General features: G+C 39.2%; 1 protein-coding gene across 2 annotated transcripts; it reads right to left on the bottom strand.

Annotated features, from left to right (window-relative positions):
• Positions 1 to 38,538: 38,538 nt before the first annotated feature.
• Positions 38,539 to 68,679, bottom strand: LOC121239199 (DNA ligase 1). Of its 2 annotated transcripts, XM_041136359.1 has the most exons (17): positions 67,762 to 68,679; positions 60,526 to 60,642; positions 59,151 to 59,252; positions 58,954 to 59,070; positions 46,595 to 46,825; positions 46,412 to 46,506; positions 45,464 to 45,551; positions 42,234 to 42,365; positions 41,425 to 41,537; positions 41,043 to 41,144; positions 40,873 to 40,934; positions 40,600 to 40,671; positions 40,433 to 40,506; positions 40,265 to 40,321; positions 39,220 to 39,297; positions 39,057 to 39,134; positions 38,539 to 38,899 (listed from the first exon to the last, which is right to left on the bottom strand). In XM_041136359.1, the coding sequence occupies exons 1-17, from the start codon at positions 68,596 to 68,598 to the stop codon at positions 38,831 to 38,833; spliced, it is 2,424 nt and encodes an 807-aa protein (XP_040992293.1). In that variant the 5' UTR covers positions 68,599 to 68,679; the 3' UTR covers positions 38,539 to 38,830. The 2 variants fall into 2 exon arrangements, with proteins under 2 accessions (XP_040992293.1, XP_040992294.1); XM_041136360.1 differs by lacking the exons at positions 38,539 to 38,899; positions 39,057 to 39,134; positions 39,220 to 39,297 and adding an exon at positions 39,335 to 39,626.
• Positions 68,680 to 72,089: the final 3,410 nt, after the last annotated feature.

Below are 72,089 nucleotides of genomic sequence, written 5' to 3'. Positions count from 1 at the left end.
CACTCCCTCACGTCCCACTAAGCCAAGTGTTCCTCGTAAGGAGAAGAGGGGTTCCCAGCAAGTTGCCCCAGAGGGCAGTTCTCACTGAGCCACTCCTGAGAGCGGTTCTCACCGAACTACTCCTAATCGTAGTTCTGACCGAACTGCTCCTGATCGCAACTCCCACTGAGTTGTTCCGGAAAACAACCCTCCTAGAGGTAATTTTTTTCAGATTTCCAAAAGATAATAGTGTTTTGCCTTCTTCTCCAAGTCCCACTAGGGGAGATGATACAGATGTTGCCGTTGCTTTTCTTTTTTGCTTCAGCTTTTGACCACCAGGTGCCTCAGGGTCTTAGTCCGGCAATGGGAGCTTTTCCCTCTTTTAAGGATGCTCTTAGTCAAGAAGAGGTTCCTTTGTGTGAGTTACCAACTCCTTTCAAGGAAAGGCCCGAGGTTGAGGCATCTTTCGGGAGTGTTTAACTAACTCCCCCATTTCGCCCTCGGAGCTCCTAAGTTTGGCTTCACTCGGCGGCCCTTCGATTCCCATTCCAACAGTCTCTGCCTCCCCTCTTGTTCTACCCTTGGACACGGAGATTACTCCTCTCGGAGATGAGGGACTGACTCCTCCCGAGACCTTGGAGTCGTGCTTCGCGGAGGCTACTTATCTGCGTCAGGAATTCATCATTCCTTAAGCGAAGTCTCATTCTCTGTTATAAGAAGACGTTGTCGTAGTGGAGGACAGTTCTTCATCCGCAAGCGGTTCTCCCCGTTTGGGGGCTGCTCAGGGTGAGAGTTCAGCCCAGGCTGAGGAACAACCAAACCCTCAGTTCGCCCTCCTTCAAGCTCCTCAAGTCGAAGTTCCTTGTCAATGAGAAGAGGAACCTGGTCTGCCTTCCATACATGCCGAGGCCATTCTGCCTTTGGTGTGCATCGAACCTTTCTCTCTTCTGGGCAAGGAAATTCGCAGGAGCTTGGGCCAGGTTATAAGAAGGCCCGGGCTGAATTTTTTGAAGCACAGGCCCGAAAGTTCAGACCCCTTTTTGCTAGTGTGAGTATTTCTCTTCCATTAATAGGTTCCCATCTTTCGTATTTGGCTGATAAATTTCATATCTTGTTGGTCTTTTAGGCTGCCGATCAACTAGTCGAGATGGTTTCTCGAGAGCAGGAGGCTCTCAAAGAAGATTTTAGAGCTTTGAGTGCATTAAACAAGATGATGAACCTACGAGGAGAGAAACTGATGGGTGACCTCCGTACTCTAGAGGTGGAGAATGAATCCCTAAGAGGGGACAATGTGCTCTGTCGTCAGAAGATCCATGCTCAAAGGAGGGAGGCTGAGAAGATGGAGCGTGCGATGAAGGTAATGGCTATGGAGCTCGAGCTTAAAGACAAGGAGATTCAGTTGAAAGACATGGAGATCGATATAATCCGTACGGAGATGTCGATAAAGGTTGAAAAGTTAGAATCTGTAAAGAAAGATAATGAGGATCTTCGAGTCCAGTTCAATCTCCTTTTACTGAAAGGGGAGATGTCCAAGTTGAGGTCTAGATGCTGAAGTGCGAGCTGGAGTCCGCCCAAGAAGAGCTGAGGCAAAGCGAAGAAACCGTCGAAACATTGGCGAAAGACAAAAAATCTGCCATCGAGGTTCGATGCCACATGTTCCACAAATACTTGGGGATCGCCAAACAAGGAGATAAGACAAGGGCTTCTTCCCTGGCTGCAGTTGCTCGTATGGAGTCTTCTGTAGAGGCAGCTCGGCTTTGCGCAAACCTTATTGAATCTCAACTCAGAAAGGCTCCTGTCCTACGTAACAAAGCCTGGATTAATGGGTATAAGGAAGGTCTTGAGCGTCTTCAGGAGGTGCTTCTTGAAAATCCCAAGACTGATTTTCGTACTTTAAATCTTTGAGAGCTCCCACCAAATACGTTTGCTTACGAGGAAATGTTGACGTTGGGTGTAGAGAACATGCTTTTAGCCTTCCACGATGTTCCTTCTTAGTTTTCAGCTCCCATTATGTCGTTCATGCTACTAGACCCGCGCAAGTTTTCAATGTAACTTTGCTAATACAAATGACTGTACCTTTGGTTCTGTACATATCTTCATTTTTATCTTTTTTTATTGCCTGCTGTTTTTGCTGGTTCTCCTTCATTGAACTGTACATCCTAATCCATTGTTGATAGAAATTGAACATATTATCCTTCGATTGATGAAGGTTGAGTTGTTTCCTTTTCGTTTGAGTGAGGCCAAGGTCAGGTTCCTTTGCTTGATGTTTACCAAGCGACATCTTTTCGTTAGGGTCATTGCATCGTGGCGTGTGAGATCCTTCCGCATATATGAGTATCGAGGTACTCTTGTATAGGTGATTGCCGAGCAGCAACTCTTCCTATCGACCAGGACTTCTCTTAAGTATTCATATTTGTTTGGACGTATGCTAATCACTTGTGTACTCCCTTCTTTTTTGTTTCTAGACCTGCATTTGGTCTTTGATGTAATTTTCATAATCTGTACAAAATAATGTCTCTGGTTTGTTTGAGTTTGGCTGATTCGAAGCTTTTAATTTTTCTCCTTTTTCTGCCTGTTGCATTTTGTAGTTCTCCATTGTTGAGCCCATGTTCAAGTGTTTACTGCGCAGCAAGCTTTTTGTTGAACGCATAAAGTTTTTACCCCGCGGCATCACTTTGTTGAGTGTTCACCGCGCGACACCACTTTGCTAAGTGTTTCCCCCACGGCACCACTTTTACACATGTGGGCGTCTTGACCTACTGTTGATTCCACGTTGATCCTAAAACTACTTTTATTAACGTCTTTTCATTCCGTGTTTGCTTTGAATGCTGTTTAGTCTCGTCGGTATAGTTTTGCTAGCTGTTAATTTTGTCATTAACTTTTTCACGAACTTCGTGTAGCACGTCAGTTGAGGTTTCTGCATTTAACTCTATTATTAACTCTTCCATGAACTTTGTTTAGCACGTCGGTTGAGGTTTCTACATTTAACCTTGTCATTAACTTCTCCATGAACTCTATGTAATACATCGATTGAGGTTTCCTTCTTTTTTGAATCTCAAATGATAGACATGTGGACAATCTGGGAGGTCTTGGAGACACGTGGTTGCCCAGGGTAGTCTCAGGAGTTTTGGTGCCCTGGGATGCTAAACGTCGCTCTCGTTTATAAAATGGGCTTTTCTCTTTTTCTGGAGAATTCATCCCATTCCATTTTTCATCCATTCTCTCTAAGCTTCGGTGACTTCCAAATTCTCATGTCTTTCCCATTTCATACTTTTCACCACAGGGGCGACTCCTTCTTCTATGGTGTCCAGACTGTCACTGGTTATGGCGGTTTGAGTATCAAAGAAGAAACAAACTACCCATACCTCTTGTCCTTGTCCTTTTGCTTATGGTGCCTTGTTTGTTCTTGCCCTCTTGCTTACGGGGGCCAACTCCCATAAGTGTTGTACAAGAACTCACTGACTACGAGTCTTGTATGGAGCACGAACAGGACAGTGGCACGACAGTGGTGGCCGACGAGGACAGGAACAGATGGTTCAAGGTGGCAATGAAATCTCTGGAATTGATTCCTCTTGTCTCTCTACTGTCTGTCTATTTTCCAGGACGTCCACCCCGCTCAACCCTAAACATAGTTCGCTCTCCTGGATTCTGGGTGGGGTGCCATTGGACTCCCCTCTTCCTAAGATACATTGGTGCTGATCATCCTATTCATCATTGGGTGGGGATGGTATTGCAATGCTGAGCATCCTAGTTCTGCTCAAACGAACCTGGATCTACTGTGCGTCCATCTTTTCTAAGGGAGAAATCACTTTGCCGATCCCCCTGTTCTGTCTGGCCAAAACGGAATTCCACTGGACGCCTTCCTCCCTGATGGAGATATTACACTGCTAATCATTTTGCTTTTATCTGGACGAGACTTTTCTTTCTGTTTTTGTAGCTCTTGACGATGTAATATTCTTTTTGTAACCCTGTTTGTAACCTTGTTTGCATGATTCCTTACTTTTATTCCACTTTTGTATGTTAGGCTTTTTAATCCGAGCTATGAAAAGTCCACTAATGTGGAGTTTTACCGTGCTGCCATTTTCCTTCAACTTTTGTTTCATTCAATCAAGTGACTAGGCTTGTATGCTGCGAAGGCTAGATTGTATAATTAATAAAATAATTTTGTGTACCTGGCTGTTTGGTTTCCTCTTTTGCTATCTTTCTCTTTTGCTCCCTTCGTGGTCAGTTTAGAAACTGGGCTTGCATCGTTTTCATTATCCTTGCACGAAACTCGACAAGTCATTTAGACTGCATTGAGAATTGTTGTTAGCAGGTCAAAGCTCATGACTCGGATCCTATGCTTTATACTTCATGGATTGGCACTTATAGGTTGGCAGAGCTCGAGGGCCCTGCTTCCTCACCAACGCATCGTTTCACATCCTTGCACGAAGCTCAACAAGTCATTTAGACTGCATTGAGAATAGTTGTTAGTAGGTCAGATCTTATGGCTCGGTTCTTGTACTTTATACTTCGTGGATTGTCACTTATAGGTTGGTAGAGCCTGAGGGCCTTGCTCCCTTACCAACACATCATTTCGCATTCTTGCAAAAAGCTCGGCAAGTTATTTAGACTACATTGAGAATAATTGTTACTAGGTCAAAGCTCATGGCTCAGTTCCTGTGCTTTATACTTCGTGGCCGATCTAGAGTCCGAGTTTGTTTGATTTAAGATGTTTCTAAGAGACACAATAATGCAACATTCGAAATTAGTCCATGAAATTTAGTAGATCACAAGCTTACATTATTCGTGCCTGGGTTGGACCTTTTATACAAAATATTTTCTTAGATGCTTGGCGTTTCATGGGTGCGGCAATTCGTGTCCTTTGTGGTTCTTTAGTCGATATGAACCAGGTCTCCCGATTACTATTACCACATATGGCCCTTCCCATTTGGGGCCTAGTTTGCCTTCATCCTGAGTAGTAAATCCTGTTTGTTTTAAAATCATATCCCCTATTTTAAAGTTGCGAGGCTGAACTCATTTGTTAAAATACTATTCAACTCTTCGTTTGTTGGTTGCCGTTCAGCTTACTGCTTCCACTCGCCTTTCTTCTAAGAAGTCCAAGTTTTCTCTCAGCCTCTCGTCGTTACAATCTAGATCGAAGTGTTGTACACGATACGTGGGTACCGCCACTTCTGCTGGTATGATGGCCTCGGTTCCATAGACAAGGGCGAAATGAGTTTCCCCTATAGGGGTCCTTACTGACGTTCGGTATGCCCATGTGCTGGGAAGTTCTCCAGCCCATTCTCTCTTCTGGCTTCCCAGCTTTTTCTCCAAGATGTTGAGTAGCATTTTGTTGGTTGCTTCTACTTGCCCTTTGGCTTGTGGATGTCCTGGAGAAGAGTACTTAGTCTTGATTCTGAGCTCTGAGCACCATTCTCGATAATGGGAGCAATCGAATTGTCTTCCATTGTCTGATACAAAACTTTGGGGGATTCTGAAGAGGCAAATTATAGATTTACAGAGGAAATTTGTAACTGCCCGAGTCATAATTGTTGCTAGACCTTCCGCTTCCACCCATTTTGTGAAATAGTCGATTGCTACCATGACAAACTTTACTCCTCCTTTGCTCGTAGGGAGGGGGCTAATGAGGTCCAATCCCCATTGTGCGAAAGGCCGGGGAGGTGACAAAAGTGAGTTTTTCAGGGGGCAATGAGGAATAAGGGCGTATTCCTAGCACTTGAGACACTTTCTAGCAAACTCGTCGGCATCTCTGTGAGAGTTAGGCCAATAATAACCTGCCCGAGTAGTTCACGCCGCTAGTGCTCTTCCACTAGCATGATTCCCACAAACTCTTTTGTGTATCTCTACTAGCAGGTACTAAGCTTGTTCGGAAGAGATACATCCTAATAGAGGTTTGGTGTAGCCTCTCTTGTATAGGACTCCTTCTACCAAAGTGAACCAATTTTTCAGGCCTCCTCCCTGTCATTTGGAAGGACTCCCTCTTGAAGAAATTTTAGAATGTCAGTGGCCCATTCTGGGGTTGTATGACCTCTATAGTAGACATTCAAATACCTACTGATGCTACGTCAATAGCCTGAATTACAACGTGATTCGGGAGTGGTACTTCTTCTTGACTTGAGGTAGCTTTAGCTAGTCGATCCTCTTCCAGGTTTTCTCCTCTCGGGATTTGATGGATGGTAGAGTATTGGAAGAGATCACGCTCTTCTCCTACTCGTTGGAGATGCCTTTCCAAATTTTCTCCTTTCGTAAGGAATTGTCCAGTCACTTGCCCCACTAATAGCTGGGAATCAGCCTTTACTTCAAGTTCGATAGCCCCCAATGATTTGGCAATTGTTAGACCTGACAAAAGTGCTTCATACTTAGCTTCATTGTTGGTGACCTTGAATCCGAGCTTGAGTACGTAGTCAAGCTTCTCTCCTGAGTTTGTTATTATATGCACTCTCACTCCTCCCCTAGTCCAGCAGGAAGAGCCATCGACGTAGACATGCCAAGGCTTGCCCTAGGGCATAATGACTATTTTCTCTGAAAAGTCCAAGAATTTAGCTACAAAATCTGGCAATACCTGTCCCTTAACAGCGGTGCATGGAAGATACTCAATTTCGAATTCGCTTAACTTGATTGCGCAGTTAGTCATCCGGCCAAATGTGTCAGGTTTTTGTAATATCTTTCTCAAAGGGACATCAATTTGCACTTTTATTGGATGAGCTTGAAAATAAGGCCTCAACCGCCTGACAGTGATTACTAATGCGAATGCTAGCATTTCCGTTTGGAGGTATCTAGCCTTTGTATCCAGAAAAGCTTTGCTTATATAATAAACGGACCTTTGGATTCTTTTTTCTACCCGAGTCGATACAATGGACACTGTATTGGGTGATACTGCTAAGTAGGCAGACAAATCTTCTCTTAGTGTGGTTTGACTGAGCAAAGGTAGATAGGTCAAGTATTCCTTTAACTTGCTGAAGGCCCTTCTGCACTCTTCATCCCATTCTTGTTCTTTTAGCAGAACTTTGAAGAAAGGGTGGCACTAGTTGGTTGATTTTGTGATAAAGTGACTTAGGGCAGCTATCCTCCCTGCGAGTCTCTGAACTTCGTTGATTGTTCGAGGTGGAGGCATATTCATAATTGATTTAACTTTTTTGAGATTAGCCTCAATTCCGTGCTCAGAGACTATGAATCCCAAGAACTTCCCTGATTCAACTCCAAAAACACACTTCTGCGGGTTGAACTTCATTTTATATTTTTTATGCACCACAAAAGCTTCGCGTAGATCGTCAAGGTGTTGTTCTGACTTCTTGCTTTTAACCAAAAGGTCATCCACATAGACTTCCATATTTCTTCCAATCTGATTTTTAAACATTCGGTTGACCAACTGTTGATACGTTGCTCCCGCATTCTTGAGACCAAAGGGCATTGCTTTGCAGCAATAACGGCCTCGATCTGTGATAAACACAATCTTTTCCTCATCATCAGGGCTCATCCTGATCTGATTGTAGCCAGAGCACGCATCCATGAAGCTAAGCAGGGTGTGCCCGACCATTGAGTCTACTATCAAGTCTATCCTTGGGAGGGGAAAACTATCCTTAGGATAGACTTTGTTTAGGTCGGTGAAGTCTACACACATTCTCCACTTCCCACTTGCCTTCCCACTTGCCTTTTTGACCAACATAATGTTGGAAATCCATTCGGGATAATGAACTTCCTGAATAAATCCTACTGCCAAAAGTTGATCTACTTCCTCAGCGATGGTCGCGTATTTCTCTGCACTGAACCTACGGTGCTTTTGTTTGACTCTCTTTGCCTCAAGATTCACGTCGAGGTGGTGTTCTGCTACCGTCGTGTTGATGTCGGGCATCTCTTCATGACTCCAGGGGAACAAATCTTGATGCTCGACGAGTAGTTGTTTCATGGATTGGCTCAATTCGATAGGCATCTTAAACCCCATCCGTACAATTCGTTCTAGTTTTTTGGGATCCATTGGTATCGAAACTAATGGTTCGTTAGGTTCGGCCTGCCTCAGTGCATCTTCGTCCCTTACTTCCCTATTTAGTTCTATCAGGGTTGGAGGTGGAGGCGTGGTTGTTTCCCTGTGGTCTTCCTCGAGGGCTTGTATAGCTATCGCCTTATACTTCATTTCTTGAGTATAGCAGTCTCTTGTAGTCTGTTGTTCGCCATGCCTTTCCCCTACTCTCGAGGGAGTTGGAAACTTTACTTTTAGATGATATGTGGAGGTTACTGCCTTCATCTGATTCAAGGACGGAAGTCCTAGAATCGCATTGTACGAGGACGAGGCTTTTACTACCAGGAAATCTATCATAAGGGACGTTGTTTTAGGGGCGGTTCCAGCCAATACGAACAGAGTGATTGCTCCGATTGGTTGGATTATTTCCCCTGTGAAGCCTTTGAGAGAGGTTGGTGTAGGTCGCAACTGATCGGGAGTGATCCCCATCTTAGTGAATGTTTCCCAGAAGAGGACGTCGGCGGAGCTGCCGTTGTCAATCAAAACTCTTCTGCTCCAATAGTTAGCGATTTGTGTTGTTACCACCAGAGTATCATCATGTGGGCATGACAGACCTTCTCCATCTTGTTCACTAAAAGTTATAAGATATCCACGGCTCGATCCTTGTTGTGGAGGGATGGTTTGTAGGTTGAGAATACTTCTTCATACCTGGCCTTCCTTTCATGGGCCTTCCATGCCGAGGAGGTCGTTCCCCCGATATATCCTCCCACTATGGTGCTAATTTTGCCTATAGGGGTTATTCTTTGCCCAAGCTTCTTTGATGCAGAATCTCTCCGCGTGGGTTCACGGTTCTTCTTCTATCAAGGCTCCCGTCACTCCTCCAAGTAGAGTTTTGATCCCTGTGAGTCAGGCTATGACTTTTGCGAACCGGACCCTAATTTCTACGAAAAGGGCTTCTGTTCTGATTTCTCTGAGAATAGGGATGGTAGTCTCGTTGTGACCCATCCCTCCCATCTTCATATTGGTCGGCCCGAATCCTTGTGTCTTCAAACTTTTTCTTCCCCGTATAGCAATCTTGAGTATTGTGCCCACTACTTCTATGAAAGGAACAATATTTGGGACGCAATGAATCTTGTCTCCACTCTTCTCGTAAATTCAGGTCCTCCTCAGTTTCCATCATTAGGTTAGAATGTATATGAGGACCGAGTCTTCCTTGTTGGGCCTGTTCTCCTTTGCCCTTAGTTTCGTAAGCCTTTTTTTTGTAGTCCCTTTGGCTCGATCTTTTATGCCGGTCTGTTGTCTTTTTATCTGCTCTCTAAAAGTCATTCTTTCTGGGGGCAGTTAATGCTCGAAGCGTATCTTTCCCGTTTATGTAACTGTCAACGCAGTCCATAAACTCCCTTAGAGTGGTGGGGGTCTTTTGGGCGACTTCCGTCATAAAGGGGTTATGAGACCAGATTCCACCTAACAGGGCGGCCAAGGTAATCTTTCCGTGTTGGTCATCCGTCATCATTCTTTCCTTGTTAAAGCGGGAGAGATATGACTTGAGGCTCTCGTCCTCCCTTTGTTTAACAATCAAAAGGTAAGCCGCTGGTCTCCTTCTTGTTCGACTAGCCATGAACTATGTTAGGAAAAGACGTGCCAGCTCGTTGAAGCTACCACGGTTCCAGGCCATAGGGACCCAAACCACTCTCATGCTGCTCCCTTCAGAGTGAGGGAAAAAGCTCTGCACGCTACCTCACTAAAGAAGTCGTGGAGAGTAATGTTGGCCTTGAAGGTCTCCAGGTGTTCCAACTGGTCCTTTGATCCGTCATATGCTTCCATCTGAGAGACTTTAAATTTTGGAGGTATAAGTGATGCCAGAATCTCAGTATTATATGGTCGTTCAACATTGGTGAGGAGCTGATCTACTGTGGAGGGCTAGCCTATTTGCCTAGCCACTTCTATCTGGATGCACATGTTGACTCTGCGTCGCGCTTCGTCTGTGACGGTTGCGTGGGGATGAGGATGGACCTCAGAATGATGACTCTGTCGGTGTACCTTAGGTTCTTCATTATACCTCCGTAAGGTAGCATTTTCTTGTCGGAGGGTCATCATGTCTGTCATGAGTTTCTGCATTGCTTCTGCTTGTTCACAGGTCCATTGATTCTCCAATACTTAAGTCAGTGATGATGAAGGAGATGATAAATAGTAGTCAAGAGGAGAGTGTATGGTGATAGTGATTGAATACCTTGTTTGCTGTTGGTAGTGTCTTATTTATGGTAACCGACCTGGTCTCCACGATAGTGGGGTGTTACATAGTAGGAGATAATATACTTGCAGTGTTGATTCGCCGAGCTATGAATTGCTTAGGGTTGCTGTGCATGGCTCGAGCCTTGGGCCGCATTGAATGCAACACGCCTTCTACTCTGGGCCGCATTGCATGCAGCATGCCTTCTGCTCTGGGCAGCATTGAATGCGGAATGTCTTCAGCTCTGAGCCGCATTGAATGTGACATGCCTTCTCATTAATGCTGGGTGTAAACAACCGCAAGTATTTTCATCTGGTATAGAGTGCGAAGTTCCTTCCCTCTCAAGCCTAGCCTGTATTTCCTATCTTGCTTCCCGTTGTGAACAGGATTTGACCCGGGCATCATACCCGAGTGTTGACCTAAGTGTTACTATATGACCTAGCCCATATTGTGCACCTGAGCCCTAATCCGGCCCATATCTCCGGCCCGGTTCAACCCCAGGCCTCATATCTAGGTTGTAACCTAGGTCCTCCTCTTGGCCCAATGTAAGGGATTTTCCCCCTTGACAGTGGGGTTCCCCTCGGATCTGGCCCTTCACCCTGGAGGGCAGATTTGGACACCTAGTCCGTCTGCCTTCCGTTTGGGACCAATGGGCCCAAGGCAAACTGGGCCCAAAAATGGCCCATAACTTTTTTCTGAGCCATTTTGGGTCCATATTTAAAAAAGAATAATTTTAGATACAATCATGAATTGTGCAAACATTGTGCACTCATTTAAAAAAAAAAAAGTAGAATCTACTATTAAAAAATTATTTTTTTCATGTGACTCTCATATTTACTCTTTTTTTTTTTAAAAAGAGTTAGCAATGCTTGCACAACCCAAGACTGCAAATATCATATTTCTATCTGGAAAAAAAAATTATATTTTACAATTTACATACAACATAAAATTAAAAAAAAATTGTTTAAAGCATAAAACATAAAAATATAAATATTATAAACTATTAAAATAATAAAATAATAAAAATTAATAAAAAAAATTACAAATTAATTTAAAAAATTATAAATTTTCAAATAATTGAAATCAATAATATTACAATATTATAAATTGTATTTGACAATTTGACTATCAAAATGACTTGGAGTCCTAAGATTGGAATTTGAGAGTGGTGGGGCAATTAAGACTCTGTGATTATAAAACTTGAAATATAATAGGAAACAAAATTATAATTATAAAATACAAACAATGTAAGGATATATATATATATATATATATATATGTAAAAAAGTTAAAAACATAAAAGTACAAGTACAAACCAAGTGAGACTATCAAGGATTGCAAATTAAATCAATAGAAATTTAGGATTAGGATTGGAACTTGGGCAAGTGAGGGTGTGAGACAATAAAACATGAAAAGCAAAATAAGATATGTCACAAAGTTACAAAATTAAAATTACAAACCAAGATGAGATTGAGAATGAAGATTAGATCATTGGTATTGAACATGTGACAATGAGACTACAAAAGCTGGAAACAAATATAAGAAAGCCAATTAGAATTACAAAAACTACACATTATATACATGCTACGAATAGATAAGAGAATTATTATACAAACCAATGGTAATGGTGGATCAAATAGAGAAGTCATATTGCGGCCGATGGAGACATAGTGACATTTGTCGAACTTGTCCCTACAACAATTAAATTTGAATATAAGTAATAACACCATATATTATAAGCAAAAGCAATATAAAAGGCAAGAGTGATTATCGAATGCAGGTTGTGAAGCACCTGTCTCTTCCACTGTCTCCACAAAGTCTATAACATTTAAAATATTAATTGGCTCCCCTTTGATCTAATTTTGAGTACAAATCAATTGTTCTATAATGGTTGGAGACAGTGAATTTCGGAATGGATCCAATATGCACCATCCGTTGCTAAAGGCTGACTCTGAGGCTAGTGTGGTAATATGATGGCCAAAATACTGCAGGCTATGTTTACAAGGATGAGATACTTGACAACATTGACTTTCTATAAGGAAAATATATCAAACCCCTGCGTGAATAGGTGCATCTCTGCTGCCAAGTACCTATCCAACTCTGTCTGTGTGTTTGAAGGTTGACAAAACTCTACAACCTGCCACAACCTCTCGCCCCACCCTAACCTATGTTTTTTCCACATCCCGACTTCGAGAGGAGGCAATGTGGTAGGTGTAGGTGCCAGGATATTACTACCCCTGAGCATGGCAAACTTATCAAACAATATTTTAAGGGTTTCCCTAACCTTTACCGCAATATGATCCCTACACATGCCTTCCCATTCACCAATGCCAACCATATAACATGCTATCAATTTTGTACTGAGGGTTGAGAACAATAGCCACATATAGGAAAATATTTAACCTATTCAAATCCCTCCAATACTTATTATACTTAGCCCGCATGCTCATTGCCATTTTCCACAGTCGAGTTTGGTCACTCCTGCACATTCAACTAATTTTTCTTTTACCTGACATACTTGCTGACAAAACTCATTGGACATAAGGTACAAAGAGCCGGAAATTGAGGTTGTGACCTCACAGAAAAGTCACAAACATTCTAACAAAATTCCAACAACCACCCAATCATCATCATTAGGCTTGTCTAATCTCTTATCATCACTAAAATGGTTGACATATTGTATGACCTACTCACCCAATCAAAGGTCTTTTCAAACTCCTGGGCTATCTCCAACATGAAGAAGGTTGAGTTCCACCTTGTAGGAACATCAATATATAATCCCTTCTAGCATTCAATACTTGTAGCCCTTGCAGTAACCTTGAATTTATCAAGCCATACTGGTGAGGATCTCACATACCTCACCACAATTCTAACCCTTGCAACTGAATCATACACATCTTTCAAGTGCAGCACATTTCACATGTAAACAATCACCACCCATTGTCTTATTGTCCTCTCTAAGTTTATGCTTAAAATACCCCAAAACGGTATCATTAGAAGAAGAACTATCAACCGTTACTGTCACAACCCTATCTAACCCTGACTCATCTATCGCAGCCTCCAAAGGCCTTCCCAATAGTCTCACCCTTGATATTGGCAATTTGACAAACTTAGAGAATTTTTTTGTCTAATTGCCAATCAGAATCTACAAAATATACCGTCAAATACATAATTAAAATTTTGGACCGATGTTTATGCATCAGTTGTGAGTCAAACTCTTTGACCCCTCAATTGTTCTCTATGTACACCGTTTTCATAATATCCTTCGCCACTGTGGCGAGAAGGAATGTTAAACCTAGATTCCAAGTACTTAGAGTATTCTTGGAATCTTTTACCCTCCACAAATTGAAATGGTAGCTCGTCTACTACTACCGTACGAGCTAGGTATCTTCTACACTCCTCAGGATCATACTTAGTCTACCCCTTCAACATTACCCCCCACTACTCTCATCTGCCATTTTAAGTCCAATCTAAAGCCCAGATTGACTATTTTCTTGTAAATAACATCTAATTAGACTCTTTTTGCATTATTCTTCTAAGTGAACCTTCAATTGGGATGTATCATGTTTCCTATAGTGACATCTATACACTTTATCACATTGATTACATTTAGCTTGTGGGTCATTGGGGTCATCACCTCGTACTTTGGCAAAGTGAGACAATACAATGAGAACTAGTTTCTTACTTTGTGGGCATATGGGTGTAGGGTTAAGGACAGAGGGTCAATGGTAGGATTAGTGGTAACGGGTCGGTAGTGTCAGGAGAGCTAGTACTAAGGCTAGTAGTTGGATTTGGCTCACTATTCATTCTCGTTGACTGACAAAAACTTGACATTCATTACACAATTTCATAAAATCATACATAAAGTCATGAACATTGAACATCAACTAGTTTCAATATTGAATAATTAAAACCCTGAATCTGTTTAAACCCCTAAATTAAATTTGGGGTTTTCAATATTGAAATCCCAAAAAAAATTGTTAAACTAAATTAAGGGTTTCAAAATTGAAACCTCAAACTGTTAGGGGTTTCAAGACCCTAATTTAATTAGGGTTTCGAATTGAAACTCTAGATTTACAATAAAAAATCACAAATTCACACAAATATCTCCACTTCACACAAATCATAGCCCCATCCTCCAAACCCATTCATAAATCCCATCATCCATAGTTCCAATCCGAAAAATAAAAATTAATTTTGGGTCCTCAAGATACTTACAAGATGAAGATGTAGGAGAGACACACACGGACTCGGGGACAGCTATGAGAGAGAGAGAGAGAGAGAGAGAGAGAGAGAGAGAGAGAGAGAGAGAGAGAGAGAGAGAGAGAGAGAGAGAGAGAGAGAGAGAGAGAGAGAGAGAGAGAGCTGAGGGAGTTTGAGAGAGGGGAGTCGAGAAGGGGGGGAGAACTCATGTATTAAACAAAACGATGCCGTTTTGGGGATGCCTAGAGGCCGAGATTGTCCGAGCTTCCACCATGATGTCTTCAATTCGCCAATGGGCTTCATTTATGTTTATGTACTTGTAGTTCCTAGCTACTGCTTTTTCTACTTCCTTTGAATATTCCTTTTTACTCTTTTCTAATTATTTTTCTTTTTCTTATTTGACTATTTACTCTAACAGTTATATTTACATATTCTTTTAAAGGTCATATTATTCGAATAGTTATGTTTTTTCAATGCTCATATAATTATAACTTGTATATTTTTCAACAATCATATTCTTTTATCAGTTATATTCTTCCGACGAGCTTCTCTCCTCCTCTTCTTCTTCTTCTTCTTTTTCACTAGCCATATTTTTTTAATATAAAACTACGATAATTTCCTCTCTAATTTTCATTCAGCTCAATACAAGGTTTTTATTTTTTTAATCAATTTTACTTCTCTTAATGAATTTCTCTCTTTTCTCAGAAAAATACTTCTTATCAATTCAAAGCAAATTAAATATATATAAATAAATTAAACATAAAGTAAGTTATATTTATATCATTATATTTACATGTATATAGATTAAATTATGTAATTATTTATTTAATTATCTACAATAAAAAAAATCCTTTTAATTTTTATATTATTTTTTCCTTTTGACCAGAGTTTAGTAATTTCTTGTACTCCTATGTATATTGTGAAGAAGACTAGAAGACTTTAATTAAACTTTTGTTCATCTTTTATTCAAATCGAGATCAATTAGACTGGTATGAGCATGTGATTATTGTCGTATTGAAATGTCACATAATGTGTTAATAGTTTTGTATTTGAATAGGATCTTTTTGGACTAGATACTCAACATAAGATAACTAAGTAGAGAATATAAAGAAATGAATGGAACAATGGATTCTAGAAGGGTATACGTCTTCCTAGTCTTCAACACAATAATACGAAAAGGAATTTTCCATAATCCTCTTTTTAATCAAAAACTTTGGGGAGGAGTTGGAAATAGCAACAGGGCCGGCTCAATAGATTCCAGGGTCTAAGGCTAAAATTCTGAGTGAGGTCTTTTTTTTTTTAAGTAAAATTAAATAAATTTATTTTTATTTTTATATTATATTTTTATTTAAAAATAATTGCTATCATTTTATAAAGTAAAATTAATGATTAACATTTTACACCATATTTTCAATTAATAACTGACTTTAATCTTTATTAGGAAATTTTTGATTTAGAGAGAATTTTATCCAATCTAGTTTTACAATAACTTTAGACTCTTAGACACAATTATAATCATTATTGTCAATAAAATTCTATAAGCAACTTACATATTTGAAAAAAAATGGGGCATTACCTCTTCAAAAGATTATACAAAACCCTTTTATGAACACGGAAAATTAAATTTTGTTATTTATAATTTTTACTTTAATTATATATTAAACTAATTATAACAAAAGAGAAGTGTATTCTTAGAAGGAGAATAGGTAAAATAATTATTATATGTGATACCTTTAAAAAATAATAATGATATAATATCGATTTGATCTTATTTATATTGTCATTCTCATTGAGTTAATTAAAGTTTTTTATTGGGTATATATTTTTTTAAAAAAAATTCTACATTATATATATATATATATATATATATTGGGACCTTCTTCCATTAGGGGCCTTAGACAATTGCCTAACTTGCCTAATGGAAGAGCCGGCCCTGGATAGCAAGGAAACTTACCATGTAAGAAGGAGGGTCAGCATTACATTAATCCTAAGGTGCGGTTTGGATAGTGAAATGAGATGATACGGTTTTAGATAAAAGTCAAAAGTTGAATAAAAATTGTTAGAATATTATTTTTTAATATTATTATTGTTTTGAAATTTGAAAATTTTGAATTGTTTATTATATTTTGTATGAAAATTTAGAAAAATTGCAATGATAAGATGATATGTGATGAGATGAACCACTTTCACTATCCAAACAAGGCATAAATAATCATACATGTTAATCAAGTGTGATTGATTGCATACTTGCCAAAATCTTTACTGTGACTATTTTGTTGGAGCACAAATATATCTTCATAAATATTTTGAAGGAGATTTCGAATGGATCATTTTTTTTTCTCTTCGCGTCCAACTCGTGAAGGAGATTCATGAACTTTATTTTGTTTAACCAACATGGTTTCATAAGGCTTGGTTTTCTTCCATTAAGAAGACTAGCACTGCTAGTAGGTGTTGGAATATAATGTTACAACATTTTTTATGGATGAATATTTGAAAATTGTAGAAGCCTACATATTGAAGAGTCTAAAGTCTTTTCTTGAATATTGGTTTAAGTCATTCCTTAAAGAGTACTGAAGGAAATAGAAAAATATGGTATCATTAGATAGCTTGGGGTCGGTGAAAATCATGAATTTCGAGGTATGTTGGGGAGTATTGATTGCATGGATTAGAAATTGAAGACTTGTTGGGCTTCTTGGCATGATATATATTATGGTCATCCGCCAATCAATAATCATTTTAGAAGCATTGGTTTCATGCACTCTATAGATGTGACATGCTTTCTTTGAGTTACTTGGGTCTCATAATTAAATGGGATAAGGCAAAAACTTGGTGAATAGGGCGAAAACTTGAATTATGCACATACATATTTTTTTAAAAAAGGTAAAGTCAACAGGTGCTATTGTGGCTACCAATGTTTTGAATACCGTACCGGACGTTGTACCGGTGAAGGCATTGGAACAAAATATTTCGGTACCGGTACCGTTTCGGGATAGCGTTTTGGGATAACGTTTCGGGATAGTCGATATATGAATAAATTATATATATAAATATATATAAAAATTATATTCTAAAATAATAGTCTATATATAAATAAATTATATATAAATATATATAAATTATAAATAGTCTAGTCTGAATTGGGGGTTAAAAAATAAGCTTGTAGTTTGAAAAAATGAAAAAAAAAAAAACACAAGCTGAAATATCGGCCGGTACCGGCCGAAATATAGGTCGGTACAGGCCGAAATTCAGGCCGGTACGACCGGCCGGTATTTTGGCCGGTACAGAACAGGTATAGTACCTGTACCGGCCGGACGGCCGAAACGAAAAATTTCGGCCGTACCGGCCGGTACGGTACAAAATTTAAAACACTGCACTGGCTACACCTCCCGATTTGTCAGCCATACTATGAAGAATGGCATGGATTGGTAGGAAATACCATTCTAGCACAATATAAGGCGGGGTGGAGATCGAATTAGTAGGTATATAATTGTCGAGATGCCCCAAAACATTAGGAGCATAAAAAAGATGCCCTAAAACATTAGGAGCATAAAAAATTTACCTTACCACATTCCAAGAGTTAGCGAGGATGTGGAATGAACTTTGGCAATGTGCAATAGTTCATGGACCTAAATTATTTTCCCACCTTGAAATTCTTAAAGACATTTTGATGACATGTATAAGTTTACATAATATGATTATTAGAGATGAGACAAAGAAGCAAAAAACTTCAAATATGACCAACTCAAATGAAATGAAAGCTGACATGAACGCCATAACTGTATTAGAGGTAGGAAAACCCATTTTCTACTCCTATTAGACCTTGGCTACCACTTATGGCATATACATATGAGACATAGGATTTTCTCATGGAGGAATGTAATCATCATTGCCTTTTTAGTTTTATGTTATTTTATTTTGTAATTCCATTTCATTACGTTTGTTTTGTTTTCGAAAAGTGTTACCATTTCTCCTCTAAGATAGAATTGAAGGGAATGAAATCAATATATAACATGTCCAAATAAAGACTAAAGAAGCTTATAATCAATAGTACTCAAACTAACAACAAACGTTAAAAACATGTTGAGATGAAGTCAAAGATAATTCATCCTAAATACACTAGTTTCTCTTATTTTAACCATAGAAGATTTCCATTTTGAGTTGACACTAATATTCTTGTAGCATGGCAGACATGCCACTTGTATCCGTCATGACCATAATCGTTTCTTCTCTTGAACGCTCATTTTCTCCCACTGGACATGCACTTGGAGAGTTCATGAATCCATTCCTATTGGATTTAGAAAACTTGTTCTATATATTAACAATCAATTGATGCCAAGAAATGAATACAATAACTAGAAAAGTTTTAGAAATGAACTTATATATCAAATCTACTAGCTTAGAACAAAAACTTAGAGCAAAGAGAAATGAGCCTCGGATGTTGCCAAAGACGTTGCAGTTATCGAATGGTTCGAACATGTGGAAGGTTGCAATAAACAAGTAAAGTTAATAGCACTTGACCCTTTTGATTCAAAATTGGAACTGCTTTTCATTGTTTAAGAGACATGGAGACATCTATCCTTGTGGTGGATTTGAAGACTCAAAACATTTATGACTTAAAACCCAAATGTTCATACTTGATAGTAGGGCTGTACAAGAAACCGTTAAATTGGCCGAGATTGACTCAAACCAGCAGCCGGAGCATGAAACCGGTCGAAACCGACAGAAAACCGATCTGCCGGTTGCAGGAATTAAGCAAAACCAACGTCGGTCGGTTCGGTTCCGGTTCGACCCAGGGTAAAACCGTTGAACCGGCCGAAGTCAGTTATCTTTTTTTTTTTCTCTTTTTTTTTTCAAATATACATATAAGAAACTACTTTGTTTCACTCAAATAAGTGAAACAACGTCATTTTGGGGACGCAGGTTATAAAAAAAAAATAAAAATGCAATGGCATTGTTTGGCTTAAGCCAAACGCCGCCTTTTTGAATTAAGGTAAAAGACCCCTATGAGCCCTTCTTCCTCATTCTTCATTTCCTCTCTGATGCGGTGATGCCATCTCCATCTCCATCTCCCTCTCATCTCCCTCTCGGGCTCTCAGAGCCTCCTCTGTCTCAGCCTCTCTAGTCTTCATCTCTCATCTCCCTTTCGTCTCTCTCTCTCGCTCTCTCTCTCTCTCTCATGGGATAGTTGATGAAATCAACTTGATGCTTATTGTTTGGATCTGTATAGTTGATGTCTATTGTTGAATCTGTATTGTTGAGTGTTGAGAAATTTGTTGAGTGTTGGAACCGATATTCACGTCGATGAACCGATGGCAACTGGCCGAAACTACGTGGCAGGTTTTACCACTCTCCATCGACCGGTTACCGTCGGTTGCTCCATCCCTTTTTCACACATCGGTTGGCGTCGGTTTTGCCCAAAAAGGGCGCTGAATGGGACGGTTTTCACCCCTACTTAATAGGTCTCACTCCTCTCAAAAGAAAAAGAAACCTTGAATACTATTGGCCCTCGGCCCTCGGTAGTCTCCTGGCAAGAAACCGTGGTGTCCAGGATGCTAACCAGTCGGCTAGATCCTCTATTTTCCAGAACAAGGTATGCGCTCAAGGGCTACACTCATGCGAGTCAAAGTGGTTTGCAACACAATTGTTAAAGGGGGATTAGTCGGAAATTAATCTAAACAGTACTAGAGATGTACTAAATAAATATTCAATAATAATAATAGCCATAAGTCATAGTCACTTAGTCCCAATTATAGTTACAGGCCATCATAAGTTCCTCACTAACATCAACATGTACTGGACCGTAGAGGGTTCGTGTCCTAATTATAACAAACAACTTAAATACAAGATAAACACTAACGGAGACAAGCCTCTGTGGTTACTCTTCCGGCTGGACTGGTCCTTCTTCCTCGGGATAATTCTCGTGGACATATCTATATCAAGGTCTATGGCTCTGAACCTATGACAATACTAATAATGAGAGATAATGACAATGACTATGCATATACCAGTTCATGTAAATAAATCTAAGGATACATATTTTGTATACGGCTAGGAATCACCCTCCAAACAAAACACATGTATTTTTAGGCATGGTGAGGAATCACCATCTGAGCAAATCACTCGTATACATAAGCATGATGATGAATCACCCTTTTAAGAAAATCACATAGATCAACGAGGAATCACTCCACCAATTCAGCACGGGAAATCTCTCAACTCGGCCAATATGTGAACTCATCCACCAAAACCCGACGAGAAATCACTCCACACATCCGACACGAGGAATCACTTTACCTGGTCAACACATGAAACACCTCCACCCAAACATGACAAAGGGCACCATGCATGATCAACATTGTGACTCTCTCTACTCATGATATCAAGTGATGCCAATACAAAAATGTATCATTCCAATAATGAAGAAAAGATGCACTTTCATGTAAGAATAGGGATGAGATACAGAGAATATGCAAATCCTGAAACATAGCCCCAAACATTTACCCCACATTCTCAGTACAATCGTAGGAGCGAACCTACCTGAAAAGTATTTCTATACTAAAGTTGCATTGATGCTGATCCTTCCATCGTGGAGTTCTTGAGTTCCTTTCCTTATTGAAGACTTCGAAGAGAAACACTTTAAGATCTCAAAAGTGAGATGTTGACTCTTGTCTAATACCTTTTATATGACGGGATTGCTAGTTACAGTCTTGACATTCTTCAGACCTCTATCTTGCTTGAATGAGAGACCTTTGATATCGGCCATCCATTTTCCCTCTGGACTTAAAAGAATTTTAGAGGTCAAGTGACTGATGGGGCATGGCGTGCACGTCCCTGCAACATTGCCTTCAGTCCAATTCCACAGTCTTTACGCTAGTGTGGGTCTCCTATGTGACGTTGTGCCATACTTCTGAGGTTAGACGATATGGCCTAGAATGTCCGTACTCTAACTTTCCCAACATACTCTAGATATGTCGTTTCTAATGGAGCATGGGCCTTGGATATGACATATGCTACTCTCTAAGCACCTCCATGTTATTTTGAAGAGCACCCATCTCTGCATCAAGCTTGTCCTCGCCCGTTGCTTGCCTGTGTCGAGCAAGCTTTCCTCCGTCCCCCTGTGCTACCTCGCATCTGCCAGGCTCTTTGCAATGTATTGCTCACCTTACTCCTTGACCAGCTGCACATTGCCAGCTCGGTTGTCTCCTTGTCGCCAATATTTTACCCACAAGAGGGGATCTTTTCTCTCAATTCGGTGCAATCCTTGCAAGTTCTCCAACAACTATTGGGGAAATATCTACCATTGCTACTGTAGAAGATGGTATATCATCTTTGCAGGCCCTTTTTTTTTTCTAAGCTTTGCAGGCCCATTTAAGTGCAAGCATGGAATACTCTTATTGAATTGGACCAATGGATAAATCTCAAGAAACCTTTAATATAATTTGAAGAACAAAAAGATGACAATTGTGAAAATGCTGCTTTGTGGTGAGATGTCATAAGATAGTGGAAGCCAAAGGCTTAAGAATAATTATAGGTCATTGGAACCGGGATTTTAAGTGTCAACTTGACCGCAATATATTGTATTACACTATAAAAAAAAAAAAAAAAAAAAAAAAAAAAAAAAAAAAAAAAAGAATAGTTGGTTGAGTTTGTTTAACTGTTGACACATGAGCTTTGTTGTAAAATCTAAATAATATGTTTTTAACACACGTTATTGATAGTAAATGGAAATTACAAAAATGAATTTTTGAATTTTTTTCTAACTCCAAATCACAAAGGAGATACTATTCGGAAACATGTGAAGTTATGTCTTCATGATTGGGGTATTGGTGGGATCTTTATTATCATAATTGATAATGCTTCTTTAAACCCCATCTCTTTAAGCAAAAACGTGAGTTGAAACAAAATGGAAAAAAAAAAATCTGAAATTCTAACGAAAGAGCAAGGAAGGTTCTAAAATTGGTACATGAAATGTAAAGGGAAAAAAAGTCCCCTTTTATCAAATAAAATGATTTAAAAAGATGAAAAAAATTAATTGAGTACAAGAAAAACCAATTGGATTTCTAACAAAATGGATCACGATCAGCAAAATCAACTGGGGTTCTAATCGGGGGCCCATACATTTATCCATTTCCAAAGCCCAATTTCTCATGTTTCATTATAAAATCCCCTATTGGTGGCTTATGCCAATATAATTATGGTATAGGGCCATAGACAAGAAAAATGGTCGGGCTACAGTTTGGCCCAAATTGAAAACATCATGGCAAGAAAAATATCGAAACAGCCTCTAGACATCTCAAACCACACTAAAACATACCCATTGATAGTTAATCGCCTTCAACGTACGTCAATTGATTATCATCACTCAACCTTACTAAAAACATATAAGATATTGTCATACCCGGAAGCTGAATAGGTTTCCATATTGTCTAGTGCGTTATAAATCAAGACAATTTACAGGTAGCTATTTCATTTTCTCAAATATTAAGGTGGGAGTATCAAACAACGATTTGACAACCAAAATTTCGCCGAAGCCGATTAAGAGCCCACAAGCGTAGGTGTCGTTTGAATTTAAAAATAAGTTGAGATGAATTGTAAATAGTAGTGAGATTTGTGAGTTAAAATTGATGAATAATAATGAATAATAGTGAGATGAGTTGAGATGAATTAAGATGAGTTGAGATTGGTTGCGAATACAAACTAGGCTAAGTCTTCTAGGTTGGGATAACTCTTAATTCATTACAACTTTTAATTCAAACACAACTCCTAGTTTAATTACAACTTCTAATTTAACCAAAACTCCTAAGGCTACCACACATCTTAGGCTAGCTGAAAACGTACAAACCCAAAAAATAAAAATAAAAACAAATGCCAAGATGGCCTAGCACTAGCCGAAAACCCTAGTCCTAGCACTAGCTGAAGCCCTAGGATGACTAAGACCCCTAGCCAATTTCAGATTCCTTACTAGGGCATAACACTAGAAGTCTCATCCTACTTGGACTTGCACCCCACAAGCTCTATTTATAAAACCCTAGATCTCAGTGCGTGCACACACACACACTCACACTTTGCTCTCAAGATTTGCGTTGCACCTACACACTTCACAAGCCACACATTTGGCCACCACCACCTAGCCTCCCCACCTCGTGCACCATCCCACTCCATTAGTAAGTTTTCTTGTTTTGCCCTCTCACACACACACACGGATTAACCACTCCCTACCCAAGCACTCACACACACATGTCACGGATTAACCACCCCATCCTCGAGCACTCTCACACAACACACATGTCACAGGTTAAACCACCACATACCCAAGCGCACCGCCACCCACAACCAACACCACCATCACGGCGCCATGTGGAATTAGGGTTACAAACTCTAACCCTCTCGGCCACCCTTCCTTTTTATGTCTCGATTTGCCCTAGGTGAACACTCTCTCAATTAGATGCATTAAAACCTTAAGTATTTCATGATATATTAATGTAAATAGGGGAGGGAAAGAGAGAGAGAGAGAGAGATCCATGTATGAAACATAGCATGCATAATGATTAAGGATTTAGAAAGTTTGCACGGTTATGTAAACTATTATAAGTTCAGTTGAAAGGTTTGGAAAAGCGCATGATTAGCTTAAATTTGCAAGGACCAAGATAAGTGACTATGTTCATATTCTTATACACATTGCTTTATGTATGTATGAGCTCTTCATTGATAGCCCTTTTTATGAATCCAATGCATGATGCTTTATGATGTCATAATTGCATGACTAGTTGTTTTAAACAATGAAAGGTAAGGCAAGGTTAATGTAAGAAAAGAATATAAAATGAATGACTGCATGTTTGATGAGGTTAATGAATAGGCCATATGAGGATGAGGACAATACCATGAGGTTGGGATGGATAGCAATGTTGGAATGCATTACTGGTGGTGCACCTAGTGATGACGCATTCCGGAGGTCCAGTTCTATTTTGCAAGCAGTAGTTAGAACCATGATCACAAAGGTCGCCAACCCTAACACATGGGTGTTAACAATGTGTAAATGACTATTAAGGAGGATGTTAAGGTAACGAATGATTAATGGATAAAGTTGAGGAAATAACTGATTTATGCTCTAAGATAAATGTTCTATGCTTGAAGGTAAATTTTTCTTAAAAAATGTTGATGTTAAATGAAAACCTTATGTTTATATTATGTTTACGGAGCAAGGATGTTGTCTAAGAGGGTGACATTGACAAAGAGACTTCAGGCTTAGAGAAAGAACTTAGATTTTATCTTTACTATTAAATGATTTACGTTTTCACAATGCATAGTACAAGTTAGACTATTATATTTTAAATAAGTTCTATTGAACAAGATGCTTAATTTTTAGAGATTTCTTTATTAAAGTATTTAGTGAGACTTTATCTGTGGAATCTTTTATGCCTGATGCAAATAATCTTTTATTAAAGTATGTTTTAAGGTTAGTAGCATCCAATTCCTCTAGCTTTACAAGCCTTAGAAGGACAATGTGTTACAGGTAGTGTCTCAAAATTTGTAGGTCAAACACCAACGCTGCTAGCTCAAGATCATGTGTGAGGTAACTTAGTTCATAGTATTTTAGTTGTCTTAAGGTGTAGGTGATCACCTTTCCATGTTACATTACTACGCATCCTAGTCCACTCATTGAAGCGTAACCATAAACTCTTGGAAACTCTCTTCACATGCATTGGTCCTTATAAACATTGTATTTTTCTTTATCAATTGTCTTCTACAGGGTTGTGATCACTGATAATACTTCAACGAACATTTGATAATTTTTGCAAGTCTGAGAAAGCTTCAAATTTCACAAATGTTGGTAGGTCTAGCCCAATTAACTATTGGTTTTATTTTGCTTGGGTCCACCAAGATTCCTTCTCTACTAATATTGTGCCCAAGAAAAGCCTCTTTCTTTAGCCAAAATTCACATTTTTTGAAATTTGCGTAAAGTTTTTTTCACGTAAAACTTGTAGCACTGCTCGATGATGACCTTCATGCTTATCTGAATCTTATTATTAAAGAAGAAAGTCGTCTATAAATACCACCATGAATTTTTTCAAAAATTTTTGTAGAGTCTAATTCATCTTGTCCATAAAGGTAGCTAGCACATTTGTCAGTCTAAAAGGCACTACATGGAATTCGTAGTGTTCGTATCGAGTTTTGCACGCCGACCATGTCATATTCCCCTATTTTGAGCTTATTGCATCTTGGTCTTACGTCTATTTTTTTATATATATAATTGCACTTTGAAGTTGATCAAAATAAATCCTCAATTCAGGGTAGTAGGAATTGATTTTTAATTGTCAATTTATTTTGCTCCCGGTAGTCAATGCATATCCTTATGGTTTCTTCCTTCTTCTAGATGAAAAGTATTGGTGCTCCCTAAGGTGATACACTTGGTTGGATAAGTCTTTTACTTAGGAGCTCTTCAAGTTGCTATTTTAAATCTTGTAGTTCAACTGGTGCTATTTTTGTAGGGAGCTTTTGAGATAGAAGTTGTTCCTAGTGAGAATTCAATGAAGAATTCCAGTTCTCTATCTAGAGGTAATCCTGGTAATTCCTCTAGAAATACATCCAAGAATTCTCATGTGATGGACACATCTCTTGGTTCAATCTTCTCTTTGAGTGGCTCTATGATGCTTGCCAAGTAGCCAGAATAGCCATCCTTTAGCATTTTTATTGTTTGGATAGTTGATACTTTTGTAAAGGAGATTGGAGTTTACTTGATAGTAAAGCTGAATTCAGGTTCATTAGGATAGTTGATGCTACCTTCTTATTGTGGTAGTCTATCCTTGCATGGTTGGTGGATAACCAATCCATCCTAAGAATGATATCAAATCCATTCATGTTGTAGATCTCTAGATTTGCTCTTAAGGTTTTACTTGTGATCCCAATAGAAAAAATTTCAACATATTTACAAAGAGTTGAGCCTTTAGTAGGAGTGGAAACATTAAGTTCTTGTTCCAACGATTTAGTTTCAACGCCATAAAAGTTTTCATATGCTTGAGATATGAAAGAATGTGTAGCCTAAGAATCAAATAACACTACAACATGTCTAGAAAATAATTGTAAGTTACTTGAGACCACATCTGCATTTCCCTCTATTTCGCCCAATGTGAGGGCAAATAGTCATGCTGGTGCTGTATTTCCTTAACTAATCCCACATATAAGTGGTGGCAGAGCCGGAAGTCTTCAATCCTAAGTAGTTCCTTCAATTAGGTTCTATGTCACATTTTTTTCGGCATTATTTGGAATAATATCTTAACTTGTGACACCTATAGAAAACAGGTCCATCGTTCCGAGAATCACCATTGTGGACGTTATTGCATTTTAGGTAATATGACCTTCTAGTTTCAAAGTTTGGGGTGAAGGAATTCCCTCATTTCTATGGGCTTCTACGTTTGATGGATACTTTTCCTTGATTGAATATTGGCCCCTTATTATTTTGAGCAAAGAAAATTAAATTCCTTGTCATGCTTTTTCCACGATTGTACACCGTTCTACCAGTTCTATGTAGTCTCGCAATCATAAGCTACATGCACAATCATGAATTCAAGGGTTCAATTCTCCTTCAAGTCTCATAGCCTTTCGTTCCTCATTTGGAATTAGGTAGGGTGCAAATCTAAATAATTTTGAACAATTGGGTGTATATTCTTCTACTGTCATAGATCCTTGTTTTAGGTTGGCGAATCCTCTTGCCTGATTTTCCTTGAAAATCCATGGGTACCTATTAAGAAATTATTGTTTGAAATGTGCCCATGAAATGTATCATTCTACCATGGTACATTCTAATTGTTCTCTTCTTGAGTTCTATGAGTTTCTGTCTGAACATTAGGAGGAAACCATTTACACAATAGTAACATAACCGCATTGACTATTGCAGGCTCAGACGTAAGGAAAAATCTTAATGTGCAAAGCCCTCAATGAGAAAAGAGCTTAGGAAAACTAGAATAAAGTGAACACACCATTCAAGTGAGTGGCGACTTAGGCGAGAAAAGACAAACAAGCAATGTTTGGGTAATTAATGTAAATAATACAATGTTCTTGGCGAGTAATATCTCGAGCGAGAGAAGAAAAGACGTGCAAAGTTCAACATGGGCAAAGAATTTGCAACACACAAGCAATGTATAGTACAAATGCAAAAGGGGCAAGCAATGGTTTAATTAAATTGGATTAAGGGTGAGCAACAAATAGGGTGGCACGAGTCGAGGTAAGTGTTCAGAAACATATTTTCTACCTTGCTGAGAGATCGAACTTGTCCTAAACACATTTTCCGCACGATACAAGTTTAAACAAGTGCCCAAAAACATGGGAGTTCTCATAAATGATATCTCAACTAAGCACCCTCACGAGCTCCTTATTTCTACCTAAGTGGCAACACAACAAGAAGAATCACACACTCACTTTCTTCCCAACCATGCATAGGGTCTTAATCGCCATGTGGACAACATTCACCCGCAACAGTATGGGATACTAACCCCATTGGAGGAGCTCTTCTCTCCTTGGTCAAGCTTCTGGAACACAATAAGGCGCATCTTTACGATTGTTGTCACCTTTCTCAATTTAGCACACAACTGAACAGTTGAGAATTTGATGAGCAACAAGCCAATCTCACAATTGGTGGCAAAGGACCCGTGACCTTTTCTTTTCCTTTTTATTTTCCACGCCGACCATTTGTTTCACTCACCATCTTTTCGAAAACTTGGTTTCTCTCTGTCTTTTTCTCTCTCGTTCGCTCTAGATTTCCTTTCTAAAAGAGGAACACTACCTCTTTGAGACTTACTCGCTTACATTTGGACACTTGATGCTATCCTCGGAATGACTAGAAATGCCAACTCAACAACGACCAAGCTTAGGGAAAACCTTCATTATTCTAGTAAGTGTCTGCCTTGATGATGCTTACAATGTGTATGGATGGTTGTGAAGCATGCATCTATTGCGTACATGATCAGAAGGGATCTCGTTATTTCATATTTCCTCATATCACCACTCTATGTAGTATGTTGCTTTGCTTTTACAAAGGTTGTTCAAGTGTTTTCATGACTTATCCTTCATTATGTTTTGGAATAACTTTTCCATATATTTTCCTTGGATTCTACAAATATTTACAGTATCATATTTATGTTTTGGTTGATGTTTTAAAAAGGGGACATTAGCAGTTATAACGGAAGGGTGTATCTTTCACGACCCAAAGCTGAGATGGGATATTGTCTCAGTCGAGATTAAAGGTCTCTCATTCAAACATACAGAATTTAGAAGAGCGTTAGGACTATGACTGAAAGTCTTTCCGTATAAAAGGTATTAGACAAAAACCAAAATCTCACTTTTGAGATCATAAAGTATTTACTCTTTCTTCTCTTCGGAATCCTTAAGAAAGCAAGTGACTTCAACATTTCATGACAGAGGGACTGGCAATAACATGATTTTATTTTTAATATTGTTCTATACAGGTAGGTTAGCTCCTATGATCATACTGGGAATGTGGGCTAAATGGTTGTGAGTATTTTGTAAATTCAGGATTTGCATATTCTGTATCTCACATCCTCCTTACATAAAAGTGAGTTTTTCTTCATTGTGTTTATTGTTATCTTTACGTTGTGATTTTGAGATGATGAGCTTTAAATGATATGAATTGAGATGATATGATTTCCAATTGTTGAGTCTTACCGTGTGTCTAATAATCATTGAAGGTGGGACATGTTTCCAAGTGAAAAGTCCCCTCGTCATTCCTACGGCATGTTTCCACTAGTTTAATACGAGTAGAGTGATTCCATGTGATGATCAAGGTGGGACATCTTCATATTGGCCGCACTTGATAACATGGGTAGAGAGAGTTACTTAGTTGATCACGCGTGGTTTCATGTGTGTGTCGACCGGGTGGAGTGATTCCCCTAGTCGAATGAATTAGTTTTGATGAATGAATTCATATATTGATAGAGTATAGAGATTCCCCGTGTCAAACGGATGGAGGGATTTCCTATTGGTACGTATATGATGAGATATTGTGGATTTTATGTGATTTGATAAGAGGGTAATATCTTGCCATGATAATGACTATGCATATATTAGATTTGCTCAAAGGGTGATTCTTCACCATGCTTGTATATACTTGAGTTTTACTTAGAGGGTGATACCTCGCCATGACTAATAATACAAGTGTTTCTGCTCAGAGTGTGATTCCTCATCATGCATAAATATATATATGTTCACAACTTTATTTACATGAAATGGTGCATGTGAGGACCACACCAATGCAAGGGGGAGAGACCACCTTCCGAGGAAAAAGGAAAAGCGAGGAAGAGATCCTTTCCTTGGAGAGATGGAGGATGAGGTAGCAGTGGCCTGCAGGGTGCGGCTAGTCCAAATAAAGTCAGTGACACTATGTAGAAGGTCAGGTTGACACACCTTAGCACATCATGAAACAAAGGATTTATCACCCAGAACCGGTGAAGTGAGAAAAGGTACTAACCGTACAAAGACGAGGAAAAAAAAGCTAAAGAGGCTAGTAGCTTAGGCATAGGGCGAGTTACAAGCATAAGGCGAGTTGCAGTCAATGAAAAGACCCATACGAATGTAAGAGCCTTCTAGGATAACACAGAATCGCTTAAAAGGCGGCCCTACAAAGGCCCAAACTCCATTTGAAATGTCACATCTGGAGTGAGTCTGTGGAAAAAAGAATTACGACACTGCAAGCCATATTGTCTAAACTAGGATGTATGGTCCAGCGCCATGTGGGAGACCCTTTTTTGGGGAAGGATTGCAGATTGGATTAAGGCAAGCCACAGGAACCTGCGTGTCTTGTCCCTTCAACCTATCTCTGTCATCCTGCAGATAGACATCTGAGTTCAAAGGGCTCCTATTCAAGCATACCAGGAGTCAAGAGTATGTCAAAAGGACACTTGACGATCATGCCCTATAAAAGGGATTAGACAAGGGACAAAATCTCACTTTTGAGATCAGAAGTGTTGGAGCTTCTTTGGAGTCGGAGTCTTAAAAAAAAGCAAGTGGTTTCAAAGGGAGCAACGAGATGAGCAATGTTAGCGCCCCCGTAGTATTTTAAATACTGTTGAGGTAAGTTAGCTTTTAAGACAGTATTGGGTATGTGGGGTGAATATTGTGGAGATGTAAGATTTAGCCTTACATATTCTGTAACTTTTCCTTTCTTTTCATGAAAATAATATACATCTTTCATAGTGTTTATGGAATATCTTTACACTGTGATTTTGAGATGTTGAGTTTGAATGGTTCGGGTTGATGATGTTGCAAATTTTAGGGTGCGTGAGTCTTATTGTGTGTCAATCATCATGGGCGGGTATAAGAATCCCTGTGTCATTCCTACAACACATTGCAACAAGTTTCTCATATAGGGAGGAAGGGTCCTTGTGATGATCTAAGTGGAACACTTTTGTATTGGCCTCACTTGATAAACGAATTGAGAGATTCTCCGGGTCTATCATGTGTGGTGTCTTTGAGTCGGTTGACAGGGCAAAGAGATTCCCCAAGTCGATCATGTGTGTTTCGATGAGTATGACTTGAATGAGTGATGCCTCATGTCAAATGATTTCAAACAGGTGAATCAACTTGCAACAACTATGAATACATGTGTTTTTGCTTAGGACATGATTCCTTCCCATGCATAAGCATATGTCTTTGCAGATCTCTTAGATAAGACTGTGCATTACATCTTCACGTGCATTGTCTCTCATTTGTAGTTTTGTCATAATTGGTTAACTTACTTATCGGAACTATAGACTTTGATGCAGAGGTAGCTCAGGAGGGGTTCCCAAGGAAGAAGGGTCAACCCTGCCCGAGTGATAGTAACAGATGCTTGCCTCCGTTAGTAATTGTTTTTACTTTACTCAGGCAACAAATCATGTTCGATCTATCGTACCTGGACGTAAGTAATGCACAGTTGGTCCTGTGTAATATTATTTAGGAAGTGACAGTGACATATGGATGTTTATGTGAATGAACATATTTCTAATTTAGACCTCTAGTACAAATAGTATTATTCTCTGACTAAATCTTTACGCATTCCGCTATGATATACATATACATGTCTATTTTGCTTACACGTGAATTCCTTGTGAAATTGCACGCCTATTCTAGATCTAAATCATGGGTGTTTTCAATCAGCTGGCACCCTTGGCACCACGAATTCTCGTCAAGTCCTTTACCGAGGAACGAGGCACCACAATGTATCCATATTCATTTCCATTATCTCTTATTGTTAGTACTGTCATGAGTTAATCTACTGAAATTTCTTAGAAGTCTCGTGGTTCCACTTGCGATTTCATTCTTTGGGGCTGTAGATCTTCATACAGATTTTTTTGAGGAAGAAGGTTCAGTCCAACACGAGTAGTTACAAAGGCCTGTCTCCAATTAGTATTTATTTGTATTTATAAGAAGCTTATTTTGGTTAGGCGATGGACTATGTATGGTTCATTATGTTTCGATGTAAATGATGAATTGATAACAATGTATAATATGATTTGAGAAGAATTGATAATGACATGGATATTACTATTAATCGAGAATTTTCCTTTGTATATATCTATGGTATATGTAGGATTAGTCTTTGATTAATCCATTTACCTATTCCGTTGCGATGTATTACACCTAGTGTGTGCTCATTGCAAAATTGTAAGCTTCCCCCGTGTTGGTTGGGATGTTGCCAATCTGTTGGCATCCCAGACCCCATGGACCCTTGCCAGGTACATTACTGAGGGCCGAGGGTGCCATAGCTTAGTATTATGGCTTTGGGTAAATCCATAATGTAATTAAGAAAATGTACCAAAATATTAGGATATGATCTAGGGGTGATCATGAAACAGATTAACCTCGTGGTGAAGGAGGCAATGACATATCACGAGCTATTAACCGTATCACGGATATGTTACAGCAACAACATGATTTTTTTCTAATAGCAAATGTAGATACAAGAAGTCAATCTCTCGCATGTCAAGCAGTGAGGTTGTACTTACGAGCGGTTCTTAGTAGGGGTGTAACCTATCCGATTCGGTCTGGTTTTGGACATATTTTAGTATTGAACCGGTATATACCGGTTTTGAGATTTGAAAAATTGATACCACACTGGTTACACCCCTAAATTGGTACTTCTAGTTTTACTCATTCGGTCCAGTTCGGTCCATTTTTTTAGTATATTATATAGTATATATAATATAGTATATTATAGTATATAATAATATAGTGATAATATATTATAATTGTCTTATAGACTATAGTGATATATTCTAATATATAATATAGTGATATATTATTGTATATTATAATATATAGTATTAGTATAACTATTAATACAATAGACTATAGTGATATAAGATTTTAAAATTTAATATTATATTAATTAGTAATTTATCGTATAATACAAAATTATGTTATATACACATATATTATATATAAAAATTATATATAATATAAAAAATATTTTATACAATATAAAAATTAATATATATACATATGGACCGGTCCGGTCCGATTTCATCCGTTGTTAGAAAAAAAAAAAAAAAAAACAGAACCAAATCGATTTTAATCGATTTTGAGAAAAATGAAACCGGTACCAGACTAGACCAAACCCGGTACCGGACCAAACCCACTGGTTCGGTCCAGGTTTTTTTATAAATGAAGGGACAATGAAGGCGAAGAGGTGGATTACATATATCGAATGAACTTTTGAGGTCTACGATTGTGCGGAGAATTAGAAGGTGTTGTACACAAGTTACATATTCCAAGGAGAGGTGTCGATTTGGTGGAGTGCCAAGAGACAATCGCTTGTAATGGAGTTGGGATCCGTGGAAGCTATTACCTGGGAGAGATTTAAGAAGGAATTCGGTGATCGATATTTTCCTGCTATAAGGAGACAGTAGAAATCAAAGGATTTCACCAATTTAGTCCAGGGCAACATGACTGTTGAGCAACATGCCACTAAGTTTATAGAGCTGGAAAGGTTTGTCCCTCATCTCATTTCTACAGAAGAAATGTGTGCAGAGTGATTTTAGGATGGATTACAACCATGCATATGTACGCAAGTGGCTTGTTTAGAAGTATGTGACTTTTAGAGGATGGTGAATGTGGCCTTAATCGCAGAACACAAACACCACTATCAGATGGTTGTTCCGATGGGCTGAAAACAAAGTACGTTTTTGGGAGAAGGAGGTAGTTTTGACTTGCCCTAAAAGTTTGTGACAAGGATGGGCTACACCCATCAATTACCCCAAAGTATGCTTAGGAGGCAGAGCACTAGTATGCAATCATTGCCATAGGTCTCACAAGGGAGAGTGTCGTCAAGCTTCAATATCATGATAAAGGTGTGGCTAGATAAGGCATTATGCCAAGGATTGCCCTCAAGCAGTTCAAGGGAAAAGGACAGGCCCCATAGGAGGACGTGGAGGACAAATGCAGATGGTGCATCCAAGAATGTATGCGTTAATGCCAGGAGAGCTCAATGAGAATGCTATAGAGACCCAGAAGGCAGGCGTCATCACAGGTATGGCCCCAACCTAAGGTTAGTTCAATAGTGTTTAAGGCATATAGTCATAAAGATCTATTAGTATAATCATTTCAGGGCGAGTTAGGATGTTTGAATACTACGCGGGTACCTTGTTTGGTTCAAATGTGTCCCAATCGTTCGTGTCTACTACATTCACTAGGACAAGTGGTCTTCGGACTATAAGCCGATGCAACAGAGACTCACTGTAGCATTACCAACTGGGGAGGTAGTATCTTGCACCACGATAGCTACGAGTTGCCCACTAGAAATAGGTAGAGTAGTTATGGAATCAAACTTGATATTATTCAATTTGCTCGAGTTTGGTACTATTCTAGGGATGGATTGGTTGTTTCGAGATTATACGAGTATAAACTATCGACAACAGACAGTAATATTTATGATGCGCAGAGAGGAGGAGCGCAAGGTATTTCAGGGCAGTAAGTTATGGTCAATGCCAAGAATATTTTCGTCATTTAAAGCCAAAAGAGATTTGGTAGGAGGAGTAGAGGCATACTTAGTTCACATAGTGCTTAAATCGCTTGAACCTAAGGAAGTACAAGGAATGCCAATAGTGGATGAGTTCCTCGAAGTGTTTGAGGAATTGTAAAGATTGCCCCTTTTTAGGGAAGTTGAGTTTTCAATTGAGCTGGAACTAGGAATAGCTCCAATACACAAGGCACCTTATAGAATGGTGTTGTCAAAGTTAAAGGAATTAAAGAGTCAATTACAAGAGTTACTAGCTAAGGGATTCATTAGACCTAGTTCATAGCCTTGGGGAGCACCAGTATTGTTCGTTAAGAAAAAGGATGAGACTCTTAGAATATGCATTGATTATAGGAAATTGAACAAGGTAAGGATAAAGAACAATCCCTTGCCTAGGATAGACAACATGTTCGATCAGTTATAAGGAGTTTCGATATTCTCTAAAATTGACCTTAGGTTCGGTTAGCACCAATTGAGGATTAAGGAATGTGACATATCCAAAATGGCATTTAGAATGAGGGATATGCATTTTGAGTTCACAGTGAGGCTATTTGGTTTGGCCAATGCTCTAGCAGCATTCATTGAGATAATGAATAGGGTGTTCAAGCCATTCTTAGATACGTTCATGGTGGTGTTCGTAGATGATTCCCTAGTATATTTCAAGGATGTCAAGGAGCATAAGAGTCACTTGAGAGGTTGGCACTAGGGAAACTGAAGGAACACCAATTGTTCGCCACACTCAGTAAGTGTGAGTTTTGGTGAGAAGAAGTTAAGTGCCTTTGTCATGTGATATCCAAAGAAGTAGTCATAGTGGATCCAAAGTAGTCATAGTGGATCCAAGTAAGATTGAGGCGGCTATAGATTGGCAGCATCCCACAATGGTACACAAAGTTAGGAATTTCTTAGGACTGGCCAGCTATTATAGGAGATTCGTAAAAGGATTTTTTAAGCTATCGAGTCCATTTACGGTGTTGACAAACAAAAAACACCAAGTTCATATGGACCCAGTTATGCGAGCGAAGTTTTGAGGAACTAAAGAGAAGATTGACCGCATCCCCTATATTGGCACTACCAGAATCCTATAAACCATTTGTGGTGTTTAGTGACACATCAAAGTATGAGCTAGGATGTGTTCTAATGCAAGAAGGAAGAGTAGTAGCTTATGCATCTAGGCAACTGAAGGATCATGAAAGGAGCTACCCTACCCCTGATTAGGACCTGGCAGTGGTGTTAATCGCCTTGAGGATTTGGCAACATTACCTTTACGAGAAAACTTGTAGGTGTACATGAACCACAAAAGTTTGAAACATCTCTTCAACTAGAAAAACCACAACATGAGACAGAGAAGATAGTTGGAAACTTTAAGTGATTATTAGTTCAAAATCAAGTATCACCCAGGGAATGCCAAATTCGCTGCCAATGCACTAAGTCAGAAGTCTCGAAACAGAAATGCAGGAGGATTTGCGGATATAGACTCACTTCTTGAAGGAATGAGGAAACTATTGGTAGAAAGTTCACAACAAGAAAGAAGTCCTCATCTTTATGCAAGAGTTAAGGGCAATAGACTACAATGAGTCAATGGATTAGCAGAGGAAGGACCTAAAATTGTTAGGAATCTAGCAAAGGGTCAGAAAATCAAAGGGACCCTTGCATTTTAGTTTGGGCAAGTGCGGAACCTTGTTTTACAAAGTGCAAAGAGTGGTTCTGGCGAATTTGGAAATTAAGGAAAAGATACTCGCAAAAGCCCATTCAGCGCCATATTCAATACACCTAGGAAGCACGAAGATGTACCGGGACCTGAAGAAGAATTTTTTGTATGAATGAATGAAGTGGGACATCGCCCACTTCATTGAAAGGTGCATCATGTGTAGACAGGTGAAAGCTGAGCATCAGAGACCTGCCGAGGGTCTGCAACCCCTACCCATCCTAGAATGGAAATACAATGATATAACTATGGACTTTGTAGTCAGGTTACCCCGAACTCCTAGAGGCAAAAATGCAATTTGGGTGGTCATAGATAGATTGATCAAAAGCACCCATTTGCTTCCGATCACTACTAGAGACGCTTTAGGGAAGCTGACTCGACTATATGTTAAGGAAATAGTTAGGCTTCAAGGTGTGCCTAAACCATAGTGTCAGATCATGACCCAAAATTTACTTCTCATTTCTAGAAAAGTTTGCAAGCGGCAATGGGCACTAAATTGAGATTTAGTAGTGCATACCATACACAAACTGACGGACAGTTGGAAAGAAAGATCCAGGCAGTGGAAGATATGTTGAGGGCTTGCGTATTGGATTTTAAGGGCTCTTGGGAGAACCATGTCCCACTTATTGAATTTGCGTATAATAACAGTTACCAAGCAACTATGCAAATGACCGCATATGAAGCCTTATATAGAAGGAAGTGTAGGTCACCTATATGCTGGGACGAAGTGAGAGAAGGTAGGCTTATGGGACCAGAAATGATACAAGAGATGAAAGAGCAAGTCAAACTCATACGAAAGAGAATTATTACAGCACAAGGTAAACAAAAGCTATGCCGACGTAAATTGAAAGGAGTTATTTGAATGATGTGAATTGAGATTATGAGATTTCCAAGTGCCGAGTCTTACCATGTGGATTCTGCCTTTTTTAGTGTCCATCTGACATGGGTATCTCGCTCGGACCTATTTGTGGATTTTGATCATAATGAGATACGGTTGGTTGAGTTCCATGCTGAGCGTGACATAGACAACGAATCTTTTTATTTATATATTTTATAGTACATACATAATATAAATATATATATATATATATGCCTTTGCCCTTTATAGCATCCATCTAACACGAGTATCTCGCTCGAACTTATCTGTGGATTCTGATCTTTATGGGATACGGTTAGTTGAGTTTCCATGCTGAGCGTGACGTCTTTCTAAATTTTATCTCTGATCCCATACGGTGTGTTTGGTGTAGTTTTATCCATTAGTCGCCCTATGTCACGTGGGACTCACGTGAGTCCCACGTGATTCTACCTTTGCTCACTAACTAGTCTTTCGACAACAATAATAATAACAAAGAAACCCAACCTGAAATGCCCATGCAAATTTTCACTCAGTCGGGTCAAGTTTGAAAACGCATTGGTGGTCAAGTTCTGTACCCCTATCTTGTAGTCAAGGTTAATGAGGTGAGAACATAGTGATCCGCCTATGGGTTAATCCATAAGATGAGAGTAGTGGAGTATGGGTGATGGGTGATGGGGTAGCTCAAAATCAAGGGTTACCAACCAGGTAACAACTGCTTTTTTAAAGTAGGTTTGATTTGGAGGAAGCCTGCTAGAACCAAGAATCCTAGGGAGGGCTTGGGTTTGGAGAATGGTTGATGGGTGTTTCAAGCATTTGAGATTAGAGTGGGCAAAAATTAATCAAGAGCAGGATAGATTAAGGAGTTTCTAACCCAATTTTTAAATGGGTTGAGTTGTGGTGCATTCGGCAGAAACTAAAAGTCCATCCGAGCACTTGGGAGGTGAAATGGATTCCCATACCTTTGGGACAATAAGTGTGTGGTCTTCTTATCAACACTGCACCCAAAACGACGCATTATTTTTGTCACAAAAAGGGGTTTAGGGAGAAAGAAGGTTGTGTAGAAGGTTTACGAGATGAATGCAACTATTATTAGATTGGATGAGGGTGAGTGCCTTCCAACTGCAAGGATGGACAATCTCATCCATCCCATGAGTGTTTGGACCAAACATTGTTTCGGCTCAAATATTTATTTCTTCCTAGAAAAAACCGCCAAGGACAATTAGAAATGCAGAGCATCTCCTTTCAAATAAAAAAGAAAAAAGAAAAAGAAATGCAGAGCATCTACCGGAAGACCCGGCCCAAATAATTGTCCATGGTGGAAGCCGATTTTATCAGTCTAAAAAACAAACAGATTGCAATTAAAAAGAAATGAACCGACAACCTTAGTTATACACGAATATCTCAGATCATTCTTCCTTGTAGGCCTCGCTTGATGATCAATATCATCTCTTTGATCAACATTTTGGTCGACTTACACCAAGGGATCCCTCTTAATCCTAATGCCCCCATAATATTGTGGTAATCCAGCATGTCTGATGCACGAGCCATCAGTTAATGCAGCAGTTATCAGTTTAGAAACAGATCATCTGCTCAAATGTACTCAGACCAATATAAAGCAACTATAATGTCTGAAAGTTTTATGTACAACTATGATTGCCTTAAAGCAGACAATGAAAACTCTGCATGACAGGCCATTCATTCTATTTCTAACAGAATAAATTAAGAACTTCATAATGGTACTACACCACATTAAGGGGCTATATGGTGGTTAGGCGCTCACCACAACTTATAACCTTAGATGACAGAAAATGCCCATTCTCTTATCAACTAGCGTGGGCTGCATTGACCAAGCTGCTGATCTTTTACCTTGAAATAAATATCTCCACAAATTCTTACTCATCTTCATTATCATCTTGATTGTTCGGGTGGTTGTGCTTTTGAGCATTATACATGTCAGCGACCTAAAAAAAAAAGAAGGAATTTTAAAAACTATAATAAATAAATGGAGTTCAAACTGATAACTGGGGTATGAATAGTTGAGAATTTCATTTTTTTTCCTTGTTTGTTCGTTCTGTAACCATATAATCAAATGATCAGATAATGAGGATTGTTCTTCACCATCTCAGATGAAGAGGACTGCTCAGGAGTCTTGTCTTCCCGAATCCGAACCAGGCGTGGGAATCGAAGAGAAATGCCCTTTCACAAATTAGCCAAAGCACCTTGTTAGACTGAGGTTATAAAAAACAATCTCAAAAAAAAAAAAAAAAAAAAAAAAATCAACCTTATCAGGATCCACAATGCCAATTGCAGCACGATGAACAGGGCTAATAGTCAAGTCTGCAGCTTTGACCTCCCAAACCTAGAAGACAATTTACGCAAAAGATGCATGAAAAAGAGCTCCACTTCTGTGTGTCTACAACAATCATCTAAGCTATTATTGGTTTAATTTCTTCAGGTTTTGGCTTTTTTAAAAACCCAAAATAACATGCATAAGACGTGTTATTTTCACTCTTTACATCTGAATTCTTCCTCAAAAAGCATATGGCAGAGGCTAAAGGGGAGAAAAACCAAACAGGATTCAGAAGAGACCAAAGAATATAACCTCCAAAATTTCATTGTATGTAGCCAACAAGAATTTGAAGTCCCAACTGTTGTACTCGGTTGACAATAGGTATCTGGTTAAAAATACTGTATCTAATTTGTTTAGTATGAATAAAATACTCTAACCCTGATAAAAAAAGGATAAGGAAATAATTTGCACATATCTGCGTGTAGAGCATCAATATTCCAAAGCAACAAGAAGCGTGGGGGGAGGCCAAAAGCTATGTATAAACAAAAATAGAAAGCCACAGATTTGTGCACAACATATACTTTATTTTTTTTAAATCTCCATGTAATTAAAAGCTTCAGAATAACCTTCATGACTTTTGAATATTCTATTCACTACAAAACTTTCAGTATTCCCTTCACAAGGATTGCTGCTCAATGTGCATCAAGCCCATGAACTGTTAGTTTTATGATATATAAGTGATGAGACATCTAACAGTAAAAGGGGAACTTAAAATACCACGGGTGTCAACTATGCCAGTCTAGGTCCGGGCCACTTGGTCCCTCAAGGCAGTGCCCAGAGGAAGGCTACAAAATTTTTCTAGTGTGGACGTAAAAAGAGTCAATGAAATCACTTATTTTTCATCACAAATCATACATTAAAGGGACATGACTCAAGAAGCTCAAAATTAGCAACTAATGAAAAAGATAAGGGAAACAAATGCACAAAGATAGGAGTAAAGGAACATCCATAATGAACCAAAAGATAAGATTGTTACCTCAGTGGGTTCAAACCATACATCTGGATTCATTGAATCTGCATACCGGAAGTACGGCTGGAATGGAGAAGAATGTTAAAACTTAGAAGTAGCATGAAGAATTTTCCAGGAGCCCTAAGCATACACAGCTCTTAAGTGGCAGAATCAAAAGGAAAGAGAAGCACAGACCTTTGGTTTAGGAATCACTTTAGAACGTAGACTGGCAGAACGCTCTTCAAGCACTGCTTCAGAAAATCCCGTGCCTACAAATCATTGGATGGAAATATCACACCAAATGACATTAGATTAGGTACTCAATAGCCAGTGACAGCCACAAAACCACGTATTTCACTCACCTATTTTACAAATGCTTTGAAATTCTTCATTATTACTGTCATAACAAGCAAGGAGAAAAGCACCATAGACACCTAAAGAGAAACACTATATTACCATCAACAAGACCATGGCTTGAACTTAAAACCAATTATTGAAGAGTAAACATCATACAGAAAGAACCGTCAAATAGAAGTGAGGATAACACAGGATTTGGTTACCAGTAGAGTTTAAAAAGATAAACAGCAGCATGTGCAAGTATCACTTCATTTTAACTGGTGCATTTTTGTAGTTACCTGTACGCTTCCCACGGCCATGAAAAGCTGCAATAGGTACCAAATCTAGCGAGTCCCCAATACTGCAGAGACACCCAATTAATGAATATAAATTAGTAAGCCATAATAGGCACCTGTACAAGTTGCTGATAGCCTGATATGTAATCTTTCTTCATGTAATTTTACCCCACCTATCCATGTAGTCTTTCTTCAATTTTAACCAATTGAGTGACCGTTTGGCTGGCTCATATGTAGCATCTCTAGTCAATGTTTTAATAATTAAGCCCTCACAACTGCAAACAAAGATAGATTAATAATATGAGAGCAGAAGAAGTTCAATTTAAAAGTTCTTTTTTTTCTATAGAAATTCCATACACATTCGGTAGGGTGCTCATCATTGAGATGCATTTGCACTTAACGTTGCTTTAACAATATGATTCAATGGCAACACGGGCACATTGACAAACTTGAATAATACTTTTTTAAAAAAGCTACTTAAATAATATTATCTTATGATATGCCAAGTTCATGAGCACTATGCCACCTGCCCCACCCAAGTCAAGAAATGAGTACCTTGAATCAACAGCAGTGTCAAGAAATTTCTGTATTTCCTCAAGATCATTTGATATTATTGCGGTTGCAAACTGCAAAAATCCACGCTCTTCCGCAAAAGAGTTGTAAAGGTGCTGCAAAAAATGAGAGGCACACAGGCAAGATCATATTACAACAGTCAGACTCCGCTTTTTGACAGAATCGAGACTAAAGGGAAAAATTAACAGGAACATATAAAAACTATGCATGCACAGAAATATGGTTTAAGACTTTATAATTGTCTTCCTGAATGATGTTGCTTGCACAACTGCACTGTCATGCAACCGCATTAATTAGGTAATCACTAGAAGCCACAAGTCCCTACGACAGAAATGGTCAAAAACATCTACGTGACCTCCAATATCCTCAATGCTGAACTAGTGGTGAGGATGGCTCCATCAAGTCATCTCTTGCAGACTTGTACCAATTTTATCATGAACAAACAATATCATGCACAATATCGTATCTTGAAAAAGACTTTAGCCAACAGGCATCAAGCAGGAAAGATAACCTTATGCATACTTTAGACAACATCAAAATGTTCTTGTCATATTTTATAAAAGTTCACGTTCTTCACATATAAATTAAAAATTAAGATTATGAGCATGATAAAATGGGTATTCGTGAAGAAAGACTATCACATGCAGAACCCTTGGAACTGAAAACTGTTACTATAAAAAGTGCCAAAATTGACCACAAGATAACACACCAAGAAAAAAAGATACTGAAGTTGAAGGGAAAGAAAAAAAGAAAGAAATGAAACTTGGCTTGGTAAAATATACAAGTCATACCTCCCTACGAACTTTAAGTTCTTCCTGAAGAAGCGGTTGGCCATTAAGATACAACATATCAAAAGCAAATATGCAAACATCAACCTTGATATCACTCACAGCCACATTTTTACGAGCTCGAGTGCTGAGGACCTGCCATAATATTCATTCATAAGAATCTCTTCACCAATGTAGATAAAGCCTAGTGTCAACTACTTGGGGCAGGTCACCTAAAAGGCATTATTTATAAACAAAGAAGAAACCAATAAAAAGAGCTCTTCAAAAGTTTAAATTGCTGTTCCCTTTACAATGATAGAAAACAAGAACAGGTAAATAGATGGTCCTGAACAATAGAATAAGGCAAATAGCACGAAGGATATTTTATATAACAGACTAGAGAGTAATTGGTAAATCCCAATTGCAAATACAAAAGCACTTTTATGAAACCATCCTTTTAATAAATAATGCAATTTTATTCAAAGTCCAGAATGACACGACTTTGAATGACACAACCCAAGTACACAAGAAGCATACAAAAGGATACATCCAACTATTGAGAAGAAAATAAAATCATTTAAGCTATATAGCAAGAGAACTGGGAGCTATTTTGTACAGCCATCCAAACATAAAGGGAGTTGAATATGGAGGCTTTTAACTATGAGATCTTCCCTTGCTATCTCAAATGCATAGGCATTACATTGCAGCCAAATATAACACATTAAGCACAATGGAACAATTCTCAAAACTTTTATATTTCTATGACTGCCGAAAGTATTTCACCAACAAGCAAACAACTATTCCACTCGTTGGGGCATGACCACACAATATAAAAGTACCAAGTAGCGAAAGCCAACAAATCCCTAGTCACCTCACAATGAAGCAGATGATGATTATCAATGCTTTCTCCACTCTGCTTACACACACAACACCACTCCAATTCTAAAATGTGCCTGTTTTCCTAAAGCTATCATCCAAGCAAAAGAAGTACCCTCAAAGGTGCCTTATTAAATTAAATACTCTTCCAAGTAACAAAGACATTAAGGATTAGTGCAGTGAAGAAAAGACTTGACCTAGAAGGTCTGTCTTTTTTTACTCAATGGACTTTGTCAACACCACCACATAAAAGAATCCAGCTTGTTAAAAAAAAGAAGAGAACAATTCCATCTTGTGATCATGTGCTGATCTAACATGTATCTAGTGAGAATGGAAGAGCGGAATGCTGTCAGCTGCTATGAATTCAGGGCTGCTACCAAGTTTTCTGATTGAAACTAGAAATGATGAAGGGCTTATCCTGCCTCATCGCCTCTCGCAGACGACTATTTTGTGAGGCTATCTAGAATTACCTTTGTCACTTGTGACGTATTTCCTTTGCTTTGAGGCCATTACAAATGGTGTATGATTTGCACCCATTTCATCAGGATGTATGAAGATTAGAAATTTGCTTTTGTTTCACAAAATATTTTGGACAATCGGTTATGGAATTACGCTACAAACACAGGGAGGGAGAGGGAGAGAGAGAGAGGCTTTGTGACAATTGGTGGTGGATGCTAAGTATGGTACTATGTGGGCGCAATGTTCAAATGAGGCTAGTTGGCCTTTTAGGGTTGGGGCGTGGAAAACATTAGAAGGGTTGGGTAAGATTTCTCTCATTTTGGCAACTATGAGGTGAGTTTCGTAAATGCTTTGTAAATGCATGGTGTGGACAAACCTTTTAAAGACTTTTTTTGTAAATGCTTTGAAGACAATCTTCCCAACATCGTTTCGTATATCTCATTGTAAGAAGGTTTCAGTTGTGTAACACTTGCAGGTCTCTGATAGGCCTGCCCCAGTAGTTAGGCCATGTGGGCCTGAGTCCAATCTCACTATACACCTACCCACCCTTTTTAAAAGCAACGTCTCTCAAGAAGCTAAAGTCCAAGAATTCACCCCCTTTGTCCTGCTCAGGCTCTGCACCGCACCAGTTGGACCTTTGATACTCTCCTGCTGCCATTTGCAGCATTAACTCCATTGACACATTAAGTGTTGGAAAATCATAAAAGGCCAGAAGAATTTTGGCCCTGGTGAAATTGTTCAGGCTGCGCTCTTGCTCCTTTCCACTATGCGTAACACAAATACCCCTCCTCTTTCCGAAGCTCCAATGCGGTACCAACTCAAAAAGGAAAAATAATAATAATCTGTTTAGCAAGCTAACTTGATGATGAAATGAAAGGAATCCCGGGAAGAAACTGTACTAACTCATTGGAACAGGTTTGAGAGGAGGAGAGAGAAGAGAAAACCCTTAAGGACTAAAACTTGTACTTTGACTAGTCCAAAAACTAACCAAGAAATCAAGAAAAATTTTAATGCTTTCAAGTATTACTTATCCAGGACACTATTGTATGTTCAATTCCAATAGCGTAGGATGAAAGACGTACCAATCCCGACACTCTTTTTTCCCCTTTCTCATGTTCATATTGTTCATTGCAACTCTCTAATATACAAAAATGGCATATGAAACAAAAGAAAATCTTTTTTTTTTTTCCCTTTTGATAAGTGAAACTTAAGAAACCTTCTAATAGAATGAATGAAATTATTACGCATAGCCCTTTCCTCCATTTTATTGGGTCTTCTAGTACAAATTCAAGGCAGTTATATGCAAACATATAAAGATTTTTTTAGATATAAAAAATTAAAAACATTCAAGGCAGTTTCCTAAATAGCATCTTCCTAAATGGAGTCACCATGTCACTGCCTTGATGAAGTTATGTGGATAACCCTTAATAGATTGATCCCACTTCTTCATGGGCTACCTAACCTAAATTTGAGTTCCAGATATTTCCTCTCTTACAGACCACTCTGTACATATCTTTTGTTGTTTTTTTTTTATTGGCACCGGGTGTTGAGGAATAGCGTCCCGACTAATCCCGGGGGTGCACAAGCCCTCGGCCCTCGACAAGGAGTTTCCCGCAAGTGCACCTTGGGTAATTTAAGGGAAAAATCCATCAGCCCGATGGCCCCTAGAGATTGTTTGCACCCAATAGAATTCAAACCTTGGACCTTGGAGGGAGCATACCACCAAGACCAAGGCTTTTACCACTTGAGCCAACCCCTAGGGGTTTTTTGTTTATTTTTAAAAGCAAGTATTTTTACGGTTGAATTATTTATTTCCCATGATCAACAGTGATTCATAAAGAATCCGGTTTCCTGATTAATGCAGAATTATTGCATGTGTAAAGAATGATATACCTCAACTAAATGTGAAAACAATTTACCTGGAAAGGCAGAATTTTCTGTTTTTCACGGTCGTAGGCAACAAGTTCACAATCCAGAACAAATGATTGAATAGATGGCTTCTTTAACCTGCATACTGACAGTAAGATTAGCAACAACTAAAAATGACACACCATTTACGAGACAACTTTAGTGTATCTTAACATGCAAACTAGAAATACAGAAATAAAGTTCTTAGAAAGGTTAAATTTGTTTCAGAAATATGACAACCTTCTTTAGTCCTTAAGATGAATTCAGGAATCCAACATAGGTGATCAGACTTCAGGCCTACGTTTTACACTATTTGATAAAAACCACATTTGGTTTCAGCAAAATTGTAACTATAAGGTACAAAAATCCTATCAGAAGATCAGGATGAAACCATTAGTATAAAACAGAATTAAAGAAGTACAGGATTATGGATTATCATTCAGAACAAAACAAGAAGAGATCTGACACTAAAAGTACACACAATGCAGTGCTTTAGCCCAGAAAACACCTAAGAACATCCTGATAAAATGACCGGTAACCACTGCTAAGTGCTAACTCTTATGACATTAGTTTGCAGACCCAAGGCCAGCATGTGACATAAACTTGCAAAAAGAACTTAAAAAATGATTAGTAGGGTGGAAGTAGAATTTTTGGAGGGGGTGGAAGTTAATTTTTAGAGTCTATAAAAATACCCTGTAAATATGAACTTAAGGGAGCTTTTCAAATTTTGGCATTAGCCTTTTTCTCCCCCTGGATAAAGTGATAGACCAAAAAGCTCCCACACTAGTTTGACATTCTATTGTAACAACAGGTTCTATTTACCCATGAGATTTTCTCAGCAGACAAAAAAAATATGCAACCCAGGTCAAAGTTGATATTCTATGGAGATTGCTGACGATACTATTCAAACATACATTCAACTTACCCAACAGGAAATACTGCCAACAATAGAAATCTACCTTGAAATTGCAATGACAACGTCAGGAAACTTTCCAGTGTTTCGCTCTGCATTTCGACTATATATCTCCACTGAACCATTGTCCATGTAATGGATCTGTGCCAAAAAGTTAAGCTATAACACACGCTATAAAACATTTTGATAGCATAAAGTTGCAGTTAGTCGTTTCACTGGGTATTATCACCTGGGCACGTTCTCCATCATATTTGTATTCACAGGTAAATTCCATATCCTGAAACTTATTTACAATCTCAGATACCCCCTTGGTTGGCTTTGCTAGCATAGGTCCAAGTGGGACACCAGGTGTAAAGTTACATGTCTTTGGAAGATTCCATACACCACCACTAAGAAGAGCAGGAACTATCTTGTCATAGACAGGGAGTACAGAGTATACTTGTTTAACAATCTTTGCAGCCTGATGCAAGCACAATCATTAAAAAAATTAAATCTGTGCACAAAATAATGCAAATACAACAGAATAGGCACAATAACTTAATCATAATGACAAGGGACAGTATTTTTAGTGGTGCAGACGTAGTTAAAGCTGAGAAAATAAATCCTACCGCATCATTGAAGGAAAAAAAAGGTTATAAGTGCTTAAACACTATGGCCAGAATCAAAAAGCTAAAAGGCAATTGATCACTCATTACTCACAAGTCATATCAGGAATGGGTGGGGTTTAACGGTGAGATTTTTTCCGAGCATTATAGTTTTTGAGGTGAGATTAGCGTGATGATGGGGAAACCAAAACATTTAGAGATTGAATCTAAACTCTTTTTGTTGAAGACAAATGGAAGTTTCATGCTTATTACTGAGAAGAGTCGGAAGGTCATGAAAGAGGTCAGGCTGGGGATGAACACAGTGCAGTGGTTTGCTAAATCACTGAAGAACTGCTTGAAGGGTGAAAAAAAAGGATTTTTACGCTACAACACTGGAGCGAACCAGATGCTTCATAGCGCAGAGATGCTCCAATGCCCGCAGTCGATACATGGCACTAGTGGAATATGGAAATGGTGGCAGATGAAATTTTATCTTCATACCGAAGGCAACGGACAGTATGGGATGGAGGAAGATGGCAGGTGCATTGAGAGAGGGCAGTCATAACAGAGGGCAGTTGTTTTTGGGGACAATGGTGGTAGCGAATCATTCGAAATTGTATAAGGATGTCCTCAATCAATCGTTGGTCACGGTGCTGGTATGAGTGCAAAAAAGGGGCGATGGGCATGGTGGGATAAGAGCACCAACTTTCTTAGGGATAAGAGCAATAAAAGACGCGTTAATGCTTTTTCGAATTTACCAAAGGTGTATAGTTCCTGAAAAACCTGCATAATATCTCCACCCACTACATCCCAGCAATCGTGATAAAATGCTATCAAAAACCCATCTGAACCCAGGGCTTTATCCTTAGCCATCCCACCAATCACCCGAAAAACTTCCTCCGACTTGAATGGTCTCTCCAACCACATAGAGCTTAGCTGGTGAATAGTCTCGAAAGGCATACCATCGAGTTTGGGTCTCCAAGATCCTTTTTCAACAAGAAGATCTGTATAAAAATTGACAATGTGGTTCTTAACAGCATCATGATCAGAGTAAAACTGGCCCTCAACTTGAATTACCTCGATAGTATTATTTCTACAATGAGAATTAGCCACCCGGTGGAAAAATCTAGTACATTTGTCCCCTTCCTTCAACCATAGGGCTCGTGACTTTTGTCTCCATGAAATTTTTTCCATAAGAAGCACCTTCTCCAAGTCCGAAGAGATGGCTGATTTCCTACAAGAGTTTTCAATCGAAAGAGGAACACTCATCTCCCTTTCCTCCAAACCCCTTAGTTCCTCCATAAGGGACTGTTTTTTATTATTAATGCGTCCAAAGACTTCAACATTCCACCTTTCCAAATCTCTCTTTAATGCTTTTAGCTTCCCTGCCAATATGAAGCTTGGTGATCCCTCGAAGGAATACGGGACCACCACGACCTCACCTTCTCCACAAAACCCTCGGCTTTCAGCCACACATTTTCAAACTTAAATATATTTTACCCTCTTGAATGCATCCACAATCTAGTACAACGGGGAAGTGATCTGAGAGAAATTTCCTCCATTAAAGTGATTTCTCTAATTCAGTTACCACCTCTTTTCTCTCCAATTCCTCACCGGATATGCCCCCTAACAACTCCCTATCCTCCAAGCACTACAATTGTTGCAGCAAAAGCTTCCTCTTATTTTCAATGATCCCAAACTCCTCCACGTTCCATTTCTTCAAATATTGTTTTAATGCTTTGAGTTTACCAGCCAAAACAAAGCTCGGAGTACCAGAAAAAGAATATGAAGACCACCACGACCTCACCCTATCCACAAAACCTCTTCCTCCAACCATATTTTTCAAATGTAAAATACCTATACCCTCTAATAATGCCCCACAATCCAACATAATGGGGTAATGGTCATAACACATTCTTGGTAACCTTTTCTGGCTCAAATCAGAAAAACAAGCTTCCCAAGAAGCCAAAACCAGAAATCTGTCCAGCCTAGACCATGCCCTTCCATTGGACCATGTAAAATCCCCACCGGCCATCGGTAAATCAATCAAATCTAGCTCGAAAATCAGATCTGAAAAAGCAGTCACAGCATGAGAGAAATGAGAATCCCCCACACGCTCGCTAGGAAACCGTGTAATGTTGAAATCCCCTCCAAAACACCAAGGATCATCCCACCAGCAGCTAACACCCACCATTTCATCCCATAAAATTCTCCTACTACTATCCACATTAGGGCCATAACCCCCCGCAAAAGCCCATTCGAATCCATCATCCACACTTTTAAAATGACGGGCCACCAAAAATTCTCCCACATAACAATAATTCACCCAAAGCCCCATTCGAAACTAATCAACCCACCCCACACGACAACTCCACAAACTGTTGACAATTGATTGATTATCAAATTTCAGCTTGGTTTCCTGGAAACATATAACATCAGCCCTCCACTTACAGATCATATTCTTCACCTGGAGATGTTTTCTATAATTGTTAAGCCCCCAAGCATTGCATGAAATAATCTTTGGTTTCATTGATAACAATTGGCAACCCTCTCCTAGCCTTTATCTCTAAAGGCACTTCCTCCCCTTGCATTATAATTAATGGAGCACAACAATCTCTTCAATTCCCTCTCCTTTTTGAAGCGGATCTAGCCAAAGATGGTTGACCAGCCTCAATTGCAATAAGTGCTCTAAATTGTTTTTTATAACCGTCGTAAGAGATTCCGACGCAATCCTAGATTTCATCCACTTTCCTCAACACCCAATTAGAGGATTTATTAGGCCATTCAATTTCTGGAGGGATGGAACACAACGGATCAAGATCCATTTCATCGTCTGATTCCATCAACTCCCCTAACTCACTTGCCACAGAATCTTCCCCACCACCAATAACCATCTGCAAATCTAAGTTATTGAACTGGATACTACCTAGGGGACCCAGAATCATACTTCTCGATAGACCTAGAAGCATTAAGTCTCAACTCCTCTTCACCAACTACATCCTCCACAACCACGCCCTCTGACACTTGCACATTACCACCACAGCATAACTGTGATGAAGACATCTGCCTCCCCTTTGCCGAAGTGAGACTCACCACCTGAGTACCCCCAGAAGAGTCTCCAACTGCCGTCGACCCTTTTTGTGATGAAGATGCATCCTTTTGAGCCATCGAAGATCTGATATGAGCCTCCTCACTAGTCAGAATCTTAGATCTATGTAGATGGGAAGTTGCCGTTGGAGAATTCGATCGGAGATTCGCCTGCTGCTGTCGACCCTATATGTGACGTCAAAGCACCCGTCAGAGCTACTGAACCCTTGGGCTAAGCCACCACTCTTATTGGGCTTTTGGGACCCTGCTTCCCACAATAAGGCTTAGCCCTCCATTGAACAGGCCTGTTTATTGGGCCTCTGACAAGCCCATCTCCCTTAGTAGCATTAGAACCCCAAGGTCCAATCCACATCCCCATCACCCCCTTCACCACTTCATTGTCCACTAATGCTTGGCACAAGCCCATAAGCAAGTCTAGCCCACCATCAACTTTCTTCAACAATGAATCCAACCTCTCCTTCCATCCAATAAGCTATGCTCTTACGTGCCAAAGAGACGCTTCAACTTCTCCAAACTTTTGCAGTGCCACGGAAGGCCAACCATCCGACCCACCATCAAGTTGATTCCTCTGCAAAGCAACAATCATTCCATTCTTCCATTTACTAACATCCATCACTAGCTCATCCTTCCTAATATTTCCATTTCCCTTATTCTGGTGAGAACCAGAAACCTCATACACTGGATTCATCAATGCCAACAGGTAAGAAGCTTCACAAAGGGGGGATAACACCTTTGTATGATGTATCTGATATCACATTCTTACCTCTGGAATCCCAAACAACACCACCATTGTCTAGAGCAACTTTGTTTTTAGAAGCAAAAACAAAGGACTTAGAATCAATCATCTCCCTCATTTTCCTCACAAAACCTGCCCAACCACACCCTTTCCTCCCTTCTAGAATCACAATGATACCATTCCCCATACTAGTGCCAAACTCAATCAACTTCAAAAACCTACCATACACATTTTGACACTTTTGAACCAAAAAAACTCTATTTCCCTCACTTATAGTCTGGTAAGATTCCATTTTACTCGATGACCTCAAACAATCCTCCACCACCTTTGCCATTCAAACAACCTTCCTCCACTAAGATAAAGGGACTTTGACAACTTCCCACTCTTCTCAATAATACAGAAAAAGTTACCACCTTTCCTACTAGACACGAACATCTTAGCTTCTATCCAAAATCTACAATCCATCTTCATCTAACTAATGAATAAACTACAAGAAAGAAAAGAAATCGAAATAGAGAAACAAGGAAAGATTAAGGATTATCCCCCCAAAACTCTTCCATACTCGGAATCAATTACAGCCCTCCACAAAGACTCCCCTTCTTGATGATATGGCCATAATCATATCCCTACTGGTTCTCTTCAATGGTATGTGAGGTTTATTAGAGCTGTACAAGATTGGGAGGTGGGGGATATTACTGAATTTTACAGTGCGTTATATGAGCTCAATTTAAAGTCTGGAGGGAAGGACGGGTTGCTTTGGACTCATTCGGGGAATAAGAACTTTTCGGCCAGATCCTTTTATAAGGTTATGTCGACCCGCTCCTCCATTGTTTTCCCTTGGAAGAGCATTTGGAGGAGTAACGTTCCTCTTAAGATTGCTTTCTTTGGCTAGCAGGCCTCCCACGAGAAAATATTGACTATCGATAAGCTGAGAAAGCGTGGTCTTTCTAAAACAGATTGGTGTTTTATGTGTAAAAGAAACGGAGAATCGGATGATCATCTTCTCTCCTTCACTGTGACATGGTTAAGGATGGGATGAAATCTTTACTAGGTTTGGTATTGCATGGGTAATGCCTAGGAGGGTGGTAGATTTATTGTCATGTTGGAGAGGAATTAAGGGCAATCGTCGAATCACGACTGTTTGGAAGCTGGGTGCCTTTATGTTTAATGTGGTGTACTTGGAACGAGAGGAATGGTCGTTGTTTTGATAATAGGGACCATTTGATGGGCTGGTTTAGGGATTTTTTCTTTCATACATTGTTACTTTGGGCTTTGCTATTGTATTGAATGGGATTAGTTTTAATGACTTTTATGCTGTTTTTCACAGCTCTTAGCTTGTAATTAGGTTCATCACTTGCATGTATACCTCCTATGTACTTCGGCTTTGCCTAATTCTGTCGATTAATAAATTCTTTTTACTTATCAAAAAAAAAAAAGATCACTCCTGATGATACCTCCTGGGTGGTGGAGCTTCTAACATGTTGGAAAGTGAAGTTTAGTTACCATCGGTGCATATCCCTGTGTAGCTGGTCATATTGTGTATACGAAGAGAGAGAAATCAGCGTAGCTTTGAGGATTGCAAAACATCAGTTTTGGAGTTAAAGTTGTATGTTCTTAACACTACGTATTTGTGGACACAAGCCTATTTTGGGGCTCACTTTTCTATTTCTAATTTTCAGGACTTTATAGCACATTTCCCCTTCGTTTGTTGAAGTGGGTTTATGCATAATTCTGGTGTACTGGGACAATATCCCTTTGCATCATTAATAAAATTTATTTTACCCATTAAAAGAAACTAATTTTGCATTTTTGTTTCTTTAATGTGCCCAGGAGCCAAAGTTTCTCTCTCCTAAAATTTTCTCTCCGTACACTTTTTGCTTTTCTTGGTTTTTTTTTTTTTTGTTCTTGTTTCTGGAGTTTGGGCCGTCAATGGTGGTAGTTCCTTGTGGTGATTAGCATGTAGTCAAGTTGGGTGTTAAGTTCAGATTGGTGATTATCGTGTTAGTGTATTGGTTGGTGATGATGGGTATGTGCACAGAGGTCTTCATTGAACAGAAGTTATTTGTGTTTAGAAGGGAGAATGTTAGGTGGTGAAGAATCACTGAGAGTGGTTGGTGTGTGGTGAAATACATTTCATTAGAGCATGAAGCTTTGGGGTGGTTGGGCTTGATGGTGAGGGAGTGTGCTGCGTCTTTGGGCTCCTCAGAGTTTCTTGGAACTCATAGAACTGGAAATGCAGTATTAATGATACAGAGGGGTTGCAACTGCAATGGAAGGTACTTCTCCATTTCAGATTTGGGGCATGAAAAGAGGAGAGGTATGCTAGTGGTTCCAGAAAGTAGGAAGGGTGAGGGGTGGAGGAAATCTGGAGATATTTTGAAGGAGTTCATGGCTCATCCCTTTGTTTCGGGGGTGAGAAACAGAGTGATGGCACTCCCATGGTAATCGCAGGCAGACAAGCCGAAGGTGTCCAGGGGAGAAGGCGATGCTCCTTCGTTGATGGTTGATGCCTCAAGGTCGTACAGCGAGGTCCTTCAAGCGCAAAAAGTACGGCAGCAAGAGGTGAGTGGAGCGGTGCCTATAGTGCCTGAGGTCGTGCAGAGGTCATGCAAAGGCAGTGAGACAGATGAAGAATATTTGTCAAGGGTCTGAGTAATATGGAGATAAAAGTAGGGTTGTTGTTGGAAGAATTAGTTGGTCTTAAACGTTGCGTTAAGGGGAAGGAAGTGAAGGAGTTGGGCCAGGTTTTGGGCTCCAATTATGTGGGTCAGGCTTCGGATCAGGGGGAGTTCGGTTTAAGGGAAGGGAATATGGGCTGGGCTGGGCTGGGTTGGGATGCAGGCTGGGCTAGCGAAGGGGCCAGGCTAAGTCACAGGCCCAAAAAAGGCCTAGAAGGTGTTTCGGACACCACTTGATATTTCGGGTCAGTGCCTGGCTCATCCTTCCACGACGCCTGTAAGTGTCGTAACGACTTCCTTACCGGCACAGAAACCTCCGACCGCCGTGGACGAGCATCAAGGTGTGCCGGTTCAGGCACCTCGACAGGAGGTTATCAAGGGTGAGTTTCGATTCAGCAAGGGCCTTTAATCACTATTTCTCCGTCATCGGTTCATGGGTTGCTAGTGAAGGAGGCACAAAATCTGCCGTGTGTGGTGGACGGGGGCACAGTAGCGTTACCTATGCAGTCCTACTCGTCAGAGCATGGGCTCTCCTTACTGAGGGCTCCGATAGTTAACGAGGAGCCTCTGAGTTTGGCTTGTCCGTTGCTGGCTCGTGGGTTAGTGTTGGAGGATGCTCAAAAACAATCATGTGTGGTGGAGGGAGGTACAACAGTGTCTCCTGGGCAATTTGTTTCGTTGGAACAAGGGCTATTTCTGGAGTTGGGTGCTTCTAAGGGGTATGTAGTGGAACCCAGTGTTGATGTGGAAGGTTTCAGAGTTACTGAAAATGTAGTGGAACCCAGGGTTGAGTCAGAAGTCGTATGTGGCTCGGAATTGGCATTATTTGCTTCTGCCAGTAATGTTGAGGAGGGGGCCATTCTAACACCCTTGTGCACACTCCCGCCCAGATCTAATTATGGGAGTTCTTTGTCAAATTGGGTTTTCAAAAAAGTAGAGGAAATTCAGGAGGTCATTGGGATTTCATTTGGAGGGTATGAAGAACAATTTAAGGCTCTCCTTATAGCACTTGAGGCTAGTCATTCAAAATCAGCCTCTAAGCAGAATAGGGAGCTTAAAAAGCTAACTTGCTCCATTAATTATAATGTGAAAAAAGGAAGTGGCGGAAGGGATAGATCGAGGGGGAGGGTTAACATAGTTTTTTATGAAGCCTAAGATTTTATCATGGAATATATGGAGGCTTAATGATCGCAATAAACGCCTTCGTATCAAAGCATTATTGCGGTTGTGGAAGGGTGATGTGTGTTTTCAAGAAACAAAGAGACGTCTTATTGATAGGAAATTTGTGCGAGGTTTATGGGGGTGTTCATATGTAGGTTGGACCTATTTGGCCTCTTCGGGAGCCTCAGGTAGAGTATTGCTTATGTGGAATAAAAGAGTGATTGAGTCATTTGAGGAATGTGTCGGAAAGTTTTCGGTTGCGACTTTATTTTAAAATGTGGGTTGATGGATGGGAATGGGCATTTGCAGGTTCCTACGGTCCTAACATGGATCGGGACAGGAGAAGGTTGTGGGAGGAGTTGGCGGGTGTATATTCCTTATGGGATGTGTCACGGTGCATGGGGAGTGATTTTAACACTATTCGGTTTCCTAGTGAGCGTTCAGGGCACTGTTGTCATTCTTTGGCCGTTGAGGAATTCAACGAGTTCATATTTGATCTGGATTTCATGGATATCCCTCTGGTACGGGGTGAATTCACTTGGTCAAATGGGCGGGTTTTGTCGAGATTGGATAGATTCTTAGTTTCTCCTTCATGGGAAGCTAAATATCCGAAAGTAAGTCAGAGAAGACTAGCTTGAGTTAGTTCAAATCACTATCCTATCCTTTTGGATTGTGGGGGTATTCCTAGGGGGCAACGGTATTTTATGTTTGAAAATATGTGGCTAACAGCAGATGGGTTTGTAGAGAGGGTTAGTGGTTGGTGGTCTTCATATCAGTTTTTTGGTACCCCAAGTTACATTCTTGCAAGCAAGTTGAAGGCATTGAAACAAGACTTGAAGAAGTGGAATTTGGACGTATTTGGTCATATTGACAACCAGAAGATTTCACTGTTGGAGGAACTGCAGGAACTTGAGAATAAAGAGTTTTTGTGAGATAATTCGGAGGTGGTGTTATTGGGGAAGGGATTGGTTATGGCAAACTTGGAGAGGGTTTTGTTATCGGAGGAGATTTCATGGCATCAAAAATCCAGGGCACTTTGGTTGAAAGAAGGCGATAGGTGTACGAAGTGCTTTCACAAAATGGCTAATTCACACCGGCGTAACAATGTCATAGAGTCACTTCAATCAGGCTCTCAGATGATATCTTCTCCTTCCGAACTAAAAATCACATAGTACAGTATTATGAGTCCCTTCTCTCAGAATCAGATACTTGGAGGCCGAAGCTTGATGCTTTGAATTTTGAGGCAATTGATTCGCAGAGCGTGAGTATTTTGGAGAGACCTTTTGTTGAATAAGAGATCCACAAGGTCATATTTGGCATGGCCAAGGATAAAGCGCCGAGGCCGGATGGCTTTTCAATGGGGTTCTTTCAAACTTGTTGGGATATTGTAGAAGGTGATGTTATGCAGGGTTTTAGCAAATTTCACTCCTTTCAGAAGTTTGAAAAGTCCATTAATACGACCTTTATTGCTCTTATTCCTAAGAAACATGGGGCTTTGACTATTGAAGATTTTCGGCCTATAAGCCTGGTTAGTAGCGTTTATAAGATAATCTCGAAGGTTCTTGCTAACCGGCTTAGTCCGGTGTTAGAACAAATTATCTCCAAGTCCCAGTACGCATTTATTCGTGAGAGAAAAATTCTTGACTCAATACTTATTGCAAATGAGTGCTTGGATTACAAGTTACGAGAGGGAGGTTCAGGTGTTCTGTGCAAGCTTGACATGGAAAAGGCCTATGACCATGTGAATTGGGAATTCCTTTTATACGTGCTTGAGAGATGTGATTTTGGGGATAGGTGGATTGCATGGATGCGTCATTGTATTTCAACCGCCCGGTTCTCGGTTCTGGTTAATGGTACACCTGTTGGTTTTTTTGCTAGTTCAAGGGGACTGCGGCAGGGAGATCCTTTATCTCCTCTTTTATTTGTCATAGTTATGGAGGCTTTGAGTAGGATGGTGCAGGCTGCTGTTGGGGGAGGTTTCTTATCAGGTTTTCAGATGGGCAATGGTTATGGTGGCACTATTGTCATATCACATCTTCTTTTTGCAGATGATACATTAGTTTTTTGTGAAGCAAAGAGTAGCCAGATCCAAACTTTAAGAGCATTGCTACTTTGCTTTGAGGCAGTGTCGGGGCTAACGGTGAATTTGGGCAAGTCTGAGATGGTTCTTGTGGGTTTGGTTTCTAATATTCTCAGGTTAGCTAGCCTCCTGGATTGTAAGGTGTCCTCTTTTCCAATGAAATACTTGGGTCTCCCGCTGGAAGCAACTTTCAAGAATAAAGCTATATGGAATGGGATAATGGAGAAGATAGAGAAACGGCTGGCTGGCTGGAAACGGGTGTATTTATCTGAGGGGGGCCGTCTCACTCTTATCAAGAGTACACTCACTAATCTCCCCACTTATTTTTTATCTTTGTTTCCTATGCCTATAGCGGTGGTGAACAGGGTGGAGAAACTCTTTAGGACGTTCCTATGGGAAGAGGAATGGGGGAGGAGAAGAAATTCCATTTGGTTAGATGGGAGACTGTATGCGCCTCAGTTGTGAATGGGGGGTTGGGTGTTTGTAATTTGAGAATTTTCAATAAAGCTTTATTGGGAAAATGGTTATGGAGATATCATTTGGAGGGAGGTCATTATGGAGGGACACTATTGATGCTAGGCATGGTGTCGCTTGGGGTGGTTGGTGCTCTAAGGAAGTAAGTGGGGGCTATGGGGTGGGTTTATGGAAGTATATAAGGAAGGGGTGGCCATGTTTTGTAAATCAAGTTCGCTTTGCAGTTGGTGAGGGCAGTCGTATCAGATTTTGGAGGGATGTGTGGTGTGGAGTCCAGGCTTTGGAAAGGGTTTTTCCGGCCTTATACCGTAAGGCAACTAATAGGGAAGTTTCGGTGGCTGATGTGCGTATATTCTCTCATGGTGCACATCTGTAGAATATCCTTTTTAATAGGGATTTCCATGATTGGGAATTACCTATTGTTTCAGAATTTTTCAGCTTATTATATTCCACGGAGATCCCATTGACACAGCGAGATAGTCTGAAGTGGAGGTCTAATAACCATAAGTTATGTACAGTCAAGGAGTATTATAGCATCTTGACAACACAACTTGAGATTACTCCTTTCCCTTGGAAGAATATTTGGAGGTCTCGTGTGCCCTCTAGAGTAGCTTTTTTCGTTTGGAGTGCAGCTCTTGGGAAGATATTGACCACAGACAACTTGAGAGAGGATGTGTAGTATTGGATTGGTGCTACATGTGTAAAAAGAATGGAGAATCTGTGAACCATTACTACACTGTGAGGTAACAAGAGTATTGTGAGATGAGATCTTTCTGAGGGTTGATATTGTCTGGGTTATGCCTATGAGGGTGGTGGATTTGTTGGGATGTTGGTCAAAGTTGCAAGGTTGCAAGCAAGTGGCAGCAGTGTGGAAGATGATTCCATTGTGTATTATGTGGTGTATTTGGACGGAAAGGAACACGCATTGTTTTGAAGATAAGGAACGCACAAGTACTGAGTTGAAGAATTTTCTTCTCCACACTCTAATGTGTTGGTTTTCCACTATTGTATTACATGGGGACAATGTTCAGGATTTCCTGTCTTTAATTTATCGCTTTTAGAATGTATTTAGGAGTTCCTTTGTATACGTCCTGTGTACAAGGACTATGTTTATTTCATTCATATATATAATATCTCTCTTTTTACTGATCAAAAATAAAATGTACCCAGTACCTACATGATAAGTGATTGAAGATGTCCAATTTTTTCAATCTTGAAAATAAATGCATTTTGTATTTGCATCTCAATTTATGTTTGTACCTTTTGTGTACTATGAATAGCAGAATAAAATATGTAAAAAATAATATATTAATCACCATAAATTAGGTCAGCCCCTAAAGTTGAACTCCTGGCTTTGCCACTATTTGTAGGGGTACGATATCCCCTCAAAGCAACCATTTCCAATTCCCTTGAATTGGCTAAATTTGAAAGAGAACATACCAATTTTATTGAGTTCTCCTTCACTTCCTCTTTGACGTTTGCTAATTTATAAAATCTCAACGACCTCTACAAAAATCATTCACTTCCTTTTTGTGTATTTCAACAACCAAACAAAGGAATGGATAGTTACTCCCTCCCCTTTCCTTGTTGTCTCCTCCCTCTTCCCATAATCCTCACATCTCTCTTCAAGCTCACATAATCTAAGAGTTATAGCCTGTAAGGTTATTTCCTTTCTATACGGGTAAACAAAATGTACAGATGTTTTCTATCTGGTGCAATACAGTACATCCTGGAGCAAGTTTTCTGATCTAAAGAACAGAAACTGACCTCTTCTACTGGAGACTGAATGTTTGGAGGTGGTGTAGAATGTTTTTCAGTATAGACAGCAGCTTGACCCAATGCAGCTAATAGGGTCTGCTCTGCCAATCCAATGCGCAACTTCATCTACAAAACACAAATAATAGAAATTATACAATTGAAGGAGCCAACAGACAGATATATATAATAGATGTCTGGTTTGCAACCTGAAGTAGACGAATTAGATACTGAGGTTCACAGTCAGTGGCAGCAACAAGTAGTCCCTTGATGTGGTTTTTTTTCTTTTCTTGGCTATCTTTCCCAGATTCCTAGTAAAATTCAAATTAACAGCAAGTAAATTACAAAACACTACTTATATTACCAAAAGTCATTACAAAGATCCCATATCTCTTTCTCCCAAATCTTAATGTCCTGTCCATTGGCCAAACAACAGTGCATAATTCCATTGCATAGGGTACTGAAAAGGATAATTGTTACCCTGGATACGAATTAAGAATGAAAAAATTGTGCGACAAAACATTTATTACTCATAAATTATTTTAATGCATAACTACACTGATAAAAAGTTTCATGCAGTTTTAGGATGCATGAGTCATTAACATGGGTCAATAACTCGAGAAAACCAACAACTGGACCTTTTCGCTTTCTCTAAATTTAGCTACAAAGAAAAATTCAAACCACTCTTAAGTTGCCACGGACAAGAAAGTCTTTTTGCCAAGGGGAGGGGGAAGTGCATGGTGTTGGGTAAAATAGAAATTAATAATTCAAGAACCCACAACAAAAAGCTCAACATTTCAAAGAAAAGAGCTAAGAGATATGGTGGCAAATTCAAAAAAGAAAGGAAAATGTAATTCAGGGAGAGGATACGGCATCAGAGCTTCCAATATTAAACCTAAGTATCTAACCAGTGGCTCAAAAGTTGGAGCACCAAACGAAATAGATTTACTATCAACTAGCGCACAGACAATACTTAATATCATCAAAACAATAGAAAGTATGAGAATCCATTAACCCAACCATCAGTATTGTGGATAAACCAAAACCAACCATCACAAATAGGCATGCTTGCCAAATCCACATTACAACCCCAAAGATCAGTCAAGTTGAAAATTCTCTAGAATTACTTAACAAGCCTAGTTTCACCTAGCATGTAGCCAATGAGGGACTTTATAATTTACTCACTCATGCGAGTTATTTATTTTCCTAATGTGGGGCAAAGCTGTCACAAACTCCCCTTCTAACATTCTTTGACGTCTTCTTCAAGATCATGTCATACAATGCTCTAGTATCACAGTGCTAGCCTTACTAGGTGGCACTGATACCATATTTAATGCTCAAGGAAAGCACGGGTCACATCTGTGCTATAACCCTAAAAGACTAGTGAATTTGATACTTCACAAGAATGACTTATAAAGCCAAGTTTCACCTAGTAAATAGCCAATGTAAGACTTATCAATACCTGCTTTTTATTTCCAGCCTTACTTCTCATCAAATCCAACCATGGCCAAACCCAAGTCTAACCCAAAATAACAAAAGATTAAAATCTATAGATTAAGTTTGGGGGAAAAAAAGATAGCACACCTTAGCAATGAGCCGGAATGTATTAAAAACCTTGATGACAGTCAAGGCATCAGGCTTGCGCATCATAGATTGAGATGAACGGCTTGATTTTGCCACAAGACCCAAGTCACCCAATTCCTAATAATTAGAAGCAATATAAATTTTTTGATAAGTAAAAATTAAAACCAATATAAATAAACAAATAAAAGATAAAAGGAGCTGTGTTCATAAAAAGAATTAGTTTAAAAGGTAGTGCCGGCTTTCCGGACAAAAAGAGCAGTTCTTCTCTCAAATGAAATTTAAAACCAATTGGAATTGATAGAGGGATTAGGATGCAAAGGGAACCAACGGTGAACAATATCATCACTTAACTATCCAAGGAAGATCCTCTAATACTTCACAATAATTTCTATACTCACTCAACATTTAAAAAAAAAAAAAAAATGTGAGATGAGTTGAGATGAAAGTTACAAGTTGAATAAAATTTTGTTAGAATATTATTTTTTAATATTATTATTGTTTTGGGATTTGAAAAAGTTGAATTGTTTATTACATTTTGTGCGGAAATTTGGAAAAATTGTAATTGAGATGAGATGAAATGAGTTGAGATCACTTCTCAATCCAAACAGGGACCTTAGACTTTCATTCTTCTAGTATCCCCAAAAAGTACTTTTTAACGAATTGTAGTACTAATATTAACTCTCTCCATTCCTAGATTTATAAAACAACACAATGAAAACTTTTTTTGAATTTTTATTTTCTTCCAACCAGCACCAGTCTAGACAAGGACCGGGGGACCTTGGCCCCTCAGAAATATTCTTACAATTATAAAGGAGCGTGCCGCATGTCGATCATTAAAAAATTTATTTTCATTTTTGTATAATTAATAAGAATTTTATTACCAAGAATAGGCACGGCCCAAGTAACAGGAAATATAAAAAGAAAATACCTACTACACACTCGAAAGTAAGAAACTACGACAGAAACAGATTCAGTACATTATCATCATTCCTTACAAAGATCCTAGCCCACAAACTCAAAGTAGAAAAGAAAAAATAACAAAGATCTTCAAAAGAACGCTCTGTCTTCAAAACATCTCTCATTCCTTTCCAGCCACAAACACCACAGTAAACACAAAGGAATCATTATCCATCTGGTAGCAACACATTTCCTTGCCTCAAACCACACCAACATGCAAGGAGATCCAAACCCTCCTTAGGCATCACCCAATATAAACCTGTCCAACCAATAACCTCATTCCACAAAGACTTTGCCACCTCACAATGTAAAAAAAAAAAAAAAATGATTTACAGATTCACCATCCTTCTTGTACATGACACATCAATCAGCTATACACAAACCACTTAAAAGGTTATCTGTGGTCAATACTTTCCCTAGAGCAACCACCCAACTGAAGAATGCCACCTTAGTAGGTACATTCACCCTCCAAATGCTTTTTCCAGGGAAATACATAGCCAGAATGACAATTAAGCACCTTATAAAAAGAACTGACTAAAAACCTGAAATTTCCAGCTTGATCCCACAACAGCCTGTCCTCTCTTCCCTGCATCACTTTTGAGTTAAAAATTCTCCCCAAAAAATCTGAAACAACATTCACTTCCCAGTCATTTGCATCTCTAATAAAGTTAACATTCCATAGAATATTATTATCCGTACATTGAAGATAATCTACCACAACAACATTTTGATCCCTTTGCAATCCTGTAAAGGGAAGGAAAATATGATTTAAGAGTTGATTCCCCTTACCAAATGTCATGCCAAAAGAGAATCATCTTCCCTTCCCCCACGTTAAATTTAATATGTTTAGAAAACTCCCCCCAACCGTTCCTAATACCCTTCCATAAACTACCCCATACGCTTCTCTAACTTCATTAGAACACCAATCCCTCCACCCACTCCCATATTTAACAGCAACAACATTCTTCCATAAAGCATCTCTCTCTTCGTTAAATCTCCAAAGCCATTTTCCAAGGAGTGCTTTATTAAACAACCTCAAATTTCTCACCCCCAAACCTCCACAAGAAACCGGTCGACAAACCTTATTCTAACTAACCAAATGAAACTTTTTTTCCTCTCCTATTCCTCCCCAATGTCCCCATAGAAATTACGATAAATTTTCTCAATTCTACTAGCAACCCCAGCCGGAAAAGGGAAAAGTGAAAGAAAATACGTAGGAAGACTCGACAACGTACTCTTTATCAAAGTAACTCTTCCACCTTTAGACAAATAACTTCTTCCATCCAGCCAACCTTCTCTCAATCTTCTCAATAACCCCATCCCATATCAAAACAGATTTGTGAGGAGCCCCTAAGGGAAGACCAAGATACTTCAACCGCAGTGAAGCAATCTTACACTCCAAAATATTAGCCAAATCTACTTATCAAAAAAAAAATATATTAGACAAATCTGAAATATTACCTACGGCACCCACTAGTACAATTTCAGACTTGTTTAGGCTAATCCTGAGACCTGAGACAGCTTCAAAACATAACAACAATGCTCTCAAAGATCGAATATGTTCTTGATTGGGCTCACTGAAAATCAATGTGTCATCGGCAAAAAGAAGATGAGATAATTTCATGCTATTTTGTTCCTCATTGCCCACCTCAAAACTCAACAAGTACCTTCCTTCTACCGTCGCTTCCAACATTCTACTCAAAGCATCCATGACAAGGACGAAAAGAAGAGGAGGTAGCGGATCTCCTTGTTTCAAACCACGTAAACTATTAAAAAACCCAACCGGAGTGCCATTCACCAAAATGGAAAATCTTGACGTCGAAATGCAATGTTCGATCCACATACACCATTTCTATCCAAAACCATATCTCCCAAGCAAATACAAGAGAAAATCCCAACTAACATGGTCATATGCTATTTCCATGTCCAATTTAATCAAAATTCCAGATTCATTTGATTGAATTATGCTGTCCACATACTCATTAGCAACTAATACCAAGTCAAGAATTTGTCTCCCTTTTACCTAAAGACATTTTGAGATTTCGATATAATATTTCCCGACACCCTACTCATCGATTAGCTAACACCTTAAAGATTATCTTGTATACCCCATTCACCAAACTAATAGGCTGAAAATCCCGCAACTCCACAGCCCCTACCTTTTTGGGAATAAGTACTATAAATGTAGCATTGAAACTTTTCTCAAATTTCATAAATGTATAAAATTCATGAAAAACCTTCATAATATCCTCCCGCACTATATCCCAACAAAATTTAAAAAAAGCCATTAAAACACCATCCGGACCCAAAGCCTTATCCCTTGTCATTCCTCTAACCACATCGAGAACTTCATCCTCTTCAAAAGCTCTCTCCAACCATTCTGCACTTGCCTGATCAATGGAGTCAAAAGACAGTCCTTTAGGACTGTCTTTTGATAAGAATACTCTCTCCATGAGCATTCTTCGCTAAACTTCTCATAAAAATTGACAATGTGATCCTTGCCGAGGGTTTGTGCACCCCTGGGATTAGTGGGGACATTATTCCTGGACACCCGGTTCCAATCAAAAACTTCTCAAAAAAATTGACAATGCGATCCCTAATGACTTCTTGATCTGAAATGATGTTTTCACCATCATGAAGAACCTCAATTACATTATTTCCTCGATGAAAGTTTGTCATACAGTGAAAAAACTGTGCACTTGTCACCTTCCTTCAGCCAAAGGACCCGGGATTTCTGTCTCCAAGAGATTTCCTCCATTAAAGTGATATTCTCTAAATCATCCACAACCACCCTTTTTTCTCTCCAACTCCTCACTGGATAAGTCCCCCAACAGCTCCCTTTCCTCAAAACTTTGCAACTGCTGCATCAAAAGTTTCCTTTTATTATCCCTGTTCCCAAACTCCTCAACATTCCACTTCTTCAAATCTGTTTTTAATGCTTTACGTTTACCAGCCAGTACAAAGCTCAGAGTACCAGACAAAGAGTACGAAGACCACCTCATTCTCACCCTATCCACAAAACCCTCAGCCTCCAACCACATATTTTCAAATTTAAAATACCTTAGTCCTCTAAAAGACCCGCACTCTCCAACATGATAGGATAATGGTCAGAGCACAATCTCGGTAACCTATTCTGCCTCAAATCAGGAAAACGAACCTCCCAAGAAGCTGAAACCAGAAATCTGTCCAGCTTAGACCATGCCCTTCCATTGGACCACGTAAAATCCCCATCCACCATCGGAAGATTGATCAAACCAAGCTCAAAAATCAGAAAATCAGATCAGAAAAAGTATTCATGGCATGAGAGAAATAATTATCCCCTACTCGCTCGCTAGGGAACCGAGTAATGTTAAAATCCCCTCCAAAACAAGAAGGAACATCCCAACAACAGTAAACACCTGCCATTTCATCCTATAAAATACTCCTACTATTATCCATGTTAGGACCATAAATCCCCGCAAACACCCATTCAAATCTGTCATCCACACAAATGAATCGGCAAGCAACCATAAACTCTCCCACATAATGATCTACCATCTCCAATAACCTCCTATCCCACATAATAATAATACAAGCTGAAGCCCCTTTCGAAACTAATTCAATCCATCCCACACACTAACAGCTCCATAAATTGTTCACAATTGTTTGATTAACCAACTTCACCTTGGTTTCTTGGAAACAAATAATATCAACACTCCACTTTCGAATCATATTCTTTACCCGAAGACGTTTTCTATAATCATTCAGCACCCTCACATTCCAAGAGATGATTGTCAGTTTCATTGATGACTATAAACAACCCTCTCCTTACCTTTATCTTTAAAGGCGCTTTCTCCCTTTGCATTATAATTAATAGAGCACGATAACCTCATCAATTCCCTCTCCTTCTTAAGAGCGGATCTAGCCAATGAAGGTTGACCAGCCTCTATAGCTATTAGAAGTGCTCTAAATTGTTCCTCAAATCCGACACAAGAGATTCCCACACAATCCTTAATTTCATCCACTTTCCTCATCATCCAATCAGATGAGGAATTGGGCCAATCAATTTCAAGAAGGATACAACACAACGGATCAAGGTCCATTTCTTCATCAGACTCCCTCAACTCTCCTGACTCACATGCCTCTGCCTCCTCCTCCCCTCCACGAACCATCTACATCTTAGAGTTTAACCTCTGGGTGCAAGGGACCCCAGAAACAAACTCCTCAATGGACCCAGTGACATTACCACTCAATTCTACATCTCCCTCCACCACTTCCACCCCCTCTGAAACCCTCTCATTGCCATCAAAACATAGCTCAACAGGAACCAGTAACGACTAAGAAGAAGAGAACCTCCCAACCCCGAGATGAGAATCTCCGTTCTGAATCTCGGGCTCAGAGGAAGGCAACATGCTTCCCTTCGCCGGAGTTGAACACACCACCTGAGTACCCTCAGAGGGATCGACTACCACCGTCGTCCCTTTCTATGAAGAAAGCACAACCTCCTATGCCGTTAAGGGTTTAATATGGACCACCTCAAAGTTCCGATTCCCATATCTAAGTAACTGAGGAGTCGTCGGTGGATAGACCCCTGTCGAAGAGCCTCTCGGAGACTCGCCTGCTGCTATTGATCCTATCTATGACATCGAAGTGTCTATCGGAGCCACCGAGCCCTTGGGTTGGGCCACCCCTCCCTTCGGGCTTTTTGAGCCTTGTATCTCGCATGAAGGCTTTGCCTTCCAGAGACCATGCCTATTTACTGGGCCTCGATCCGGCCCATGTGTTAACTTATCATTAAAACCCATAAGCCCATTCTGTTGCTCCCCCATCCTTTTTCCTTCTTCCTTATCCTCTAAATTTAGGCCCAAACCCATAAACAAACCCAACCCTTCATCTACATTCTTCAACATTGACTCCAACCTCTCCTTCCAACCAAATAACTCTACTCTTATGTGCCACAGCGTAACGCCCCAATAGAAGACCCAAACCATATGGTCTATACTCTAAAATGACTAGTCAATGATACAATTAGAACCCCATTAGAATCTTATAAAGAGCAAGAACTTCTGCTTCCCAAGCAATGTAGAATCTTATACACCACCTACCATTAGTCTTATCATATGGGGTATCACAATCTACCCCCCTTAAATTCCCAACATCCTCATCGGGCCAATCTGTCGTAGGTGACCCGGCTCAAGTCCCACATTTCTGGTTGGGATAGGCTCTTATACCATTTGTAACGTCCCAATGGAAGGCCCAAACCACACGGTCTATACTCCAAAAGGACTAATCAATGATACAATTGGAACCTCATTAGAACTTTAAAAAAAGCAAGAACTTCTTCACAAGCAATGTGGAATCCTATACACCACCTACCCTTAACCTTATCATATGGGGTATCACACACAGAGACCCTTCAACTTCTCCAACTTTCTACAACACCTCAACAGGCCAACCATTTTGACTATTTAATATTTTTTAAAAATTATTGAAAAGAAGTTTCCCTTTCTTACAATGAGTTTACACTTCTAAAATATTGTAGAAAGGATTGGAGAGATCTTTATAGTAAAAGAGACTAGATTTGATTTTTATTTTCCAATCTCATGTACGTATAAATATTCATGGATCCAAAAAAAAATATTTATATTTAATTTATTCCGCCACGCATATGGTTAAATTAATTTTGAACATTATTTTGTGAGTTGTTGATGAGTCATTTTCTTTACTTTATATTTAGAAAAATTAGGTTAAACAACAAGGGCAACTCAAAAACTATTGAATCATTTTCCGGAAAACTGTGTTTGATATTTAACAGGTTGAACCCACATTTGTTACTAATATTGATACCTCAACTCCTATGCAATGTTCCTATAGTTCAATCTGAAGAAGTTAATATGGCTATATAAGAACTTAATCCTAGTTTACGTCCTTCAATCTGGGATTAAGCCAACATGATGAGATTATACAGGCATAACTCAAACCTAGCCCATAGCATTTTTTTTTATAAGTAAGAGCGATTTTAATAATATGAAAATAGACATAGCCCAAATATGCAGGTCGTATATGAATGCAGCTAGTTAGGAAAATAGAGATAGATATAAGGAATTCATGGAAACTGAGGCCATTGATATCTATAACAATAGCCCACATAAAGAGAGTCTTAAAGAAAAAAATTTCAGATCTTCCATAGAGCGCTCCAATTACCTTGTATTGCTTATCAAATACAAGTACATTGTACTGATTTCAGATCTTCCATGGAGCGGTCCAAGATTAAGAAAGCAAATAAACAGAAACAAATACCTTGTATTGCTTTTTAACCTGCACCTCTGTCCTCCCACAAGCCTCCGCGAGTGCCTTAATTATGGAAGCATCCCCAATTCCTAGCTCCAAACCTTCGTGCGCCGGGGCAATCCTGTTCGCAGAAAGATAAACAACCGCGACCAGATCATCGGGGGTCGAATGTATCACAGTCCTCAACATATTACACACTATATCCGTAATCACAATGCGCCCCGTCTCGTTGGAAATCATGTCCAAGACCAAACAGAGAAAAATGAATGGAACCCTCTCACCCTCACCCCACCACGCAACTGAGCTTGGATCGAAGTCCCCCGCCTTCTTCTTCAAATGTGGCATTTTGGTCTTAAATTGAGAAATAGTCTGCTCCACGGTCACCGCACGGATCTTATTCTTCTTAGCTGCGGGGGCGGCGTCGGACCCAATGCTCTCATCCACGCTCTTCAATTCCTGGGAAATTGAGATATCGGGCGCTAAAGAATTGGGGATGCTGGTGTTTGTGGGAGAGTCTGAATCTAGGGATTTGCGTTTATTGGGAGAAGAGGAGCGGGGTAGGGGCTTTTTCTTGGCGGCAGCCCGAGCGCCGGACATGAGGGCGTCAAAAGCGGAAGGGCGAGATGACATGGTGAAGGGTTTAGGGTTTGTGGAAGCAAAGGGCTTCAGAGAAGGAGAGAAAGGTATGGTGGGGAAGGGAGAGAAAGAGAGGGCCTTGAGGGGGAGAGAAAGTGAGGGAGGATGCCGCAGGCAGTAGCATGAACGGAGCGGGAGCATCAATGCTACAAAGGTAACATGCTCAAGCAGCAGGAGATTGGCGAGTGCAAGAGAGAGGGTAACTAGCATGCGGTGCGACGCGGGGGAGGGCGGCCCGAGGGAGGGAAGCCCACGGAAACATGGCGGGAATATCCCAATGTAATTACAATTTTGTTATCGTATACATATTTGCTTCAATTAGATTTCTTATTTTTAGGGTGGCATCGAAACTTAAAATATGCGTAAATAACAATAAAATAATTTATAAATAATAGTAAAATAGCTTAAACTTAAATATTTTATTAGATTTTAAAAAAATAAAAAAAAATTAGAATAAAAATATTATAAAGTTAAAAAATTATTTAAAAATTATTTTTATTTTTATTTTTATTTTAAAAAATTGAAATTAAAAACTATTTTTTATTTAACTAATATTTGAAAAGGAAATATATTAAAATAATTTATAAATAATAGAAAAATAGTTTGAGTTAAAATATCTTATTAAATTTTGAAAAAATAAAGAAAAAATTTTGAATAAAAATATTATAAAATTAAAAAATTATTTTTTATATTATTTTTATTTTAAAAAATTTTTAAAATTTATATTATTTTTTGTGTTTTGTTTGAAAATTTGGAAGGAATGGTTAGATGAAAATTTTAAAAATTTGAAATTAAAAATTATTTTGTATTTAACTAATATTTGAAAAGGAAATATATTAATACCTAAAATACCTTATTACACAAATAATGTCTTAATCCCACTAGTTAGCATATTATATTTTTAAATAATTTTTCTTAAGTTCTTGAATTAAGAAATTATTTACAATATTTTTTATCAATCGATATAATTAAAATTAACAAAATAAAAAATAACATCTATTCTTCTTATTATTTATTATCTTTTGTCTCGTCCTTGCAACAAATAGTAAATTTATTATATAAAAAGTATTATGTATAAGACATTTGTTAAGGTAAATTTGTTGATTCATCAAAAAAACAAAAGGTAAATTTGTTGAGACCAAGGTTTTGAATTTCGTATTGTACCAGTCGATACGGTCGAAATATTTCTTTTTTGTAACGTAGCCAGTATAGAAAAATGTATAGTTTTGTACCGGTCAGAATTTCGATTGTTTCGACCCGTACCGACCAATATTTCGGCCTTTACCTTTTCTTCTTTTTTTTTTCATTTCTTCAAACTATAAGCTTACATTTTGACAACCTAATTCAAATTAGACTATTTATAATTTATATATATATATATAATTTATTTAGGAGTTCCTCTTTGGAGCGGTACTGTCCGTTTTAAGCTTTAGATCAACAACTAATGATATTTTGACACGTCACATTATACACTATAGCACAATGCGTCCCACTACATCAAAACAACTTTCAATACCCTACGTCAAATGTATCTGTTTTGCTGTATCCATTGCACAACAATCACATTCGCCGCTCTCCTTCTACACGCCCAACCGCCCACACCACAACCACCCATAGCCATTTCAACGCCGGTAGCAGCCACCCACAGCCATTCCGACTTCGGCAGGCAACTCGACGCAGCCACCCACAGCCATTTCGATGCCAACGACAGGCAGCTCAACGCCAACCAGTCAGCCACCACGCATTTCGTCGGCACCCGTAGCCACCAAAAAGTCCAACAACCACCACGCAGTCCGACACAGCACCACCGTCGACCTCCATTGTATTTTTGCAATTCGTTTTGCTCTGTTTTTGCATACATACCGTCGACCTCTATAGGATTTTTTTCAAGCTCTGCTAATCGACGCCGACTTCCTTCATGGCACTTCAATGGTTGCGGATTTGACAAGGGTGAGGAGAGAGATGAGGGCGAGAGAGAGAGAGAGACAAGGGCGAGGAGAGAGACACGAGAGAGAGAGAGAGAGAGAGAGAGAGAAGGGCGAGAGAGAGAGAGAGAGAGTTCAATGTCTACAACGTCTTCTTTCATTCATTCATAGAACAATGTCTACAATGCCTTTCTTATCTTTCTGTAAACAGGAAGAGATAAAAATAGGTGCCTCTTCTAACCAAATTTTCTCTACATTTGACTGTATAACTGCCTTAGCTAAATTGTGAGCTACTACGTCTGTATTTCTACCTGTATAATGCACTGTCCAATTGGACCAAGTAATTAAAAAAAAACTTTAAATCTTCAATGATGCTTCCATAGAAAGACAGGTCTTCATTTGGAACATTAACAACTTTAACAATAATCTAAGCATCCCTTCTAGTGTCACTTTTGAGACTCAAATCACTGCATAATTCCATAGCTTTTCTTAGTGCAAAACACTATGTTCTAGTTGGTTGTTCCACATTACCTCTCGACCCATAGTAAGTTGCCACCTCCCCCTTTTCATCTCTAATAATGATTCATATCCCCATCATCCTCTCTTTGATATCAAAAGTTGCATCCCAGTTTGCCTTGAAACAGTTTCCTCCTGGTGGTCTTCATTTCTAATTCATCCTTACTTGAATAGAACTTTCTGACTCTACTGACCCAGCCTCAACTGAATGGAATTCATCTAAGTTTTCCTTGGTTGATCTAATAACACTACTCGGACAATGGAACTTGTTTTAAAAAATGAACATGTTTCTTCTAATCCATAATCCCCTCATGATAACTGATGTTTCCTCTAATTCAACCTTGTTGAGCTTTCCTGTCAAGTCCTCCCACAGTTTTAACAGATCACCTTCATCAACTCCCCATTTTTTAACTGGTTTAAGAGGCCCAACCCACACATCATTAGTAGTAGGGCAATGCCATAATACATGCATCACTACCTCTTCATCTTGCAAACAGATAGGGCACAATAGATTTTCTACTATTTTTTTAACAAACAAGTTACTCTTGGTAGCTAGAAGGTTGTTCCCTGTCTTCCATATAAATTTTTTTACCTTACAAGGTATATGCAGGTCCCATATGTTTTTCCACCTTCTATCTATCTCAACCTCCCTTGAAGTTTCCTCCATCATTGTGACTCTCCCAGATTCCACTTGTGATAGAACGGACATCTAAAGTGTCGGGATATGCAACACAAGGTTATCTACTCCCGTTCATGACAATTAAAGATGCAATATTCCTAACATGCATATAGCATTATGCAATATTCGCAACGGATAATTTTTTTCTTTAGCAATACTATGCACCAAACTGAAAATATCTCAAATACTTAAAACATATTTCATACAAAAGGACATACTAAACAACTAAGATCATAAAGCTAGTCCAAAATAACTATGATCAAAATAATACTGAAGATGCAACTCCATAAGTACAAGTAGTAATTTAAGTTAACTACTATACTATCATTGACGTCACTCCGTCGCTTAGTCAACCGTTTCCAGTTGCTCGATTCCCGGCTCTTCTTCAAATCCTATAACAAGATCTACCATTCGGGGAGAAATGATAGTTGGGACTACTACAGTGAGATTTGATTACAAATTTCAGCAAGTTAATAGAAAACCTCTACACAAGTTAATGATGCATGCATGACAATAAAAGCATAAATGCATAATCAATGTCATAAGTAATCATAGCATAACTTGACATACAACATAGCATA

Source organism: Juglans microcarpa x Juglans regia, chromosome 7D (genome assembly GCF_004785595.1).
Source record: "Juglans microcarpa x Juglans regia isolate MS1-56 chromosome 7D, Jm3101_v1.0, whole genome shotgun sequence".
Classification (NCBI taxonomy): domain Eukaryota; kingdom Viridiplantae; phylum Streptophyta; class Magnoliopsida; order Fagales; family Juglandaceae; genus Juglans; species Juglans microcarpa x Juglans regia.
Note: the sequence above shows the minus strand (reverse complement) of the source record. Positions and strands in the feature narration are given on the sequence as shown.

Bases quoted from the DNA above. Each gene is read 5' to 3' on its own strand.
- LOC121239199 (XM_041136359.1), bottom strand. From the start codon at position 68,598: ATGCTAGTTACCCTCTCTCTTGCACTCGCCAATCTCCTGCTGCTTGAG. The intron at 41,145-41,424 runs GTACTCATTTCT...CTTTGTTTGCAG, and splicing joins GACACTGCTGTTGATTCAAG to TTGTGAGGGCTTAATTATTA. The intron at 40,322-40,432 runs GTCTGTGCTTCT...TCTCCATTCCAG, and splicing joins AAGTGATTCCTAAACCAAAG to CCGTACTTCCGGTATGCAGA.